The following is a 70,937-nucleotide window of genomic DNA, read 5'->3' as shown; positions in this document are numbered from 1 at the left end:
TAGGTGACCCCCGTGCTCACTTCCCCTTGCTCGCTTGTGGGCGGGACGTCGACTGTGCTGGCCGTGTGTGGAGGGGAGTGTGGGCAGGTGGCCCAGCACTCTCTTCCCTCGGGCTCGCCGGGGACGTTGGCATCCCCGCCGATTCTTACGGTGTATCTTCGTGCCTCTCCGGGTGTTGCAGCCTGGCCGTGTGTTGGGGGGGTGGAGGCCTTACCCCAACCAGGGCCACTCAGGAGGAGGTCATCGCTTTTGGAGGCATTCCGGATCCTATTTCTGAGGGGCGACGGTTGAGCTGCCGTCTCCAGGACCAGCCGGATGTTGATGACATGCAGCTGAGGTGCGCCAAGCGGGCGGCCAAGCTTCGTGATATTGAGATCACTACCGGTATGTCAGTTAACACTTACAATTCCATTCTGCATTTTTCTAATGATGAGATTATTCATAATGCAAATCAGTTAGGAATTTCACTAGGTAGTGATGATAGTGAAATCTCTAAATCCGTTAATGATATCCTGGATCTTGAAGCGGAACGCGCTTTAGAACTGATTCGCAACCTAGCAGAGGTAAAACCTATGAATGATTCAGACATTGATGCTTTAGGAGTTAGCGTGCTAGACACTTTCTGTGCAGATATTGCCCCACCCTCCCTGAGACAGAGGAGGATGACGATTCCATACCCCTAGGGGATATTGCACCCTCGAGGATCGGAGTGTTAGGTCCATGGAGTCCGGTTGTGAGGACCGGATGGAGGACCAAAACAAGCCTAAACGTAAGATCTATCCAGCTTCGGTGGTGCGTAGAAGCGCTAGGAACCGTACGACCAAAAAAATTCATGATAAATTATGAGAGGAATTTTTGGGAATAGCAGAGGTATGAAAGACTTGGCTAAAAGAAGATTTCTAGCGAATGCTTCTATCGAACATAGATTGGACTTTATCGCCCTGTCTGAAACGGGAAGGGGTAATTTCTCACCACGGTTCCTAACTACTTTATCGGGAGGTATCGATTTTGATTGGCACTGCCTTCCCCCGAGAGGAAGATCAGGTGGGATCTTACTTGGGGTTAGATGCGAGATGTTGGAAGTCCGAAGTGTGGTGATGGGATATTTCGTCGTCAAGTTTCGGGTTAGACCAAAAGCTGATGGGTTTAATTGGGCATTGGTGGCGGTATACATGGCCGCGCAGCCAGAACTCAAACCAGATTTCTTGGTGGATCTTGTCCGTATATTGTGGTTCTGAGCAGCTTCCAATCTTAGTTAGAGGTGACTTCAATATTATTAGAAGGAGAGAGGAAAAGAACAATGATAATTTTGACGGCAGGTGGTCTTTTATGTTTAATACCATTATAGAAATCTTGGATTTGAGAGAGATAGAGCTTCCGGGTAGAAAATTTTCATGGGCTAATACTTTGCCAACTCCTATGTTTGAAAAGCTCGATCGTGTCCTCGCGAGTGTTGACTGGGAGCAGAAGTTCCCTCTGGTAATAGTCCAGGCGTTATCGCGCGGAATCTCAGACCACACCCCTCTATTGGTTGACTCAGGTGGGGCAACACATGTGGGGAATAAAAATACATTCTCTTTTGAATTAGCGTGGTTCGAAAGAGAAGGTTTCTTCGAGCTAATAGCCAGGGAATGGGCTAAAGATGTGATAGGAAAGACTTCTGTTGAGAGATGGCAGAATAAGATCAGACACTTGAGAAGTTTCTTACGTGGGTGGGCCAAGCATCTCAGTGGGATATATAAGGTTGAAAAGGAAAGGCTCCTTACTCTTATTCATGCCTTAGATGTAAAAGCCGAATCCACAATCCTAGAAAACCGTGGAGCTTCATGCCAAAGTAGACGCAGAGATGCTATTGAAAGAACTCCTGCGAGAGGAGGAATTGAAGTGGGCATTGCAGGCCAAGGTCCGCAAAGTTGTCCAACGGAACGCCAACACTCAATTTTTTCATATGATCGCCAATGGCAAGCATAGAAAGAAAAGAATATTTCAGCTTGAGCAAGACGAGGGGACGATTTTAGGACATGAAAACCTAAAATTATACATAACCAATTACTACAAGCAGTTTTTTGGGACTCCGGAGGATAATTTCGTGTCCCTGGATGAGTCGAGGATTGTGGATGTTCCTCAACTTGCCGCAGATGAAAATGATCTTTTGACTGCCCCATTTTCGGAGAAAGCGGTGTTTGAAGCTATTTCGCAGATGAAGAATAATAAAGTGTTGGAAATATGCCCTAGAGGCAATAATAAAATGGTTATTATTATATTTCTTTGTTCATGATAATTGTCTATTGTTCATGCTATAATTGTGTTATCCGGAAATCATAATACATGTGTGAATAGATAGACCACAACACGTCCCTAGTGAGCCTCTAGTTGACTAGCTCGTTGATCAAAGGATAGTCATGGTTTCCTGACTATGGACATTGAATGTCATTGATAACGGGATCACATCATTAGGAGAATGATGTGATGGACAAGACCCAATCCTAAGCATAGCTCAAAGATCGTGTAGTTCGTTTGCTGTAGCTTTTCCGAATGTCAAGTATCATTTCCTTAGACCATGAGATTGTGCAACTAACGGATACCGTAGGAGTGCCTTGGGTGTGCCAAACGTCACAACGTAACTGGGTGACTATAAAGGTACACTACAGGTATCTCCGAAAGTGTCTGTTGGGCTGGCACGAATCGAGACTGGGATTTGTCACTCCGTATGACGGAGAGGTATCTCTGGGCCCACTCGGTAATGCATCATGATAATGAGCTCAATGTGACCAAGTGGTTGATCACGGGATCATGCATTACGGCACGAGTAAAGTGACTTGCCGGTAATGAGATTGAACGAGGTATTGGGATACCGACGATCGAGTCTCGGGCAAGTAACGTACCGATTGACAAAGGGAATTGTATATGGATTGATTGAATCCTCGACATCGTGGTTCATCCGATGAGATCATCGTGGAGCATGTGGGAGCCAACATGGGTATCCAGATCCCGCTTTTGGTTATTGACCGGAGAGTCGTCTCGGTCATGTCTGCATGTCTCCCGAACCCGTAGGGTCTACACACTTAAGGTTCGGTGACGCTAGGGTTGTAGAGATATTAGTATGCAGTAACCCGAAAGTTGTTCGGAGTCCCGGATGAGATCCCGGACATCACGAGGAGTTTCGGAATGGTCCGGAGGTAAAGATTTATATATAGGAAGTCCGGTTTCGGCCATCGGGAAGGTTTGGGGGGTCACCGGTATTGTACCGGGACCACCGGAAGGGTCCCGGGGTCCACCGGGTGGGGCCACCTATCCCGGAGGGCCCCATGGGCTGAATTGGGAGGGGGACCAGCCCCTAGTGGGCTGGTGCGCCCCCCTTGGGCCTCCCCTGCGCCTAGGGTTGGGAAACCCTAGGGGTGGGGGCGCCCCCCACTTGGCTTGGGGGGAAGCCACCCCTTGGCCGCCGCCCCCTTGGAGATCCATCTCCCTAGGGCCGGCGCCCCCCCAAGGCCCCTATATAAAGAAGGGGGGAGGAAGGGCAGCCGCACCCCTTGCTCTTGGCGCCTCCCTCTCCCTCCGTAACACCTCTCCTCCCCGCTTACGCTTGGCGAAGCCCTGCCGGGATCCTGCTGCATCCACCACCACGCCGTCGTGCTGCTGGATCTTCATCAACCTCTCCTTCCCCCTTGCTGGATCAAGAAGGAGGAGACGTCTTCCTAACCATACGTGTGTTGAACTCGGAGGTGTCGTCCGTTCGGCACTAGGTCATCGGTGATTTGGATCACGTCGAGTACGACTCCATCAACCCCGTTCTCTTGAAAGCTTCCACGCGCGATCTACAAGGGTATGTAGATGCACTCCTCTCTCCCTCGTTGCTAGATGACTCCATAGATTGATCTTGGTGATGCGTAGAAAATTTTAAAATTCTGCTACGTTCCCCAACAGTGGCATCATGAGCTAGGTCTATGCGTAGTTTCTATGCACGAGTAGAACACAAAGTAGTTGTGGGCGTCGATATTGTCAATTATCTTGCCGTTACTATTCTTATCTTGATTCGGCGGCATTGTGGGATGAAGCGGCCCGGACCGACCTTACATGTACGCTTACGTGAGATTGGTTCCACCGACTGACATGCACTAGTTGCATAAGGTGGCTGGCGGGTGTCTGTCTCTCCCACTTTAGTCGGATCGGATTCGATGTACAGGGTCCTTATGAAGGGTAAATAGAAATTGGCAATTCACGTTATGGTCTTGGCGTAGGTAAGAAACGTTCTTGCTAGAAACCTATAGCAGCCACGTAAAAACTTGCAACAACAATTAGAGGACGTCTAACTTGTTTTTGCAGCAAGTGTTTTCTGATGTGATATGGCCAAAGGATGTGATGAATGATATATGTGATGTATGAGATGATCATGTTCTTGTAATAGGAATCACGACTTGCATGTCGATGAGTATGACAACCGGCAGGAGCCATAGGAGTTGTCTTTATTTATTTATGACCCGCGTGTCAACATAAACGTCATGTAATTACTTTACTTTATTGCTAAAGCGTTAGCCATAGTAGTAGAAGTAATAGATGACGAGAAAACTTCAAGAAGACACGATGATGGAGATCATGGTGTCATGCCGGTGACAACGATTATCATGGAGCCCCGAAGATGGAGATCAAAAGGAGCAAATGATATTGGCCATATCATGTCACTATTTGATTGCATGTGATGTTTATCATGTTTTACATCTTATTTGCTTAGAACGACGGTAGCTTAAATAAGATGATCCCTCGTAATAATTTCAAGAAAGTGTTTCCCCTAACTGTGCACCGTTGCGAAGGTTCATTGTTTCGAAGCACCACGTGATGATCGGGTGTGATAGATTCTAACGTTCGAATACAACGAGTGTAAGCCAGATTTACACACGCAATACACTTAGGTTGACTTGACGAGCCTAGCATGTACAAACATGGCCTCAGAACACAGAAGACCGGAAGGTCGAGCATGAGTCGTATAGAAGATACGATCAACATGAAGATGTTCGCCGATGTTGACTAGTCCGTCTCACGTGATGATCGGACACGGGCTAGTTGACTCGGATCATGTTTCACTTAGATGACTAGAGGGATGTCTATCTGAGTGGGAGTTCATTGAGTAATTTGATTAGATGAACTTAATTATCATGAACTTAGTCTAAAATCTTTACAATATGTCTTGTAGATCAAATGGCCCACGTTGTCCTCAACTTCAACGCGTTCCTAGAGAAAACCAAGCTGACAGATGATGGCAGCAACTATACGGACTGCGTCCGGAACCTGAGGATCATCCTCATAGCTGCCAAGAAAGATTATGTCCTAGAAGCACCGCTAGGTAACGCACCTGTCCCAGAGAACCAATACGATATGAACGCTTGGCAGTCACGTGCCGATGATTACTCCCTCGTTCAGTGCGGCATGCTTTACAGCTTAGAACCAGGGCTCCAAAAAGCGTTTTGAGAGACACGGAGCATATGAGATGTTCGAAGAGCTGAAAATGGTTTTCCAAGCTCATGCCCGGGTCGAGAGATATGAAGTCTCTGACAAGTTCTTCAGTTGTAAGATGGAGGAAAATAGTTCTGTCAGTGAGCACATACTCAAAATGTCTGGGTTGCATAACCGCTTGACTCAGCTGGGAGTTAATCTCCCGGATGACGCGGTCATTGACAGAATCCTTCAGTCGCTTCCACCGAGCTACAAGAGCTTTGTGATGAACTTCAATATGCAGGGGATGGAAAAGACCATTCCTGAGGTATATTCAATGCTGAAATCAGCGGAGGTAGAAATCAAAAAGGAACATCAAGTGTTGATGGTGAATAAAACCACTAAGTTCAAGAAAGGCAAGGGTAAAAAGAACTTCAAGAAGGACGGCAAGGGAGTTGCCGCGCCCGGTAAGCAAGCTGCCGGGAAGAAGCCAAAGAATGGACCCAAGCCCGACACTGAGTGTTTTTATTGCAAGGGAAGTGGTCACTGGAAGCGGAACTGCCCCAAATACTTAGCGGACAAGAAGGCCGGCAACACTAAAGGTATATGTGATATACATGTAATTGATGTGTACCTTACCAGTACTCGTAGTAACTCCTTAGTATTTGATACCGGTGCGGTTGCTCACATTTGTAACTCAAAGCAGGAGCTGCGAAATAAGCGGAGACTGGCGAAGGACGAGGTGACGATGCGCGTCGGGAATGGTTCCAAGGTCGATGTGATCGCCGTCGGCACGCTACCTCTACATTTACCTACGGGATTAGTTTTAAACCTCAATAATTGTTATTTAGTGCCAGCTTTGAGCATGAACATTGTATTAGGATCTCGTTTAATTCGAGATGGCTACTCATTTAAATCTGAGAATAATGGTTATTCTATTTATATGAGAGATATGTTTTATGGTCATGCTCCGATGGTGAATGGTTTATTCTTAATGAATCTCGAGCGTAATGTTACACATATTCATAGTGTGAATACCAAAAGATGTAAGGTTGATAATGATAGTCCCACATACTTGTGGCACTGCCGCCTTGGTCACATAGGTGTCAAACGCATGAAGAAGCTCCATGCAGATGGGCTTTTGGAGTCTCTTGATTACGAATCATTTGACACGTGCGAACCATGCCTCATGGGTAAAATGACCAAGACTCCGTTCTCAGGAACAATGGAGCGAGCAACCAACTTATTGGAAATCATACATACTGATGTGTGCGGTCCAATGAGTGTTGAGGCTCGCGGTGGCTATCGTTATGTTCTCACCCTCACAGATGACTTGAGTAGATATGGGTATGTCTACTTAATGAAACACAAGTCTGAGACCTTTGAAAAGTTCAAGAAATTTCAGAATGAGGTTGAGAATCAACGTGACAAGAAAATCAAGTTCTTACGATCAGATCGTGGGGGAGAATACTTGAGTCATGAATTTGGCACACACTTAAGAAAATGTGGAATAGTTTCACAACTCACGCCGCCTGAAACACCTCAGCGCAATGGTGTGTCCGAACGTCATAATCGCACTCTATTGGATATGGTGCGATCTATGATGTCTCTTACTGATCTACGCTATCATTTTGGGGCTATGCTTTAGAGACTGCCGCATTCACTTTAAATAGGGCTCTATCGAAATCTGTTGAGACGACACCGTATGAATTATGGTTTGGGAAGAAACCTAAGATGTCGTTTCTAAAAGTTTGGGGATGCGATGTTTATGTCAAGAAACTTCAACCTGAAAAGCTCGAACCCAAATCAGAAAAATGCGTCTTCATAGGATACCCTAAAGAAACTATTGGGTATACTTTCTACCTCAGATCCGAAGGCAAGATCTTTGTTGCCAAGAATGGGTCCTTTCTAGAGAAAGTGTTTCTCTCGAAAGAAATAAGTGGGAGGAAAGTAGAACTTGATGAGGTATTACCTCTTGAACCGGTAAGTGGCGCAGCTCAAGAAAATGTTCCTGAGGTGCCTGCACCGACTAGAGAGGAAGTTAATGATGATGATCATGAAACTTCAGATCAAGTAGCTACTAAACTTCGTAGGTCCACAAGGACACGTTCCGCACCAGAGTGGTACGGCAACCCTGTCCTGGAAATCATGTTGTTAGACAACGGTGAACCTTCGAACTATGAAGAAGCGATGGGGGGCCCAGATTCCGACAAATGGCTGGAAGCCATGAAATCCGAGATAGGATCCATGTATGAAAACGAAGTATGGACTTTGACTGACTTGGCCGATGATCGGCGAGCCATAGAAAATAGATGGATCTTTAAGAAGAAGACAGACGCGGATGGTAATGTAACCATCTATAAAGCTCGGCTTGTCGCTAAGGGTTATCGACAAGTTCAAGGGGTTGACTACGATGAGACTTTCTCACCCGTAGCAAAGCTGAAGTCCGTCTGAATCATGCTAGCAATTGCCGCATTCTATGATTATGAAATATGGAAAATGGACATCAAAACGGCATTCCTTAATGGTTTCCTTAAGGAAGAATTGTATATGATGTAGCCGGAAGGTTTTGTCGATCCTAAGAATGCCGACAAGGTGTGCAAGCTCCAACGCTCGATTTATGGGCTGGTGCAAGCATCTCGGAGTTGGAACATTCGTTTTGATGAGATGATCAGAGCGTTTGGGTTTACGCAGACTTATGGAGAAGCCTGCATTTACAAGAAAGTGAGTGGGAGCTCTGTAGCATTTCTCATATTGTATGTGGATGACATACTGTTGATGGGAAATGATATAGAATTCTTGGAAAGCATAAAGGCCTACTTGAACAAGTGTTTTTCAATGAAGGACCTTGGAGAAGCTGCTTATATATTAGGCATCAAGATCTATAGAGATAGATCGAGACGCCTCATTGGTCTTTCACAGAGTACGTACCTTGACAAAATATTGAAGAAGTTCAAAATGGATCAGTCAAAGAAGGGGTTCTTGCCTGTATTGCAAGGTACGATATTGAGCATGGCTCAATGCCCGACCACGGTAGAAGATAGAGAAAAGATGAGTGTCGTCCCCTATGCCTCGGCCATAGGGTCTATCATGTATGCTATGCTGTGTACCAGACCTGATGTAAACCTTGCCGTAAGTTTGGTAGGAAGGTACCAAAGTAATCCCGGCATGGAACACTGGACAGTGGTCAAGAATATCCTGAAGTACCTGAAAAGGACTAAGGATATGTTTCTCGTTTATGGAGGTGACGAAGAGCTCGTCGTAAAGGGTTATGTCGATGCTAGCTTCGACACAGATCTGGATGACTCTAAGTCACAAACCGGATACGTGTATATTTTGAATGGTGGGGCAGTAAGCTGGTGCAGTTGCAAGCAAAGCGTTGTGGCGGGATCTACATGTGAAGCGGAGTACATGGCGGCCTCGGAGGCAGCACAAGAAGCAGTCTGGGTGAAGGAGTTCATTACCGACCTAGGAGTCATACCCAATGCGTCGGGCCCGATGACTCTCTTCTGTGACAACACTGGAGCTATTGCCCTTGCCAAGGAGCCCAGGTTTCATAGGAAGACCAGGCATATCAAGCGTCGCTTCAACTCCATTCGTGAAAGTGTTCAAAATGGAGACGTAGAGATTTGTAAAGTACATACGGACCTAAATGTGGCAGATCCGTTGACTAAACCTCTCCCTAGAGCAAAACATGATCAACACCAGAACTGCATGGGTGTTCGATTCATCACAATGTAACTAGATTATTGACTCTAGTGCAAGTGGGAGACTGTTGGAAATATGCCCTAGAGGCAATAATAAAATGGTTATTATTATATTTCTTTGTTCATGATAATTGTCTATTGTTCATGCTATAATTGTGTTATCCGGAAATCATAATACATGTGTGAATAGATAGACCACAACACGTCCCTAGTGAGCCTCTAGTTGACTAGCTCGTTGATCAAAGGATAGTCATGGTTTCCTAACTATGGACATTGAATGTCATTGATAACGGGATCACATCATTAGGAGAATGATGTGATGGACAAGACCCAATCCTAAGCATAGCTCAAAGATCGTGTAGTTCGTTTGCTGTAGCTTTTCCGAATGTCAAGTATCATTTCCTTAGACCATGAGATTGTGCAACTCCCGGATACCGTAGGAGTGCCTTGGGTGTGCCAAATGTCACAACGTAGCTGGGTGACTATAAAGGTACACTACAGGTATCTCCGAAAGTGTCTGTTGGGTTAGCACGAATCGAGACTGGGAATTGTCACTCCGTATGACGGAGAGGTATCTCTGGGCCCATTTGGTAATGCATCATCATAATGAGCTCAATGTGACCAAGTGGTTGATCACGGGATCATGCATTATGGCATGAGTAAAGTGACTTGCCGGTAACGAGATTGAACGAGGTATTGGGATACCGACGATCGAGTCTCGGGCAAGTAACGTACCGATTGACAAAGGGAATTGTATATGGATTGATTGAATCCTCGACATCGTGGTTCATCCGATGAGATCATCGTGGAGAATGTGGGATCCAACATGGGTATCCAGATCCCGCTGTTGGTTATTGGAGAGTCGTCTCGGTCATGTCTGCATGTCTCCCGAACCCGTAGGGTCTACACACTTAATGTTCGGTGACGCTAGGGTTGTAGAGATATTAGTATGCAGTAACCCGAAAGTTGTTCGGAGTCCCGGATGAGATCCCGGACATCACGAGGAGTTCCTTAATGGACCGGAGGTAAAGATTTATATATAGGAAGTCCAGTTTCGGCCATCGGGAAGGTTTCGAGGGTCACCGGTATTGTACCGGGACCATCGGAAGGGTCCTGGGGGTCCACCGGGTGGGGCCACCTATCCCGGAGGGCCCCATGGGCTGAATTGGGAGGGGAACCAGCCCCTAGTGGGCTGGCGCGCCCCCCCTTGGGCCTCCCCTGCGCCTAGGGTTGGGAAACCCTAGGGGTGGGGGTGCCCCCCACTTGGCTTGGGGGGGGGAAGCCACCCCTTGGCCGCCGCCCCCTTGGAGATCCATATCCCTAGGGCCGGCGCCCACCCCCAAGGCCCCTATATAAAGAAGGGGGGAGGTAGGGCAGCCGCACCCCTTGCTCTTGGCGCCTCCCTCTCCCTCCGTAACACCTCTCCTCCCCGCTTACGCTTTGCGAAGCCCTGCCGGGATCCTGCTGCATCCACCACCACGCCGTCGTGCTGCTGGATCTTCATCAACCTCTCCTTCCCCCTTGCTGGATCAAGAAGGAGGAGATGTCTTCCTAACCGTACGTGTGTTGAAGGCGGAGGTGCCGTCCGTTCGGCACTAGGTCATCGGTGATTTGGATCATGCCGAGTACGACTCCATCAACCCCGTTCTCTTAAACGCTTCCGCGCGCAATCTACAAGGGTATGTAGATGCACTCCTCTCTCCCTCGTTGCTAGATGACTCCATAGATTGATCTTGGTGATGTGTAGAAAATTTTAAAATTCTGCTACGTTCCCCAACATAAAGCTCCGGGCCTGGATGGATTTCCAGTGGAGTTTTATAAAAAATGCTGGCATATTATTAAAGGGGATTTGTTACCGATGTTCCAAGATTTATTCTCTAGACAGATTCAGTTGTTTCACCTAAATTTTGGAACAATCACTTTGCTCCCTAAGAAAACAGAGGCTGTGAGAATTGAGCAGTTCAGGCCGATCTGTCTTCTTAACGTAAGTTTCAAAAAAATTACCAAGGTTGGGACTAATCGACTCACGCAGATTGCGCACTCTGTGGTGCAGTCGTCCCAAACTGCTTTCATGCCAGACAGAAACATCCTAGAAGGGGTTGTGGTCCTTCATGAAACGCTCCATGAAATTCACACAAAAAAACTAGATGGGGTTGTTTTCAAAGTGGATTTCGAAAAAGCGTACGACAAAATTAAATGGCCTTTTCTTCAACAAGCTTTGCGTATGAAATGATTTGATCCGGCCTGGAGACAACAGGTCGAATCTTTCACGCAAAAAGGAAGTGTTGGAACCAAAGTAAATGACGACATAGGTCATTATTTCCAAACACATAAAGGCATGAGACAAGGAGATCCGATGTCACCTATTCTGTTCAACATTGTGGTTGACATGTTGACGATTCTAATAGGAAGGGCTAAGGATGCTGGTCAAGTGGGAAGTCTGGTTCCTCATCTAGTGGATGGAGGTGTGTCTGTCCTACAGTACGCCGATGATACTATCATCTTCATGGAACATGACTTGGCAAAAGCGAGAAACATGAAGTTTGTCTTATGCTTATTAGAACAATTGACCGGACTAAAGATTAATTTCCACAAGAGCGAATTGTTCTGTTTTGAAAGAGCCAATGAGGAACAAGAGGCATATAAGCAATTGTTCGGGTGTGAATTGGGGGATTTACCTTTCACTTATTTGGGAATACCAATTCACCATCGTAAGCTAACAAACAAAGAATGGAAGTGCATTGAGGATCGATTTGAAAAGAAACTTAGTTGCTGGAAGGGCAAACTAATGTCATATGGAGGCCGTTTAATTCTCATTAATTCGGTTCTCACGAGCATGCCTATGTTTCTCTTGTCTTTTTTTGAGGTACCAGTTGGAGTTCAGAAAAGACTAGATTTCTATCGATCCCGTTTCTTCTAGCAGAGTGATCATTTGAAGAGAAAGTATAGACTCGCTAAATGGGATATTATTTGTCGACCGAAAGACCAAGGGGGTCTAGGTATCGAAAATCTTGAGGTGAAGAACATATGTCTTCTCAGCAAATGGCTGTTTAAGTTATCTGGTGAGACGGAGGCTACATGGGCACAGATTCTGCGTAATAAATACCTTCATTCCAAAACTTTATCCCAGGTGAGAGTGAGGCCGATGGATTCGCCTTTCTGGAAAGGACTGATGAGAGTTAAATCAGTTTTTTTCAATCGGACAAAGTTTGTGATCGGTAATGGTACTTCTATGAGATTCTGGGAGGATACTTGTCTAGGGGACTCACCCCTCGCGCTTCAATATCCTTCTCCTTATAGCATTGTTCAATGGAGAGACACGTCCGTTGGGACGGTGTTTCAGTCCACGCCTCTCAATATTCATTTCAGGAGAGTGCTAGCAGGAAAGCTTTGGGAAGCTTGGCTCCATCTTATGAGAAGACTGGTGGATGTGCAGCTTTCTCAATGACCCGATCAGTTGTGTTGGAAGATAATTAGGAATGGAGAGTTTACGGTTAAATCCATGTATCTGGATGTTATTAATTTTGGCTCTATTCCTACTTCGAAACATGTTTGGCATGTCAGAGTACCTTTGAGAGTTAAAGTGTTTATGTGGTTTGTGCACAAACAAGTCATTTTAACTAAGGATAACTTGGTAAAACGCAACTGGGTTGGGTCTACTAGATATAGTTTTTGTGATCGGGGTGAATCCATCCAAAAAAGGGTTTCCCCCGCTTTGTATTACAAAGGACCAACATCAAACACCTTTTTCTTGACTTCCCATTGGCAAAAAATTATGGCGGACGATTCACATAGCCTTTAATATTTATTCCTCCGAATAATATTAACACGTTATTTGGGACGTGGCTTGATGGGATAGTGCCCCGAACAGCGAGACACATTCGTTATATGTGCTTTATTATGGGCTATCTGGAATTGCAAAAATGATTTGGTCTTTAACAGAACAACAAATACTCATTTTTTGCAGGTTATCTTCCGAGCCACTGTGTTGATTCGTATGTGGTCGCTACTCACTCCAACGAAGGCCCGAGAGCGTTTGGTTACTGGATCTATCTGATGGGAGATGGTAGCACGAGCTATTTTCAACCGGTTTGGATGGCGGTCATGTAATAGGATAGGCAATTAGTTTCCTATCTTTCTTTTGCCAGCCGGTTGTGGCTTCCTTTTTTATTTTTAGCTCTTTGTGAGCATCTTTTTTTCTTTTTGGAGATTTTAAGACCTCTGTCGAACTGTTTTGCTTAGTAATAAAGATGACCGTATGCATCGTTCTGATGCAGAGACCGGGGTCATTCCCCTTTCCGGAAAAAAGGTTGATGCGATTTTAGAATTAACAAGATAAGTCAAATGAAGTGAAGAGCAATCCAGAATCCTACTTCCTCAGTTTCTAAAATAAGTGTCTTAAGCTTAGTACAACTTTGTACTAAAGTTAGTACAAAGTTGATACATTTATTTTGAGACAGAGGGGGTATTTTGTGCGAAAATGCCTTTTGGAGCTCGGCCTCCATGGAGCTCGGTTTTTGAAAAACACAAAATTCATGAAAATTCATATTTTTACAATTCAAAAAAATCTGAAAAAAATACAGATATACATGGAGGCATAACACAAATGTGTGTAAATTTTTAGAACGAAATACGTTGAAATGAAGGTTGTGCAAAAAAGACAAATCTGAGGCTTTTTAACACATGTTACTATTCATCCTCAAAGTCCAGAAATTTGTCTTTTTTATATAGGTTGCATTTCGAAGTATTTCATCTTGAATTTTTACACACACATACATTTCATCCTTGTATAGTTGCACGTTTATTTTTAGAATTTTTTGAAGTCAAAAAGTTTGAATTTTGATTTTTTTCAAAAATAAAGGGCTCCATGAGCTCGGTCACCAAAACGCCCTACTCGTATTTTGTGGGGGTATGAGAAAGTTGCAACTGATATTGGAATCCACCCATGGTGAAGGTAGTTCTCCAACTAATTATGTAGCGTGTGAGCTTCACCACTCTAAAATATGCAGAACAAGGTTCCCATTTTTATCTCTCTAGTCCTCATCAAGAGATATGAACCGGATGGATGCCGGAGGCTCCTCAGCGATTTGAGCTTCTCGGTCGTCCGATCGTTTTCTTGATTGCGTTCTGGCCGTTGGATCTCGGGCTCGGTCGTCGTGGGCCGTCAGATATTTACCAGATCGTTGTGAGCCGTTAGATAAAATTCAGTGCGCCCCGGTCGTGCCACCGCGCGTAATTCCAGCGCCCCCACGAGGGCATTTTCGTCATTTCACCTGGTGGGAGAAATGCCCAATAGCGCTGAGGTGAGTCCGTGGACAGCGAGCACCGGATCGTTCCCCTCCCCCTCCCGCTCGCTCGCTCTCCTCTCCTCCCCGCCCCCTCCCTCGAAACCCTAGCCGCCGCTACCCATCGCGCCCTACAGCGCCGCCGCTCTCGCGACGCCGTCGCTGCTCTCCTCTCCCTCTCTCCGACCCGAGCCGCCGCCCTCCTCTGCGTCTCCGACCTCCTCCCCATGGGATTGCAACAGAGCCCCCCAGCAATGACGACGAGCAGTAGCGGAGGGAGGACGAGGAGCACGACGGCGGCGGCGGGGAGCAGCAGCAGCAGGCCAAGGCGGAGCTGCCCTTCTCCGCCATGTGTGTGCAGATCTCCCGCAACACCTACCCCAACCTCCGCGCCCTCCGCAACGCCTCCCACGTCGATCTCACCGATGCCCCACATGTCAAGATCTCCGAGGGCGACTTCGGACACATCCTTGACGACGTGCCCCACCTCGCTGACTACTACGTTCCGGTGAGCAGCCCCCCTCCCCCTAACCTGCTCCTCCTCACTCGACCGCGAGTCATGGTTCGCTGTGACCTGCGGGTGCCATCGTTTCAGCTCGTGGTGATTGGTTTTGTGCGGTGTAGCTTTAGCTAAGCGACTGTCAGTACGAGCGAAATGATCCGACGCTGATTTGGCTGGAAACGTGACCGCGATGTGTGCGGGGTTTGGTTGATTTGGGATTTCTGTTGTTGAGCCACGAATACAGAGTGCTTAATGTCATCTCAATTTTTCTTACGTTCCAGCTCCACTATTAGTGTTGTTAAGCTGCTGAGAATAGAAAGCAATGTAGCAGGAATACAGAAGTTGAGGTTTTCATTGCTTTGGTCATACAGTTTTTTAAACTATATACTAGAAGAACAGGGTACTCATTCCTGCCTTCTAAGAAACTATGTAATTGACTGCTCATGTTGGTTGTAATACATTGCTAGACACAGAGTTGTACATTTTTCAGTTAGGTTTTTGCAAATCAAACTATATTCAACAAGGCATCTCTCCTTTTGAAACACGAACACTCAACCAGGGTACGCTACGCCCCTCTCATGTTCCTTTCATTTTTTCCTTAGTTGGGTTCAGAGATCATTGCACAATAAAACTGATCGATAACATTTTCATTGTGGTTCTCTAATCTTTTGAACTTGTTAGAAGTTTTCTAAAATCCAATTGTTTGTTATTTTTGGTACTTTTCAGGTGACCCATTGCAGTTCAGAGATGGTTTATATGAATTGTTTATGATCTAGGCCGCTACCAAACGCCTCTGGAGAGCAGTATACTATTTCTGAATTTACCAACACGTGAGTCCTTGCTCACATGGATTACATATTCCTATAGAAAATAGATTACTTTGCTAATAGAGTATTGATGAGTCTGGCTAGATTCTTTGCTCACACGGACTAGATATTCCTATAGAGAATAAATTTCTTTGCTAAAAAGTATTGATGAGTATGGCTACAGGAGATAGTGATTCTTTTGTAGCTCTTGATTTTGCTACTTATGCAAGGTTTTTGGCTTTAACCTTTTTTTTGGGGGAAAGATCATCCTTTCTGCACTTTATTCCCTCAAGATAAACTGCGTGATGGGATGAGTATGCATACAACACAACTATTGAACCAATGACCATGCTTGAATATATATTAAATTAGACATATTTTTTTAGTTATGACCTTTTTATCATTCTGAAGGTTCTTTATTCTAAGGTGAAAAGGGATTTTTGATTTTCCTTCTGCAATCAAAGTATCGTATCATGATAGTACCTACACGTCATGTTGAATGCTATAAAGAACATGATCAATTGGTTTCACAAGGAGATGAATATGGACTGGTTTAGGAAAAGAAATTATTTTGTACGTATGCATTGGTAATTGTTCCTCAAAAAGATGCTGGTTAAACTGAGTCATGTTTTGTATCTTGGTCTGTACCCTGCCTAATATCCTAATATTGAACGTGAACTTCAGATATGGAGTATTGGTTCTCCTGATCCTAACTTCACATTAGATGGCCACTCAAAAGGCGTGAACCGTGTTGATTACTTCACCGGTGGTGATCGACCATTTTTTATTACTGGATCTGATGATCAGACTGCAAAGGTGTGTCATCTGCAATGAATTGTGCTATTATGAGGGTATATTGGGATTGATCTGACTTATTACTCAATTTGTTGGATCAGGTTTGAGATTACCAAACCAAGAGATGTGTTCAAACACTTGAAGGACATGCACACAATGTGTCTGCTGTCTGTTTCCATCTAGAACTACCTATTATAATTACTGGCTCAGAGGATGGCACAGTTCGCTTGTGGCACTCTACAACCTACAGGTACTCTCTCTCTCTCATACTATGATATTGCTTGGGGATGATACTAACAGTGCGCTCTCCGAAAACCAGCTTTGTTTTACTAAAATCTATTTAGTTACACGCAAATACAGTTACTGGCCGAAGTTTTTTTTCTTCTACATGTTTTTTGTTTGCAATAATAGTAATATCTTCTACACGCAAATACAGTTACACGCAAATACAGTTCCCAACTCATGCCAGTTTATTTCTTTAAATTGGCAGTGTAGATAGTGCCTTGTTCATGAATCATGAGCAAGAATGTGGTCTATTCTTAATTCTTCCATTTCTCCCAAGCATTTAATTATTTCTTTTCTTGTAGAACAAGTGAATAACACTTTGCTTGATGCACTTACAGGCTTGAGAACACTCTTCATTATGGTCTTGAGCGAGTTTGGGCTTTAGGATACATGTAGGGGTCAAGAAGGTAATGAATATTTTGCTCTGCCTCTATTTTAGTTCTATGGTAATATGGTCAATGTGAAGGGCCAATACACGAATATGTCTTCTCATCTGCTACTGAAGCTCCACACGCACTAACAATCCATTTTCTTTTTCTGCGACACAATTTCCTATATTGTGACAACATTGTGTATCTGCTAAACTGTTTCTCCCAAAAAAAATCTTCACTAAAAATGCATAGTTCATGCTTTTATTTATTGTTCTTTCCTTTCAAGTTAAGGTAGTGATATATGATATTTTAATTTTTATAGGATTGTGATTGGATATGATTTAGGGAAAATTATGATAAAAATTGGCCGTGAAGTTCCAGTTGCTAGCATGGACAACAGTGAAAAAATCCTATGGGCAAAACATAACGAAATCCAAACTGTTAGTATCAAGACTGTTGGTGCAGGCAATGAGGTTCTTCTTCTTTGCCATGTTAAATGTGCAGGATTGTGAGTTACTTTTGGTGTAACCACATTTTTACATTTAGATATCCTATTATTTCCGGCATTTACAGTTGCTACGGTATAATAAAGCTCTTCTACTGAAGTGAAATGCATAAGTTCATGATTAGTATTAGCACAATATGGAATTGAGTGTTGGTTTTGAATTAAATTTCGATGGTTTAAAGAAGTGCGCATGAGGTTGTTATGACTTATGGATAAACACGTCATACGTGCCTTGATATTTTTGCACGTTGCCTTTACATGAAACTTTAGGAGATAGGCTCCTCTAGGATTTATATAGTTTCATTCTCTCAGTAGGTTAAGCTGATTTGCCTTGTCGCCTGTTCTTTCTTCTTGTACGTTTGTCTGTTCTTCCTTGATTTGGATCTGGTTTGTTTGCAGGTCTGTCGTTAGTTTAGCTGCTACGTCGGATCTGATGCTGTTTTCGCCGATATATAGGTATGCATCCATTCTGCTCCCTTTCTAGGCCGCCATCTACCGCATATATTTGATTTTACCTTTGATTTGCTGCAGATTTGTTTGTTGCCTCTTGTTTCACGTTCTTCCGGTCGATCGCTTGCTCGATCTGTGCCTGGACATCATCTCCATGTCGCGGCTTCGTGAACGGATCTTCAGGTCGACCACTCTTCTCCTCCTCCTTACTCCTCTTTTTCCCTAGGTTGGTGTTTGTACATCGTGGTGCTTTTCTCCCCACTTGATAGAAGAACGATTGTATAATTTCTTTCTATGCACTTCATCAAGCACATAATTTAACTAAAACTTGTGGTTTGTTATGGGGCCTGCATTTGTAATGGTTCATTAAGGTATCTTCAGTATTTTTTGTTTCTTTCCCTGTTTTGTCATCTTTAGTATTTTTTGTTTCTTCATACGTGCATTTTTATCGTCCCAACAATCCACTGGCCTGACGGGCACGCCAAGGCACACATTTAATTATCAGAAGATGGTTCTGTTTTTATGGGGCCTGCATTTGTAATGGTTCATTAAGGTCACCATTGAGCCGCCTTCTGTACTTTAGAGGCGTATTGTGCGGCTACATGTTTGTGTTTTTTTATCCATTCACCCACTGCAATGTAAATTCAAGTTCTTGGATTTTTATTTCTTGTTTCTTCTTTTTGGTGAGCGAATTGGCTAATTGAGCTATTTTCCTCTTGGTTTGTTGCAGCAATTGGGAAGGATCGTCCTGTATTATCTATCATGGTTATTAGCTAGCAAGAGTGATGCCACAAGTGGATCTGCCCAGTAAATTTGTTAATTACTTCCTTGCAAGAATGAGTTGAGTTTGGTTTCTAATCCCTCAAGTCTATTCAAGATTGCCCATTTTTTAGTTACATACAAATATGCACCTTGATTGCTATGCATAATCACGTAGGTAATTCCATCTCTTTTTGTTGATGCTTTATCCTGCTTGGATCATATATGCTTCTGTATAACACTGATTGAGGTGGACAATTATAAATTTACTACACGCATATAAGCTTTCTATACATAGATAACTAGAGCATTATAAAGTAGTGTGTCATGTTCTAATTATAAATGAAGAGAAAGTTAAGAACTTTGTAATTACATAGTAATCATGGCTAGATCGTAGAGGTTAGAGATGTACAAATGATTGATTAAAAATATATATTTATATTTGCAACAACACAATGGATCATGCCAGGTAAATATTTTTGTAGAATATAAGTCAGGTTTAGAACTTTTGACCACGACAGGTGAAAAACCAAAGTAAATCCATCGTATATATTCAGTATAATGTATATTTAGATATTCATGGCGCTGCATAAGCTTAATTAAGTTCCCTGGGAGCACTAGCTGCTCGTGTATACATGTATTTCTTGATTCTAATAAGATGCAGTCAATCTTTGAAAATACAGTAAGCACCTGTCATGAAATTTAGAACTGGCGTGATGTGTCTCTATGTTAATAACTATCATGCTTGCGTAGCTGGTTGATTTATTTGATTATAATCAAATTGGACCGTCATAATTTTAAGATCGTGATTATTCAGATGAAAAATGATCAAAGAAATACTGTACCAAAGTCACATCTATTTAGATCATGATTAGGCATACAATTGCTCCTTCAAATTATTGTGATATTGTAGTGCTCTTTAGTATTATGTATTGTGGTGCTGTACCTCCTTTTCTCTTCTTTCCTGGACATATACTCTGCACGGGAAGTTACCTATTGCCCGCTACACCTTTCTATGAACTTTTGTTAATAATCTGCCTATAATTATAAGAAAAAAAATGCATGAATGTATATAGCTTTGCACCAGGACACTTTACTTTTTCTATGACCTGTCATTTTTGTGAGCTGCAGACGATTTTGGCATTGATGTTCTCATGCAAGTCATCTTATCTTTACAAGCCTACTGATAGAATACACTCAAGATAGGACACCACATGTCACTCCTATGTTTATAAGCTTATAGAAGCAAACATTTTCATTATCTTTGGCACTTATATTGTCATAATATTAACTTGTGCAGCAGAGCTTTAAAATCAGAATGGGGCAATAAATGTGTCCACTATGACAAAGTGAAGACAAAACGAATGCATCGAGTTACTAATGCAGTGGTTTTCAAGGTTGGACATTGATATCAACTATGATTATTTAATAGAGAAATTCTGTTCATATGAAGCGAAAGAAAAGCATGCAGTACCTTACATTGACAGTGATTATTAGGCCATTGTGGTACTTCAAATTCTGATAAAGAATATATATCATGACCAAGATTTGGGATTTGGAGAATCTCAATTCTGATATGTACATGCATCTCCTTTTATTTTGTCACGCTATTGAATGTTCTGATATGGGACTACTTACTCTGTATATCTCTTATATATAATAAAATTGTCTATATGTAAAGTTTTCCTATTTTAGTTCTATTATGTTGATGACGAATGGTTCTGGAATTTGGAGATTAACATTTCATAATCTCATGTGCTAAATTGGATGCTACCTTGCTTCCAGCTTTTATAATCTCATGAGCCTGTTGAACTCAATGATGTTATTCTTCTGGACAGAGTAAATGTTTCTTCTTACTCTTGAACACTATAATCGGTTGCTCTGTTACATGTGTTAAACTTGCCTTCATACTAATGCATCATGTCGTTTGATCTTCCACGGCTTACAATATCGTTGGGTCCGGCACCCTCGCGCCAAGACGCATATTCTTATTCTTTATTTGCCAAGACGCACCTTTATTTGCCAATATCGTTGCAGGATTTAGCTACAGATAATCATTAATCAACTAATGTAATTTCTTTGCCAAGTTGTAGTTAGAGTTAAATGTGCCACTGGTTATTTTATATCCTTTATTTATTCTTATTCTTCTAAATGAAATAGGAGATTTGTTGGTGCTCCATTATCTAAATATCACTGACAAAATGTTATTCTCATTTCAGTTGAGAGAAAAGTTGCATACTTTGTGAACCAATTGGAGATTCATGTTGTTTCCCTAGATATTGTGTAGTTAGAGTTGATGTCACTGTTTATTTTATATCATTTGTTACTATTCTTTAATCGCCAAATCATATAGGAGATTTTGTTGGTGCCCAATTAACCAAATGTTACTGACAAAACTGACAAAATGTTGTTCTTATTTCAATTTGAGCGCAAATTGCATGCTATATAAACTAACGGGAGATTTCTGTTGTTACCAGAATATTGTAGGAAGGGTGGACTATGAAGGGAAACACTGGTGTTCTAAGATAGATGTTCTGTGTTTGAGATCTTGCCTTGGTAGCTGGATGCCTTGGTGCAAGACATTCAAGGTAAGATTGATCCCCTGTACCCATGAGTTCATTTCTCATGTAGAGTTAATAGTCCTGTTATTTTTCTATACACTATGGCAGAGTAGAGATATATTGTGTATGCCAACATGTATATAAGAGTAATAGTAATATGATACTTCTGATTGTAGATCCAAGGTTTTAAACCGACAAAAAATGCTATGAGTTCTCATATCAAATTTTTATGCCAGATGTGCATGCTCAAAGATTTTGGTCGGCAACTTATAGTGTGTATCAAAGGATTCTGAAAAAATAAGGTTGAGTTGTTATTGGACATTGGACCTTTATATCTTTTGCATGACATTTTATTTACTACTTGAGCTCTGTATTTTTCCTGTGCATATCTTTGTGCTAAAAAATGCATTTCTGTTAAATAGTAATTCCTAACTAATTGTTTCTGATAAACAATGATGCCTTCCTTACACAGGTTGTTTGATGCGTTCGTGCTCGTCGGCGGGACGGTGCAAGGCGCAACTCCGACACGGTTCCTCGTTGGTTGGACGGCGTTCAGGCGCAACCCCGACGCGCACTGAGTACTGCCTCGGCTACAGCCTCCCTCGGTGAGGTCCATCTTCCTCCCGCTCCTCTGCTTCGGCTACTGTATGGGACATTGCCATGGCTATATTGATGTGGTGCTTGTCTGGTTGATGCTCTATGCCCTACTCATGCATCGGTTCCTACTTGAGCTCTGTACTTGTGGATCCATGCCATTTTAGGGTTTGCAGGCTGTTGTTCATGTTTAGTTGCTATCATAGGAGCTAATGTGATGCTCTGGTTTACATGTGGATGCCCTGGTCCTATAGCTATGCTCCTGGATTTGCTAGATTGATCAGTGGCATTCGTGCTAGGGCGATGATGATTAATCGTGGCTGAAATAAGTGTGCCTTTGAGCAATCGTGGCACCTGTGCGTATCAGGTTGGATCCTCCCTCTTGTCTCTAGAATCCTTTTTGATCCTGTGATACTTGTTGTTGTCCTTGGATGGTCATTCTTGTTGAGTGATAACCAGGGCAGCTCCACTGTATGAACAGATTGATCTGGTGATAAGAGATGACGGGGGTAGGTTATATGATCGAGGAAAGGTGAATCTGAGCCCGCTATGCATCCCCTTGTTAGACTCTGAACTGAAATGGAGCTCTCCCATGCGTTTCCCTTTGTTAGAGTCTGAACCGAAATGGAGCTCTCCCGTGCGTTTGGATTCTGGACCGTCGGATCGAAATCTCCTCGCGATACAGGCCGTCGGATCTCGATGTAAATCGCTGTGGGTCGTTGGATATTTACCGATCAACTTCGGTCGTCGGATAAAATTCCAATGGCAACAGAATGTAAATATCATGCCCCCACCAGGGCATCTGGGTCATTTTGCTTGGGGGGGGGTATAAAATGATCGCGGCTTCCTGCGATGAAAACCTAGCTGCCGCCTCCTCTCTCACTCGCTCTTGCAGCTCCCTCCCTCCCTCCCACGCAGGTGGTTCCCATGGCGATGGCGGCAGCGGCCACGGAGGAGGGCGGCATATCAGCGGCGCCGGCAATGGTGTCCGTGCCGGCTATGCAATGAATCCTGAACCATTTTTTATTTGTATTTAAAGTTGTTGCTTATTTATGCTCAAGTGGTGTTCGTGCTACGGCGGTGATGATTACCTTGGCTGGAATTAGTGTGCCTTTGAGCAATCGAGGCACCAGTGGGTATCAAGTTGGATCCTCCCTCTTGTCTCTAGAATCCTTTTTGATCATGTGATACTTGTTGTTGTCCTTGGATGGTCATTCTTGTTGAGTGATAACCAGGGCAGCTCTACTGTATAAACAGATCGATCTGATAATAAGAGATGATGGGGGTAGGTTATATGATCGAGGAAAGGCAAATCTGAGCCCACTATGCAATAAAACTGCAGCTACCTCCCCTAATGTGTGTAATATTGAAGGAAAAAAAGAACTTTTCATGTCTTGCTACTTTAAAATTCCAAAAGGTTCATTCTTCTTTTGTTGGTTACTTAACCATGTTTTTTGTTTTGCTTTGGTTCTGGTTGAGATACTAAAGGTTGTTTATATATGAAAAGAACAGACACTTATAGTTTTGTATGCCTCAACTGTAGCTTAGGATCCAGTGTTGTAGTGCTTTGCCTAATTAAAAAAAACTATAATCAATAATAGTCATTCTTTCCTTGTGATTTGAACTCTGAGAGGGCCATTGATTCTTGATCTTAAGGTGACCCCATTTTTCTATGCCTCATGCTCATGCTGCTCTATGTTCCTTTTTAAAAATTCTTGCTTGCATTTTGGGTTGGTTTTCTGCTCTATGTTCCCTTTTAGCGTTTCTTTCCGTTGTTGCTGCACTCCCTTTTCTGTATACTACTTGATCTTTTTGTATCTCATTCTGCCGCTTCTTGGTTATTAGATGCTTTGAGTTTGAGTGGCTTGAAGATACAGATTACACAATGTTCTGTTCTGTCATATGCCATCTTGATATGGATACAATGTTAGCTTTTGATATGAGCTAGAATTATGTTGCCCCACCAGCCTGAAAATGTGATAAATAAAAGCCTAAAATGCTCGTTTATTTGTATTTACAGGCTTCGTTGTGTAGATAATTTACTCTTTGTTCCATAGGATCACATTTGGTAGTGGTGTGACCTGAACCTTGATTCTTTCTTCTTGCTGCTGCTGCTGTATTCTGTAATGGAACTGTTAGATAAGGTAGTTAACTGTCTAGCCGTAGGTCTTAGTAGTGCAGATTCATTTTCTTTTCTAGGGTGTGCAGAAAAAAATCAGGAGATGGTAGTAACTGGCAGCTACTTCTGAGTACAAATTTTGCTTTTCTGGATTATCATATTCCTTTTGTTTCTCATAATGAAGCCGCCGGGCAGTGCTCCAATATTGTATTACTGGGCAGTGCACGCCGTTGCCACCAGTTGCGCCTTGCGCGGCCGAGGGGCGCCAGCCGCAGGTGCTCGATGCGGCGCTCCCCTGTCACTCCTTCTGCGACCGTTGTAGGTGTTCCCCGGTCGTTCATCGTCCTCCATTGGCAGGAGGGGCTCGGCTGCAGTTCTGCTACAGTCAATCTCCTCTCTCTCTCTCTCTCTCTCTCTGCTCCACCCATCATCGTGGAATTGCAGGTCGTTCATTAACACTATTTGATATCTGAGAACTAGAAATGCTGAAATCTGAAAACTGGAATCTCCAGTTAACTGAATTTTTGAACGTTTAATCTTGTCTAACTATTTGTGAGGTTTATTGGGGTTTCCAGTAGATAAAACCTAACCCTATGTATTTATAAATGGAGCAGAATTGTATTTATAGAACTTTAGAGAATATATTGTTGTCTTCTTCATATTCTTTTATTACTGAGCCACCATACAAAACTCTCTAGAGCAGAACTCTATTTCAACTATAAATGACAGGAACAGAACTTTTATATATTTTCTGTGTGTAGATGCTTAAGCTTAAGCTTGTGTTATTTGCTTCAGTTAGATATTAAAGAAGACTGAGATTGAGTCGATGGTGTATATACTTGATATATATAAATGGTCAAAATACGGAAGTGCTTTTATGAAAGTCAAATATGCAGTTGTCTTCCTGTTTGAATCTTCATTGTTGATTCCAAGTTTGCTGCTTCCCAAAAAGTGGAGATTTGTAGTACGAACAGAACTTCAACCTATTCAACATAGATCTTAAACTGACCAGACAATAGTATAATATTTTTTATTTACGTCCTTATAATTGTATTGCCACAAAAAACAGATTTGGAATATCAAAGAAAGCAGGTTCTTATGCTACATAATTGTTTCCTCTACTTATAGTTAACCTCTCTAATTTGTCGTCTCTAACAGCCAAGATGAGTGCTCTACTCTTACGGCTCATGCTAACTGAACTGGTGATGTTTCTTTCTTCACCTCGATTGACGCCACATGTTCCCCCTGGTGAGTCTTGACACCATGTTTATACAATTAAGATCGTCCTCTGGTTGCTTGAACACATTTGATTTATTGCAAATTTTGGTACACTATTTTGATAGGAGTGTTCTTTGCTTACCGTTCACACTTACTAGGTGTTTTTCAGAACGTTTGTTAGAGCATAGTTCATATATCTGGTACCTTAGCATTGTTAGCTTTTAAACTTGTTTTATGTCCATCACCCAGACATCATCTTATGTTCTTCTCAATTTGTGTGCGCAAAAGTTGCAATTCCATGTTCTAGGCTTAGCTCAACCAGATAACATGTAGGGAGTTCAATTTTATTTGTTAATATAATGGTGGAATCATATATCTCTAAGGTGCAGTCATTAGTCAAGTGTCAGTAACTTGCTGGTAGTTCTATTATGTCATGAACTAAAATGTTAAGGAGATTTCTTCCGTTTTATGAATTAACGATGTGGCCAACTGTTGTGAAGTCTCAAAAATGAGAAATGGTTGTCCATCAGTTGGTTTCTTGATTTTCTGCTTGGTTTTGTGAAATACATTTTGATTAGGGTTAAGGTTGGCCTTTGGTCTCAGGTTGCCGCGTCGTCCTCGTCTTCGGCTTGCAAGGGACTGGATCTGGTGTGATTGATTCTTCCTCTCGCAAGGTGGGTACATCCTCTGTTTCGATTTCTTCCACGAGTTTTGGTTTGCTGACTGAGAAATTTCAAGCAGAAAATGCACATATTGTACTTCTCTTGACTATTGTTTCTTCCTCCATTTTACCTTTCTGGGTATGTCCATTTTTCATTAGATACTTTTCTGCAGCGCATATGCGACAAATTCACAAATTTATAATTTTGACGTACTGCTGAAGGTAGAGGGACAAAAATTGAAGATCCAAATGAGCGACTCAAATTCAGGATTTGAGTTACCAATGTAGTGTCTACGACTGGCTGATGGTTCAAGAGTTCGAAGAAAGTCAAGCAGAAGGGAATACTACACATGCCCACGCTGCTATATGCCAAGGTATCACTTCAGCGGTGTTATTAGTTGCCATTCTGTCCTGATACAAACATGAGCCTAGAGTAGAGGAAGCACAACCCCAGCAAGAACATTCCTGTCTCAACATATTGGAGCCCCACTTTTGCGGATTTTGCTAGAAGTTAAAACAGTTGCTACTGTCACAACATACTAGATGCAACTTAGTATGCTGCCCTATGTCCCTCTTAGTTTCAGCACCACAAGAGCAGTATTGAGATGATTGGAAGTTTCCTTCTCTTCACATCTATATTTTGTTACAGGTTAAAAGGTCTGAAAATCTAGGTATGCTAGCATTGACAATCTTGCAGCTCTTTTGAATTAGTCCTAAATCATAACAAAAAGCTTTCTGTCATGATAATATATATTTCCGGATACATACTAGAGGCTACATATTGGGCAATACTAGAGGAAACATACTAGAGGCTACATATTCCGACTTGCCAAGCCTTAAAGCCAAGTTTTTGTTCATCTATTTACCTACAAAAGATTAAGAGTTATAATAGATTCTCTGATCTAAACGAGTTAATGCAATGTTGCTGGCAGGTGCTAGAGGCCACATATTGGGCAGGAGCTTTCGTATGGTGTGCAAGTGCTAGAGGCTACATATTGCTGGAAGGTGCTCAATTCACATTAGGACAGCCCACCCCCAAGAAGAAATTAAAACAGAGGTGAGACCTCAACTTCATGCCGATAAAGTTAATCGCTTCACATATACACGGTCCTTCACTCTCACTGATAATGCACCTTCACTTCCTTTTACCTGCCTATGTAATCACAAATATGAGAAACCTATTGCCTTATTGAACTTTGAAGATCCACGTTCCGAGGTACATAATTGACTATATTGGCAAGTTACATCTTTTTTGTGGGCAGGCAAGTTACGTCTTAATTCTACTGTTTTGTCCAACCTTGCATTTTTTAAATCAATGGAGAAGACCAGTTCTCTCCAAGTGCGCATAGTCCTCTTTCCTGTAACCATATGAACTACTAAAGCCAATCTGTTGTTGGACTGGGTCACATACATTTTGTGCACCGCGCTTCCATACTCATGTCATATTTTGGCAAGGGCTATTCTCACTAACATATTCTGTCGTACCAACTGTCATCTTATGTAAACATGCTGTCAACCTATGAAACCTACTTCCTCCGTCCCATAATATAAGATGTTATACCAACCAATATATGAGTACATTGGTTGTAATAACATTGGACATTGCTTTGTTGAACATCTTTCTGAGTTTCACTTATGCAAAACAATGACATATTCTTTCTTGTGTCATATGGTGGTCTTTTTTGTATTTCAGTGGAACTGGACTGTGATATTAAAGATCATGCCACTGTTATGTTTTAGGAGCAAGTTGTTACTAATGTTGGATTATCAAATACCATTTTAAACTGGAGTTCACAAAAAAAGTCAAAACATATAGCGATGTAGCACATGATTTTACAAGTTAATTATCAGCACATATACATTCATTGTTCTTCACGGATTTCTTGATGCTAAAACCGCCTGATACATGGAAGTATACACCTCTGCTTACTAATAGGATCTATTTGAGTATGTACTCTAGCCTGGTTAGATATATCTTATGCATGTTCTTACCTTTGTTTCCTTAGTGTACAACCTTATACTTGGTGTCTTTTGAACTTAAAATGTATTACGTAACAACGGGTGAAAGAGCTGGTGTACATAATCATCGGAGAGTCGGGATAAAACTGAAAAAATGGAACTCTTGAGCTTTGTCACATTTTAGTAGGAAAAGTTGATATGCAGGTTGTCAAGAGCTTCTTTTTTGTCCATCAGATAGTTTATATAGCTTTGTCACCGAAGGTAAGTTTCGGATAGGGGATGCTGCTTGTGAAAATTATATACAACTACGAGTCCCTAGGTAAGTTCCGCATAGGGGATGTTGCTTGTGAAAATTATATACAACTATGAGTCCCTTTCTCTTTCCTGATATTTACAATTCCTTTTCAATTGGCCGTCACCGGCACTGGCTGAAATATTTAGTTCTGTTGTCGCGCACCTAATACTTGCACACTATTTGTTTATCTATTTAGTTGGTCCTCACTGAAAATATATATATTGTCCGCGATGGATGTCGAATTTGGTGTGGAATAGTTAATGAGAATCTGGAGAGTGCCTAATGTTACATCAACCTTTATTCCGTCCCAGATACACTATTAGTGTTGATCAGCTACAAAGAACACTAAATAATATATGGGGATTAGAATGTAGGTACATGGAATGCAATCCAGCAGAGGAACTCAACAAATGAATAGACTCATAGAAAGCTACCAGTTCACCTCACACTTGATCTATTAGCTTTTTTTATTTTTCAGTAGTAGCATGTATGCCATGTAGATGAGTTATTCATAAAACTTACTGGTTCTCTTGAGGAAACATCTACTTTATCAAAAGACATCAAAGCTAATTTTCTAGGATGATATGATGATACCTTATATAGAATCCAGTTTACTCGCTCTTCATAGAAGTGCTTTTTAAGTGGTAGAAGTGTGCAGAACATTTTTACTCCCTTTTCTCCATTAACTGTTCAATGGATGAATAATTATCTTTCTGCTTTAGGAATACTAGCTTGATTAATTAGTGTCTCTGTGCGATCGAAAAATTTGTAAGTCCTGAAAGTGAATCCTGACCGATGTACCCCTGCTTACCTTTCTATGCACAGATTATTCACTTTGTGAAGATCAATAACAATGAGGAGCAGATGCCGGCAGCTGAGGCGTGTTTGTCTGGTACACACGAGCCAATTTCTCCTGTTAGGGTGGACGACATGTATGACTTTACGTCTTTACCCCGCATGTCGGTCCTTGGTTTGCTTGATTTTTAATGAGCGATGTGAGATTGATAGCGGGTCACATGTTTATCAATGTTATTTTGGCATCATCAAATTACTTACCTGCCAGTTCTTCTGTCGCAACTCTCTATCTTTTTGTTTATACATTTAGAAATCTTGTCTTAGGTTACAACAACTATTAAAGTAGTTGTATCTTGGCCTCTTGCACTTTACCCGCGTTCAGTCTTCTCATGTTTGATTTTTATGCTTCTATTTTTTTGGCTGACGAGAGCTTTCATGGCTGCTTATGTCATGTGAGTAAGCCCATGCCAAATGTTAAAAAGTAAATAGGAATTGAGCTACAAATTCTTAGAGGAAATCAGATAGCTCCATTTGGAAGGAAAACTGAAAAACACAACTTCCAGTTGGCTTTGATAGAATAGCAGCAGATCCAACCATGGCTAGCCAGAATAGGTTCTTCTTCGTCAATTGGGCTAGAGAGACGATCGTGATTGGTCAATATGGTAGCATACAAAATATGTCACAATGTCAACCGACTGTAGATTTGATGGTCCAGTTTCACAGGCAATTGACATTTGTATCAATTATCCTGTGTATACATTATGCTATATGACCATGGAAGGTATGCCTACAAAATACAGAGCAGTTTGGTCTACAAAACATTTTACAAATATATTTGACGGTCCATATGTGTGTTTTCCTTTGACCCTGCAAAAGAATTGTAAAATGATGAGCAGTTCTGGAAAATACCAGAGGCCCAACTAAGCACAGTAGAAAGCCCGCATCTCACTTTATCATTATATAATTCATTTTGGTACCATCTGACCTAATGTTTTTCATTTCCTTCTGCTCCAAACCAGGCAAGCAGCCGCGATGACGGACAGGCCGCTCTCGCACCACCAGACTCCCTTCAGGGTAGTTACCCACGGGCACGTACTTTTGCCGTTTATTTTTACTTGTGATTCCGCTCGTTGTGAACGTGGCTCGATCCATGTTGTGGCCCAATTATTGTTTTTGTTTTGTTTTGATGGATCGTCTTGGCTTGCTTTTGGCCTGAAGTTGTTGCCTTGCTTTTGGCACACCTGATTCCACTACCTTTTGTTGTTGCTTGGACCAGTTTCTATGTAATGAACATATTTATATCAATGTTGTGCTTCTGTTATAATCTTGCTATATTACACTGGTGATTTTCGGTGATTACTCTGATTTCTACTTGCCCCAGTGAGTATTTACACGGTCATACTCATGTTGTATAATTCCTTTGGCTAAATTATATAATTCTGACAGGTTCATACATCATGTTAAGGAGTATTAAGTTATAGCACGCTTACTTAGGTTCTTTGGCATGTTATTCATAGGGTTATCAAGTAGGTCCTAATAGGGTTACTCACAGTATTAAGTTAGGGATTAAACTTGTGGCGGTCCAATATCATGCTATTGTGTATATTTGCAATGCTTTGGTCACTGTATTATCGTTACTGGATTGGATATGACTTTTACCCGGCAGCGGTGCTGCCTGGTGCGGCAAGCCGCACTTCCTATCTAGTAGTTTATGCTTGTAATAGTACATGCGTTACTGGAACTTATATGCTACATTGACGGAGATTGTGAACATGGTGTGGGAGGCGGTGTAGCCATCTGCGTTTGCTTACAGTTACGGGTAGCCTTCACAGCTTTGGGCGTCAACGAGAATGCATGGAGCGTCAACCACCTCGAATAAGATACATAGCACTTCAAAAGGAAAAATCAAACCATGATTAAAAACTTGAAAAAGAAAAGGACGCTACATCTACTAATTAGGGAGGAAAGGTATCGGGCTGAGGTGAAGGCTTAGAAGAAAAATCTCTGGAACACTCGCCATACTGATCGTTCAGTTGTGGCACCGATTCTTGCCGAAATAGGAGAGCTATCCTTATCTTTTCAAGTTTTTGTTATTCAGTATGTAACTCGTTCAGCAAATTTATCATCTTATCTTTGTGCTAAGCATGCCTGTACGCTGATGGTCACTGATAGCTGGCTGGACTCTGTACCTTCGTTCCTCATCAACAGCCTCATAGTTGACTGTTCGAGGACCGCCTTTGTTGAACAAAAGCTCCCAAAGTTTTCTGCAAAAAAAAGAAAAAGAAAAATCAAAGGGGGTAGGGGCTAATTAGGTGTGGACACGTACCTCCGTTCCTTTCGTCCGTAAGCTGGTATTCGTTGATTACATTTTCGAAAGAGAAAATTAATTGATATTTTTGAAAAGGAAAAGATGTGTGCACCAGTTTGCCCTCCATTCGACTAGAAGATGTCCACGTCCCTTCAGCTCAACTTCTCATAAATGGCATACTTGATTGCAACAAATACCCACCGTATGATCACTTGACAAACGAGGCCAATAACATAATGCCGACGTACCACCCCAACAAAACAATTTAGCATTACAAGAACGTTCTCCCAGAAGTTCTGGACTCCAACCGATTAATAGCCACAAATGCATAATACTGTCAACATCAATTCACACCGTCTTCTACAGTAATATTCTGCACAAATTAAGCTAAACGGAAACAAGCTAAACAAGAATTTATGTTGAAATTATACAAGGAAGCAAGTCGACATTTTTTTTACAAGGTAGCAGAGCTACTCGCTGTAGATTTACAGAAAACTAGTTCCAATGGCAATCACGACGAATATGTGAGAACCAAAGAACTAGTTCGCAGCAACAGCAGCTGGTATTTGAGATTTCAACAGTAACATCTAATGGCGAGCACACGCCAAAATCTTAATCCTCCAGCTCAACAATCTGCGCCCTTCTCTCGGCAGCTTTCTTCCTGACAAATATTCCCCATCTCATAGCAGCCTTTATCTTGAGCCACCCGACAACGGCTTTGCCCGATGGACGGCTGGGCTCACCTTCAGAGTCTGGGTTTGGGAATGGAGATGGAATGTCAGGGAAGGAAAATGTTTCGTCTGGCAAACCAGTAGAAGCTCCGCCCATATTGAAGATCCTGAGCAGCTGCTGCATGTCGTCACCCTCGAGCAGTTGGTGGCTTTTCATGCGAATGTCTTCAGTGAAATCATCAGCATACTGACCATCACGGTTGTGATGCCAATTATCGTAGCCGACGTTTGCTGGCTGAATTGGTTGACGTTGAGAAATTGTGTGATGCAACTGGCCGAGTTCCAGACCCATGCCATCACTTGCTGTTCCCTGATTAGACCCCATCAACATGGTAGGCGGCAAAAATGAAAAGGCATCGTCATATGGCACAGGCACATTAGCAGATGAACTCTGAAGCTGAACAGACTGTGTTGCTGTCTGGTTGCCATCATAACCTATAGAACCATTTGTGCCTGAAATGAATGAAACAAAACATATGGTTTTGAGAAACTGCTATTCCAGAGTGACATCATGAAATATTTCATACATCTCATACACCCTTTGCTTTATTTGTATGTATATATTTATATCCAAAATCAATGTTTCAGTTTTTCCAACGCATCAAGTCATTTTCCTACTTCAGAAATAAAATGGCAAAAATACTTAGAATTCTGTATCTAAGCACTTGTGTGCTTACCTGTTGTAGATGGTCCTGGCATACTCGTTGAAGAAATGCACTGTACATATGCAGCAGGAGCACGAGCCTCAGCTTGATTAGTTAATGCAGCCTTTTTCTTCGGTTTAGGGTTCAAGAGAGCTTTGCCATCATATTCAATAACATACATCCAATTATCATATGCTTTCTTCACCAGCCCATCAGCAAAATGCTGTCGCAAACAATAACATTCTAATCAGTCAAGATTTTATGTTAAAAAAAACACTTCTGCTGATTAGAGCAGAGAAAGCCGAACTCGCTCCTTGAAAAAATGAAAAATAAACAAGTGCCCCAGATTACTTAAACACACCTAAGCATAGTGTAGCACATCTCAGAAATTACTGCAGTTAATAGGAAGGCCAGAACAACTATTATACATTGGAGAAACTGGCTATACCTAAGGGTTTAACGTACCTAATGAGCATTCAGTGCGTTAAAAACATATAACTGTACCAGAAATTTAATACGTAGTGGTTAATACACATTATCCATGGCCATCATTCTTGAATATAAAGGGTGTGTGGACGGAATCAAGACCAATGTGATATAAGATGAAGTCAGACCTCAACATATTACTCCCTCAATCGCTGTTTCTTGGGCGTCTTTTCCCAGATCTAGGGCCCTGGAGGTTTTTCTCCTCCTTTCTCTTGATAATACTCCCGCTTACGTGACGTTCCTGTTCCCCTACCATAGTAAAAGCGCTAATAATCCCTCAAGTTCCAAAATCTAAACGTCCCGACCATATACTGGAAAAAAAATCTCTGGGACATCTCCTTTCATGTAGCCTGTTCAATGGTAGGCGGACTATTGGTGAGCAGAGATCAGGGCGAGCAAAGGTATGCAGACTCTGCATGAGATGAACTTCTCAGACGAGTGTGAGAGCAAAATCGACCAACTCTCAACTAATCACGTCCATGCCCAGAGTCCTTAATATTGACGCCCAAACTAAAGCGCCCTAGAATTGGGAACAGAGAGCATACCAATTTCAAAACTCCAAAACAGGATAAATTTAATTGCATTATCTAGGACGGGTGCATGTTAAAATGAATGGGAACAACATTTAAGTTCAACAAAACATAACACTAGATATCAAATGCACCCAAACATATGCCCATAGCACAAACCTTTTGGCCATCATCAAGACTCTCAGACGAATAGAATTGCTCGCCAGAAATCAGCCCACAGAATGCATAGAGGTCGTTGAAAATAGCACCAGCAGTTCTGTTCTCATCAGAATAGTATATGTAATATTTTCCACTCAAGACACAGGTTTTTGCATGTTCAACGAGGGAATCCCACATCTTGTTGGACATGCCACTTCCGAGGATCTAAAACAACAGAACAGTATATAAAATAGAACTAAAACAACAAAAGATCAAAGGCCGTGGAAAAGAAACGAACTTACAGTACGCAGCTTCTGTGGATCCCGAACCACAAGCCTAAGAAAATCTTCAACAGTTAAAATTCCAGATTTATTCAGCCTCTTATGGAATGACCCATCTTTTCCTATTTTCTCTAACCTCCAGACCTCATCCTTCAATGCAGGTGGATAATGCTTCTTGTACACTAAAGAAGTGAAATTCAAATTGTTCAGACATATGTCAAGCAGAAGCACATGATTACCATTACAGAAAACTTACATTCTCCTCTATGGTCCTTAACCATAAAAGCTTCAGTTTTTGCCTCACGGATGCGAACACCCTCACAAAACCCTGAGGCAATTTTCAAACCAAGTCTGAATTTCCTACTCCTTATCCAGCTAGAGTTATCTGTGAACGTGAACTCCCCGATTGTGCCAACACCTTCTTTCAGTGTGACTTGTATATCGCCAGTTATAATAGGTCGTTTTCCCTCACGCTCCTTCACTATATGACTGTCAAATTCCTCCTCTGTCCAGCCTTCCTCGTCCTCATTGTTGAAATCACCTTCTAGAACAACAATATCAAGCTTGGCAGACGACTCCAGCCCAGATGATACAACACAGCCATTGCCGGTATCAAGCAAAACAACATGAATTGCAGCCCCCTGCTCCCCTTCAACTTTTCCTCCGGTAAAAAGGGGAAGGGACAATCTTGTCCTGAATTGGAGTTGCAGATTTCTTCCACCAGGCCCTTCAATTCGCTTTGGAGAAGACCTGCATTATTCCAATCAGTAGCAGATAATTAGTATCAAGGTGGCTCCCAAAGAAGGCCATTTCACCTTTTAGGCCTCAAAGTTTACATACTTTGCGAGGATATAGCATGATGCGTGAAGCCAAATTACATTGCACACCGCAAACATCAAGTTACTTGTAAGACCATCATGTGTTACTTGCACTATATTGATATATTTTACAATTCAGTAAGGAAAGGGTGTTATGTGTCATACTCCTTCCATTTCAAAATAATGTCCTCCTGGAGCTCCAAACATTTTTAGCCGCTTTAATTGCTTTTTTTTCCCGTCAACAACGTCATAGCAGATAGAGCTAGTTAACTCCTCCTGATGTTTGCACTTCCCAAATAATTCATCTTTAGATCGCATGTGTTAGGGCAGGAAAAAGAGGTACGCCTATGTCTAACCCTAGACGAACATCTATTTTGAAAGGAATGAAGTGCACAACTAGAAGGTATAAGGAAATACTAGGCTACGGTGATACTCCCTCCGTCCGGAAATACTTGTCAGAGAAATGGATAAAAATGGATGTATCTAAAACTAAAATACGTCTAGATACATCCATTTCCGGACGGAGGGAGTACATGAATTTTTCCTTAACACACTGACAAAGCTACATATACATTTGAAAACTTATCAAGTATTCAATAGTGTAGTTCCTCTAGTCTAGAATTGACACTGACCACATGGGATCTCCAACTAAAACATAATAAGCCACATAAAGTATCTTCGATTTCTATGCAAATCAACCATAAGAAAAGATCCCGCTTCCTTATTGCAGTCCTGAAGTCAGGTGTAACATGAGTCTATAGATTGAAACATAGAAAGAAATTATAAACGGAACGGAACCGATTGTGCCCCATTTACGCCAAGAGATGGACCTGTTGATGGGGGAGGAATGTATGTGGGTGTCAATAGGAGAGGTAAGCTATGGCTTGGCTGCTCGCATACTCCTATGTCAAGGTAGGGTTAGAGGTCATGCCTAGGTTGTTTGATGAGCTTTCTTTTCTAAAAAAAATGAGACCAACCCAAGGGCTAACCCTCATTGGCTTTTTTTTACAGGAGAAACTCCACGAGCAACCGCGTCAAAGCCGAGGCTCGAACTCAGGTGGGCTGGCAGCTACCCCAGCTGCCCAGCCAACGGGTCGACGCCACGTCCTCTGAGCTTTCTTTTCTGGCAGAGGGCTGCATAGCCATGTACAGTGTCCATAAATATTTCAAAAATAATCTGATACACCTTTGATACATACCACAGAAGGCATATCCGTGTCAGGTACGTATCACAACATGGAGAAAGCACCAAACAAACGGTTCAGTGCATCTTAAACGGAAAGTAACATATTGACGTTTTAACAAAGAAACTAATATATTTGCTTCATTGTTGGTTTGATGTCATACCTCCCAGTGATTGCAGCAGGACCAAGTTTTCCCAAGGCGCGCTCCACTTCTTCACTAACCTACAAGCAAAATACAAAATTACAACCAACACAAAGAAACACAAAATGACAATATACATTTTGCAACTCCATAAAGATATGTCATAACAGTATTCCTTTTTAATACTTGCTTTGTTCTTACCACTCTACGGAGAATTGGTTCCAATGATGAGCAAAGCCTCTGCAGACTATCCACCTTTAGTGCTTCAACAATAACACTGTACAAGCAGAATGAATAAGTACAAAAACCATGATTAAATGTTGTTCCAATTGAAAGGTAAACCCAACAAAAAATGTTCAGTAAAACCATTTAAGATAATACTTAGCTAATATTCAACAGGCCACAACTCAACATCATAATGTTACAGCACTTCACAGTCTTCTAGCATTTTGAAATAGAATTACGAGTACAGATACATGAAAGCGAAAGAGACACACTTGTTAATGAAAGATGGTAAAATAATACTTCTTAATTGTCCTACAATGATTTATGTAGTTTTGTAGCACATCTAAGTATCCAACACCGCATGTTCACACAGACCACAACCAAGAATGTGCCATGTGCCAAACACACTGGAAACGCTTTCATATGTTCATATGGTCACACTAAACAATGTCAAGCTTTGGCTATTAAAAAATAGGAAAATGGTATGGAGGTTATGCTTAGAGCATCTCCAGCCACGCCCCCAACAGGCCCTCCCCAGGCGTTTTTTCCGCGCCGGCGCCCAAAAATCGGTCAGTCGCGCCCACAGGAGCCCGTTTTTCGCCGGCTTGCGCCGAAATTGGCGTCGGCGGCCCTAGGCCGAACCCGGCGCGCTGGGGGGCACCGGGGCGAGCGGCTTTGGCGCGAAAGAGCCGCGGGCCCGCCGAGTCAGCGGCACGCGCCTCGTCTTCCCCAGAACGCCTCGGTTTCCCATGGGGAATCAATGGCAAGGCTGCCGCCGGTCAGCCTTGCCATTGATTCTTCACGGGTGGCGTGTCACGGGCGGGCGGGCGCGGCGACACCTCCCCTTCCGCCATGCGTACACACGGCGCGGGGCTATAAAACCAAAGGCTCCCCCTCGCCGCCAAGCTCTGCCTCCCTCCCGTCCGCCGCCGAGCTCCCCTTCCCTTTCCCTCTCGATGGCCGAACGCTTCCCTGGCGACGCCGCGGCGGCCAACGGCTTCGGCCGCCGCTCGCTCCGGGAGTGGGAGGCGTACCTCCTGTTCAAGGCCAACATCCCAGCACCGCCGGACATGCGCGCCGGGCCGACGGGGTGGAAGCTCAACAACGAGGGTGTCCCCATCCCCCCGGTGCCCGACGTCGAGGCGCGCCCCGGCATCTTCGCCGCCGAGGTCGACCGCGTGCGTTCGTCCCTGACGGAGGAGCAGCGCTCCCTCCCCCAGTACGCCGCCGACAACCACGCGGCGTGGGCGGAGTACTTCCAGCGCCGGCAGGCGCAGCGGCTGGCGTCCACGAACGGGACGCCAGTGGTGGGCAGCGTCAAGAACAGCGACGAGCGTCGCGTCTGGTGGGGCGTCCCGGGCCGCACACTCCACGAGGTGCTGGCGTACCTCAAGGGCGGCAATGACCCGCCGCTGGCATACCCTGCCGCGGCGGTCGTCCCGCCCCCACGCCGGAGCGCCGGGCCATGGGTGCCCAGGAGGTTTGGCTCCTCCTCGTCTTCCTCCTCTTAGTCGTCCTCTCGCTCCTCCTCCCACTCTTCCGGCTCGCCGGCGTTGTTAGGCGACAAGGCCGAGCCGGCCGCGGAGACGCCGCTCGGTCGACGCACCCGCAGTGTCGGCACCGTCATCAACGAGGGCGGCAGGCGCGCCCCCTCCTCGGCTCCTCCGCGCTACGTCAAACCAAAGACGGAGCCGGGGCTCGCCATCGTCAAGACGGAGCCCGGGCTCACCGGCGGCGTCAAGGAGGAGGAGCTCGACGACGCGGTGGCCCTCAAATGGGCGCGCGATGACTGGGCACACATGGAGCTGGAGCGCCAGCGCCTCGCCTACAAGCGCTTCGGAGCTCGGCGCCGTGGCCGGGACGAGGGAGGCGTCGTCGTCCGACGACAGCGACAACGGCGTGCCGCCGCCACCGGTCCGCCATGGAGACGCCGGGCAGGGGTCCAGCAGGGGCGGCCGCGCCATCAAGAAGGAGAAGGCCGCCGCCGCCGACGAGGACGGCGGCGACGTCGGCGACTTCGCCGAGCTCAGCGACTTCTTCGCCCCGTAGTTGGTTTTTTTTAAATAGCTTATGTAATAACGCCGAACATGTCGAATATTATGTCAAGTTTGCCGATTTTAGCGCCGGCTCGCCCCCAGGGGGCGCGTAAAATCGCCGCTTGGGGGGCCAACGGCTGGAGATGCTCTTATAAACATGACGCCCAGAGATAGCGCTTTAGAGATAGTTCTTGCCATTAACTAGGGAGATTCTTGTCAGTTGGCCAGTTGGGGTATTTTGTAAACGAACAAGTTCAATGAGATAGCAAATAAGACAATTTTAACATGGCCAGAGTGCTAATTTATGTATTTGCTTAACTTATGTGCATGAGGTTAAAATATATAACAAAAGAATAGAGTGAATGACAAGCCTGGAGTTAAATTTGATTTTGTCTGTATGTGTGCTGGATGATGCACACCACTTTTCTTACTCCCTCCTTCCATCTATATAGGGCCTAATGCGTTTTTCAAGACCGTCTTTGACTATTGACAAAATTAATAGTACATGACATGCATAATATGAAAATTATATCATTGAAAGCTCCTTTCACATACGAATTTGATGATGTGTTTTGTGTAAGTTGCATGTCATATATTATTGCTCTAACATTTGGTCAAAGTTAGCCTCGAAAAACGCATTAGGCCCTATATAGATGGAAGGAGGGAGTATATTGTTTTCCATGGTAAGCATAGGCGTCCATGAGTGTACATCCTTCTATAACAAGGTCACGAGCGTGCTCCTGAAACTACTTATAACGGATCTTGTCCTTTCTCTCAACAGTTAACTGCCAAGTTAGCAAGTTACCAAGAATTCAGCACTTCCCAGCAAGTCACACCAATCCCAGCTCAAATTCTTCCTAGTACTGCGTGGTGATCCCAAAAGGCACTTCAAAACGCCCATGGTTATCAAAACCATAACTGAAATTCCAAAGCTATGGCTAGACGCAGCAACTAGAAGACCAATCATCACCCCGCTAATAACAACCTGACCACCGCTTGTCCATGAAAAAACAAACATGTCTTCAGATTTTCAGCTAGACGGCCCAAGTCGCAAGCAACAAATCTGGACACAAATTCCCAAATCCCAATCATAGAGTGCCGTAAGCCGGCGCTAAATCACGAAGGCTTTTGAACGATCCAGCATACGGACCCAAGCAACTCCACTGGCTAGCACTCGCGCGGCTGAACCGGCACGACTATAAGGAAATCACATCACGCACTTAAAAGGGGTGCTAAAACTGAACGAATTCCTGACCTGGCAAGAGCCGGGGGCCGCGACCGCTTGGCCTCAGGGCGGCCGTCGCCGGCGGCGGCGGCCTCCAGCCCGCGCTTCTCGTTCATCGCCGGCAGCGAACCCTAGCCGGCACCCGCGTCCAGATTTCGCGCGACCGCCGCCGCCGCCCTCACCGATTCGGCGCGCCGGAGGAGTCGATCGGCCGCGGTCGGCTGGGCCGGGCGCTGGATTCGGGGCCGGGCGGATGGGATCGCGGCGATGAGGTCGGGGAGGTGAGGGGAGAGAAGGCAACGGCGCGTCGGCGTCGGCGGGGGGGCGGATGGGTCAGAGATCCTTTTGGCGAGACAGATAGAGATTGTACCCATCCACTGACGAAAAGCGCGCGGGGCCCACGGCGGCAGTGTGACGTCGCCGCCCGGCGGGTGACGTGTCCGCGGGCCCAGGCGTGGTGGCCTAAATATATTCTATCCGAAAGCCCAGCACGACACGCCGTGGCTGGCAAGTGGTGGCGCGGTGCGGGGTCGGTCGGCGCGATCTTTTTGCTGGGGCAGGGTTAGGATAATGATTAGCACACGTGGAACGACTGTAGTGGGCCCAGATCCCGACCCAACTTGTGATCAGGCCTGGACGACCCCGCCCAACCAAAGCCACGCGACCCACGAGAGGCCCACGAGGAAGTGATAGCTGCTCCTCGTCCCCGGCTCCGGCTGCTCCCCATCGCCGCCGCCGGCGTCATGTCCTGCGGTGGCGTCTTCCTCGGCGTCGACGTCGGCACCGGCAGCGCTCGTGCAGGTTTGCTGCCTTCGAAACCACTCCTGTCACTATTCTTTTTAGTTCCTACTACTAGTAGTAACCTCAGCATTTCCATATTAAGGCGAGATTTGGCAGTCTACTACTCCCTCCGTTCTCAAATATTTTTCTTTCTAGAGATTTCAACAAGTGACTACATACGGAGCAAAATGAGTGAATCTACATTCTAAAATATGTCTACATACATCTGTATATTATAGTCCATTTGAAATGTCTAGAAAAACAAATATTTGGGAACGGAGGGAGTAGATATGATAATAATTAGTACCACTTTTGTACCCAAGTGTCACGTCCTAGAGACGGCAGGATTTCGCCGGCGACTAGCGCAGGTCGGAGGAGGGGAAGGAGGAGAGATCTGGGCTGAGGTTGGGAGGTAGGAGAAGCAACAAAGAGGATAAGAACAGAATGAGAGGTTCAGAGCTTTTTCATTTCATCGATACCGATTACAATGGATGACCGTTGCTTATAAAGGCGCACGGCTCGTTTACAACCCAACTCTGGCCCAACGGCCCACAGTGCCATGCTGGCCCAACTCTACCATTTGAATTACCCGCCAGTGCTTTACGTGTCCTTCTTTGCCTGTTTACGTCTTCCCGCTCTGTTGACGCTCATCGTCAGTGCGCTAGTACTGACACCAAGTAACCATTGCTAGAGAAAATTGGAGTAGCTCAAGGAAGACTGTCTTGCAGGAGTCCACTTTGGTGATGAACTAAATGCTAGCTTCATGACAGGAAGTATGTTTTTTTCAACAGAAAAAATGCAAGGAAATATGTTTGGTATTCGGTAACTCTCACTAGCTCACATACTGTGATGGTGGGTAATATGGGATCGTGTTTACAGACTTCCTTGCCACTGAACATATCATACAAACTTGAAATCTGAGTTGTTGTTTTTTCTCATTTTGAACTGAACTTGAAAGCGGGAGTTCATCTTATTGGGTTAGTGTTGTAAATTGTTCGTTGTCTGTTGATGCAGGACTCTTTGATGACAAGGGTAAGTTGCTCGGGTCAGCGAGCAGCCCTATACAGATATGGAAAGAGAGAGATTGTGTAGAGGTTGGCAACTTCTACGGTGACCCATTCATTGTACTGCATGATCAGTATGGGAATTAAATACCGTCTTTGGTAATTCTTGGTTGCTTTTACCAACAGCAATCGTCAACGGATATCTGGCATGCAGTGTGTGCTGCTGTAAAATCTGCGTGCTCGTTGGCAAATGTTGCTCCCGAGGATGTTGTCGGCCTTGGCTTCACCGCTACCTGCTCCCTTGGTTTGCCCTGATCTCCACATTAGCCGCGTGCCTTCTGTGGTTTGAATGGAGAATTTTGTGTTTGAGGTGAGTAGAGCTCTACCGACTTGATAACAGAGGATGGTGCTTGCAGTTGCTGTGGGTGCTGATGGTTCCCCTGTCTCGGTTTCTTGGAATGGTGATTCAAGAAGGGACATCATCGTGTGGATGGACCATAGGGCTCTCGACCAGGCTGAACGAATTAATTCTCACAGTTCACCGGTATTGCAATTTTATGGCGGGAGTGTCTCCTCAGAAATGCAAGCTCCAAAGGTAACTCTTTTTTTCTCCATGCATATGATTCTCCTACTTCCTGATTCATTTTTTGTAAATACCTCTAATGATGTTGTTGGACATCTGAACCATTGTGTTGGTTGCCATGTTGTCAGTTGTCACTTTACAATCCTAAAAGTTTTGCTTGAAAATCTCAGAATGTCAGAATTCCAGCATTTCAAAAACTGAACAACACAATGTTCCTAAAAAGATGTTTTGCTTACAGAATACTGATAAACAGTTTTGAATTGTTTTGTAATGCGAAGGGGGTTAGACAAGGTTTGTTTTGTATTTTACAGTTACCTCCATTGATGGTATCCTATTTTGACTTTACCTTTTACAGCTTTTATGGGTAAAGGAAAATCTGCAAAAACCTTGGTCTATGGTATATAGGTGGATGGACCTCGGTAACTGGTTAACATATAGGTGAGTTTCAACGCACAAGTTCTCTAAGCCTGCAATAATCTATGAGTTGAATTTCTAACAAGTTTTGCTTCCACTGTTTTTTTTTGTTTGCTAGGGCAACTGGTGATGAAACCCGCAGCTTATCACACATGGAACAGTGGAGGGAATCAAATCCACGTGGTATGGAACCATATGGAACGGATGAAGTCTTTTGGGCAGAAATAGGTTTGGGAGACCTTTATGAAGGGAGCCAGGCAAAAATAGGTTGAATGCTTATCCATTTCTCTTTTTTGTACTAAAGGTGATGTATCATTTGTAGTTCTTAATTTTCTAATACACCACCCTATGCAACCCAAATAGGACACTCCGTTGTGTTTCCTGGTCATCCTCTAGGTTCTGGTTTGACACCTACTTCTGCAAAGGCAAGCAAATCAGTTTTGCTCTTGATTTAAACTGACATTGTTTAAGCTGCATTAATGCTAAGTGTTTTCATGAGTGAACAAAGGTACAATCGATTACCTAAGTGCTTTCTTTGTAGTTCTTATGTTAGAAACAAGAGAATAAATGTCTGTGCTGTTAATTTCCATTATTTGACTTTTTAATGTCGCTTACCTCCAAATTTCAGGAGTTAGGCTTGCTTACTGGGACTCCTGTTGGAACTTCGCTTATTGATGCTTATGCGGGGGGTCTTGGAGTCATGGAAAGTGTGCCAGATGTAGAATTGAAAGCTGACAGTAAGTGTCGGTTCCCCTATGTTTTTCTAAGAAACTACCATTCCTTCTAAAGCTTCACGTTTATTTATGTGAAACATTTGTTCCTGAGAAAAATGTAAAAGCTCGTTCCTCGATGCATTGATAGAGAAAATTAATATGTACAAGCCTAAGATAGGAACACCATGCACAAGATTATGTGGAGCATTTTGTTTGCAGTGTTTGATGAAGAAGCAATATGCCATCGCATGGTCTTGGTTTGCGGAACATCTACATGCCACATGGTTGTTTCAAAGAATAAGCTATTTATCCCTGGTGTCTGGGGACCATTTTTGTCTGGTATAGTTGTCTTCATATATTTTACTTCCTTATGTTCCTTGCCAGAATCTCTGTTAATTTATCTCTGTGGTTGGTTCTCCGCAATCTTATCTTGACTATGTTAAGTTAATGCTTTTATTTCTTGAAATTTTAATGCTTATCTTTCCATTCCACATTCAGCGATGATACCTGAGTTTTGGCTCACGGAGTGTGGCCAAAGTGCAACTGGTGCTTTACTTGATTACATTGTTCAAAACCATGCTGCGGCTCCCCTTCTGGTTAATCAAGCTGCTTCTCAAAGTAAGTTTCATGTTTGCTGATGCAGATTATCTTTGATGCTGTACCATATGAAGGTCTGTAATATTCTTCTCAAATTATCCAGGTATGTCCATTTATGAGTTGATGAACAAGATATTGCTTTCGATGGCACATGAACAAAATATGCCTTTTCTTTCTGCCTTGAGTCAGGACACCCATGTCCTTCCAGATTTTCATGGAAATCGGTAAGAGTTAAGCATTCGGTGCTTAACCAGGAATGTTGGCTATCTAGATCTTTTTTCTTTACAGTTTATGTGACACCAAAAATGGTACGTCGGTTTTAATTAGAAGATACAACCGTGAGCACACGCCACGGAGGCCATGTCTCAAATGCAGGTGGGCTGGGCAATTGTATTTCTAGCCAACTACTGTATGACACAAAGATCTCAGAACAGTTCAACCAGGCTTTGTTTCCTGTCATGAATCTCAACCAGCCGTTATGTAAAATTAATATGCCGTTGACATATACATCATCTTTTTCACTCTGGGTGGTTAAAATTGAATGCATTATGCCAACTTTTATGCCATGCAATTATAAGTATTTATGTCATCTTCTTTTTTAGAAAACAGGTTATTAGTATTTCTCTTTTCGTGCCATTCTAATTAGATATACTCAACTAACAATGCGGCAACAGGTTTTATCACTCGGGCAGCTAGCAATCTCATTTCAAGACTAAATCATACTCCCTCCCTCCCATAATATAAGATCGTTTTGCAAGCTGTTTCAACTTGCAAAACAATCTTATATTACGGGACGGAGGAAGTACCAGAATTTTATCACTTATCAGGCTATCACTTGCGCGCAAATTATTATTTCTCCCTCAGTGTTTTGGTGAATGTTTATTTGCCACCAGTGACACACTTCCAACATGGTTGACTTGAATGAAAAATTATTGTTATGGTTAGGTCCCCTGTGGCTGATCCAAAATCGAAAGGGGTGATTTGTGGCTTGACACTTGATACAAGTGAAAAACATTTGGCGCTTCTGTACCTAGCAACAATTCAAGGCATTGCTTATGGTACTCGTCATATTGTGGAGCATTGTAATGCTCACGCGCACAAGGTATTTATTTGATATCAATGATCTGAAAAAGTAACTTGGTATAGAATCGGTGCTAGAATATATATATATATTCCTTCATGTATAATAGATCGACACCCTTCTTGCGTGTGGCGGACTTTCAAAGAACTCCTTGTATATCCAAGAACATGCAGATATCACAGGCAAGTCTCCTCTTCCTGCAGCCAGCTCCCTCCTTTTCCTCCTCTCCATGCTCTTTGAAATTTTACTTGTTCTTTACAGGTTGTCCAATAATACTGCCTAGAGAAAACGAGAATGTGCTTCTGGGTGCTGCTATTCTGGGTGCTGTTGCTGCAAAGAAGTTCGCTGGTGTTCATGGCGCAATGAAAGCACTGAATGCAGCGGGGAAGGTATATTCTTTTTCTTGAACATGCATCAAAATGCAGGCTAGTTTGTACTCCCTCCGTCCCATAATATAAGATGTTCTTAGAACCAATATACTGACATATTGGCTGTAATAACATCTTATATTATGGGACGAAGGGGGTCCTAGAAAGAGCATGTCCAAATGACAAAGCTATGCGAACAGAACAAAAACCAGCAGACAAAAAAGGTAAAAGAGAAAGTAGAAGAAAAGGACTTGGTAATTTTGAGAATTCTCGACTTGAAGCTCTTGATTTTGGCTAAGAAATCCACTCAAATTTGTTGAATTTTTTTATTGTCTTGGATCACGTAGGCAGAACAAGGTATGCAACACAATTACCTTGAATTCTAGTGAAGTGATACAGTTGAGACAGCATGGCATCTTTACATTAAGTGAATCTTTAGAAACAAATATGTATTGCACACAGTATGAGTACTAGGAGATTCGGCCGCGTGGTTTGGAAGCTTCTAAAGCATACACGGCGCTCAACAAAGGCACGGGGACATAATCTGACTTGTTGGCGATGCGCAGGCCCACGCCATCTCCTCCACCATCGTTGTTATCTTCTTGGTCTCTTCTCACTGACGTTGCTCCTTGGTGTTGAGAAACATTACCGGGCCTGGCCAGACTTTGTCGGGCTTGGATTCAAGCTTGTTGACCTGGAGGAGTGGCACTTTGGTAGTACCAGCCCCAGATTAAGATTAATAAGATTACTATTGTCGAATATGCTTCTTCTGAGCTGGCGGCACCACTCGGCCCTGGCCACGGCCCGCTGCCGCCTCGTGCGGGTGCACCTCACAGGGATGTAGTCGCTGCGGACGCATTGTGCCGCCTCCAGCTCACTCCCCTCGATCATCAGGTGCTTGGAAAAATAAAAAATCTGACTTAAAACTGGACCGTGGGTTGATGTATAGATATATATTGCTAGTTTTGTGTACATGTCCGAGTCGGCCTGGCGAAATCGGATGGAATTCTCTTGTTTTATTACATGATTTATCTGATGAATCACAAAAATTCTCTTTGCAGGTTGTGCGCCCGTCTTCGGATCCTAGGGTGAAGAAATACCATGACGCCAAGTATCAGATATTTAGGTCCCTGTATGAGCAACAGCTCTCCCATCGCTCAACCATGGCGCAGGCATTGCACTAGAAGGGCTATGTGACCAATGAGGTGGCCAATGAGCTGGAGGCTGCATCCTTGGTACTCAAAACCATGTATGTGTGGAAAGACATCATAGCCCCTTTGTGGGTTTTGGTGGTAACAACAAATTATTAGTGGACTAACATCTTAGCCCCTTTGTGGGTTTTGGAAGGTTGTCTAGCTTAAATAAACAAAAATGGCCACGTCGTTACCATCAAGTATGGAACAATCCACTCATGTCGTTATATATATTCAGATAAAGTGACATGTTCTCGCTTTGAAGTACTACCTATAAACAGGTCTATGAAGCTCCGCGAAACCTAATTGATACGGGGATATTTTAGTTTCTCATGATTCCTGCTGCTTTTTAACTGTATGAAACAAAATCAAGAACTAATACCAGGTACTTTTAATCTGCTATACAGATGTTCATCATTATTAATTATTCAGAACTACTGCAGGGAATAGAAGATATGGAGAACAACATATGAGTAACCAAATAGATGGTCACATCTGCCAAACATGACATATGTCACACGTTTTTGGCAATTATCAGAACAGATTGTTGAATGCATCCAACCAAAACATGCAGTGTGTTCATCTGAAGGATGACAACACTTTATTGCACATAATGCTTCAGGTTCATCTGTTTTTTACTTACAGAGACGGTCAGCTATAAATCCAATATGACAAAACAAATAAAGACCACATAGGCCTTATTACTTTGCTGAGGATTAGTATTCGTCCATTCATAGAGATAGCACCAAAACAAATATATCCAATAATATGCTTCCTCATTATGCTATTTACAGTTCACTATTATGATATCACAGATGCTATGGTGATCCGCTTCTCTAGGCTGCAAACGTATCGGCAACTGTTCTAAAAGAAAGGGGTCATGTAGAAATTGTGATGCCCAAATAACATGGGCAGGGTTAGTAAAGGCTCATAGGGCACATCAGGAAATTGTATTTGTTTATGTTTCTATAAACAGATCAATATGCAACAGCATGTCATAGATTGCAGTTATGTTAACTGTATCACAGTAGTTTTAGCTCAGTCTAGTCCTGCGTATATATCGATTAAAAAATTGTTTGTTTGTCTGGTTGAGGACCATGCCTTTATATGCACCACTAATGATTGGCCTAAATACATACGTGGTTGAAGTTCCAGAAACTTTTACATGTTCGATAATTGCAGACATTCATGGAGAAAAGAGGGGTTTGAATCCATCAACCAGGAAATATGAACCAAACACATCTTGTAGACAATCATTGTACTTGTTCCTCTCCAATCAGCAACCAATAACCAGCTGCAAAATAGATTATTTTTTCATATTACTGAGTCATTGGACATCATCATAAGTCCTTGTATTTGAGTGCACATCATCCTTCATCGATGCCTACAATGCCGCGTGATGCTTCCATCTGATGGACCATCTGTTCTACAAAAACATAAATGATTTATGAGGCAGTACATACAAATTACATATATGAAAAAGTTTGTACGTGTATTTATTTTAGACCAAACAATAAAACTGTATACTATATCCTGTATCTTTGACATGTCTTGATGTAAATTTTTCTGTAGTCCTTATGCGACAAAGACAATCTATTTCAAGGAAAGATTAATGGGTCTTTCTTGTCTAGTTCGAGCAAAGACGTGAGTTATTCTATTTTTGGCAACAAGCTTTGAGCTACTCGTATATACACAACAAATTAACACTGAAAATTTTTCTACTCTGCTTAAAACAAATACCATTCTGCACAGGAATAAGTGATATACTCAAAACCTGAATTGCAGTATTGTCCTAACAGCAATCTTAAAGACACTTAATGCCTTATCAAAGACACTTAATGCCTTATCGAGTCCGGTAAACTTAGAAGGGTAACGCTGCAACAAGTAGTATGTGCAAGATATGGCGTCTTGGTATTGCTCCATCACAACTGGAGATCGCCGGCAACCACATCCATCAAGCCCGGCAACCACATCCAGTGATTTAAGAGATTTCACAATGAAAACGAATAAGAGAAATATCCACAATTTCCACTGGACAAAATATACTTAACAATAAGGATAAGAGTACATTATCCTCCTTGACGGTACCATCTGATTGAAAAGGTTCAACGGTGACAATTAATCCATGCATAATACAACAGTTCCTGTCAGCTGCAGCTTGCAGACCAAGAGTATTATTTCTTCTAAAAAAGACTTCCCCTAAACTCGGGAAGTGGATCCGGACGAGCGAGGGCATCCCCTCTTTGATTTTGTAGCCAAGCGATGACTTCTCCTCCAATGTCCACTCCTGGCGCATGTGCTTGCACCTTTGACACACTGGACTCTTGTATAGCTTTATGTCCTCCAGATTCACTGCTGCTTGCATGATGCTCCTGGCATAGCTCACGAGTTTGTCTTCTGCTTGAAACCTCCCATAGATACTGAGCCCAGCAAGGTTGTGGTGCTTGAAATCAGATGCAGATGGTTCCCACTCCAGTCCCTTGTCCTTCTCCTCGCTAAATGCGCCATTCTTCCTCTGCTCCCCTGTTACCACTAAACATAAATGATCCCGCACCTGCGCTCAATCAGGTCAAGAAAATATTAATTCCTAACTGTTAAAAAAAAGTTTGAACTTCGAAAATGAGACAATGAAGAAGAGAATTGGTGCAAGAGTTCACCACGATGCGTAGTTCCTTAAGGTTGGGTGCACCTTCGAGTAGGAACATTGTCCAAGTCAGATCGCATTCTTCAGGAATGTTAAGCAAATTCACAATCCTAAGTTTGTGGAACACAGGTAACAATTGCCTTCGACCTTCCGGTTTGACCCAAATCTGCAGAAGAGGGATAATCCAGACTTATGTTAACCACAAGTAATGATTACAACATGCCAGCCAAACATACACACATCACTGACAACATTGAGGGCCTTTTGACTAACCTTTTCGCTTCTGAAGTTCAAATGCAGGTTGCTTATGGCAGTCTTACCAAGCAACTCACTTAACTTGAACATCTTGTGCCAAGAGAGAGCAGTATTAATGATGCTCACAGTCTGGAGCAGTGGAACATAGCCAAGACAGAAGGGATCATCTTTTGATCTAAAAATACTAAATTTCACTATTGTGAGCTTTGGTGCCCAGATGAACCCTCTTAAAGCAGCCGCTGGCAATCACTAGTTCACTGAGTTGCAGGTGTTCCACTTCCAGCAAAGACTGAATACCCATGTCACAATTGTGGAGGAAGAGGAACTCCAGTTGCTTGCATATACTAAAAATTTTGGGGAACGCTGATTCTCCTAACCTCAAATTCTCTAGAGTGAGGCGTGCAAGACAACCAAATGTGTTTGGACATGAATCAAAGAATGACATGAACTGCCTCCCATTTGTGAGCAGCTCATCCTTGGTACAATTTCTACGCACCTTCGTCAAGATTGTGAAGTCAACTGAAGCAACCTTTTGTGTTGCTATGCTGTTGGCAACAGTCTGGCCAATGAAAATGGACTCATCTCCCAAGTAGAATTGCATGCACAACAGCTGAATGGTGTATAGACTTCCAGCCCTCCTTTCCAGTATGCTCCGGGTTGCATCCAGAATGGTGGTGTTGGACCGAACTATATCATCTTTGGTTAACTTGCTCATTGTATGCTTGGACTCAAAAGAACCCGCCCTTATAATGACTTTTGAGAGTCTAGCTGGGACGTCCTTCCAACGTCTGGAGAGGATGGTGGTTCGTGACGCGTCAGCAATATCAAGTCGCTCGACAATGTTGAGCAAAAGGTCATCAGGCAACTTGCTGAGCCTATCATCTTCATTGCCCTCCTACATTTCATACGGAAAGGAACCAGAGTTGATTTCTTATTAGCCTCATCACAGATGCAATTTTGATATTTCCCACAAACAAAGATAAAAAGTTTATACTTTCCCATGGACGATGCAAGTTTTAGTGTATAATTTTTTTTACTACCATAAAGAAAGATGCAATTTTGATTATACAAAATTCATACTCCCTTCCGTCCCAAAATAGAAAGACACAAATCTAAGACAAGTTTTTTGGGACGGAGGTAATAATTACCCATAAAAGATGCAATTTTGATATGCAATTTTTGTACTTACCCACAGGAAAAAACAATTTTAATCACACAGATTCTATAATGTCCACAAGAAAGACACAATTTTGAACACGACTTCTGATTATGGTTCCTACTTATTTTCATTCCTAGTAATTTTTTTCGCGGGTGATGTTGCAAGAGAGTCTAGCGAAAGGAAGAGGGTCAGGAGGAGAAACTCACCGCCATGAAGATGAGGACTTGCCGAGGGCCGAGACGGATGGTCGCCGGGGTCGCCAAATGTCCGCCGGGAGTTGCTGATCTCCACTAAAAACAAGTGGCTTCCCGCGGTGCCCGCCCGGGCAGATATACGGCGGCTTGGACCCCGCCTCCGGTGGCAACTAGGAGAATGAAATCGAGAGAGGACCTGTTTCTGATTGTAGTGCTTCGATTGCGGATTGCGACTAAAGAGGGTGGCCGCTTTGATCGGGGACTGCGATTCCGAGAGGAGCCGCTCGATTGCGGATCGCAGCTCGACAAGGAGCTGTTGCGTCGATTCGGGATGGGAGCTCAAGCACCGCTCGATCCTCGTATGAGGACCTCGACGGCGATGGCGACGGCGCAAGGAGGAGCTTTTTTTTTTTTTGAGAAGGCGCAAGGAGGAGCTGGATACACGGCAGGCGGCGGGGGAACCGCGCCCTCCAACGGGCCGACCCGAACACGCAAATTTGTTGGGGACGAAAAATTGACCCGTGCAGGTTCCGGAGGTCTGAAAAAAAAACAATCGGTGAAGCAGGATATTTCAGCTTTTATCGACGGATTCCGCTGCCGCGCAGCAGAATCTGAACCAAAGGGCGAATCCAGCAGAATCTGATTCCAAAAATCCGTTGTCAAAATCTAAACTAAAAGCGGAAGCAGCTCAGGACGTGCTTTTCAAAATCTGATTTCGCTGCGGACCAAAATCTGAAAAAGCCGTACCAGCTGGTTTGCCAAATAACCTACATCTTTTTCACATAAGATTTTCCAGAACTGTTTTTCCACAGCAGATTTTTCACAGCTGCTTTTAGAAATCCACAGCCGAACCAAACAGGGCCTTTGGCCCCAGTGCCGCATATGTCCAGTTTTGGCCTTCTGTTTCCCCAATCGCTAGGAAATTTTGGCGGGGTGAAAGTTTCAGCTCACGCCCTCCATTCCGCCGTCATCGCCACCATATCTCGATGTCGATTCCTGCTGCCCCTGGCCACGCCGCGCCATCAAGTAGCTCCTCGTCGTCTGTTGCATCTTTTCCACCACTTTGGGAGCTCGCGGGTGGCCATTCCTTCCTGCACGCGTGGCCGCAGCTACCATTGATCCGCAGCGGAGCTCCGCGCGAGGCCTTGTTGCGGTCAGAAGAGGCTGCTTCGAGCGTGATTGAGCCGTGAATTCATGCTCGCAGCCGCCACGCCTGCTGGGCGCCGTGAGTTTGGGGGCGCGCAACCGTGTGGAAGTAGGGGACGGATTTGCTACCACCGTCGATGGGAAGAAGCGTTGTCCTTGCAGCCGAAGATAATTTTTCTGGTGGTTTCTGTCAGTTTTAATTTTAGAAGACAGGCGATATGTAGATTAAATTGTGGATTTTTTAGATGTATATTTATAGGAGTTCATCGTCGTTGCCACGGTCAGATGGTTCTGGCATAGAGGAATTGCGTTAGACGATGATGTCGAGCACCTCGTCTTGTTGCATCTCGTTTAAGAATTAGAGGATGGCAAGGAGTGGTTGCAAAAAAAACACCACATTGAAGCGTAGGGTTGCAGAAAACACTCTTCTACGAAAATGTTGCAGAAAACACCAATTTTTTGCCTAATCATTTGCAAAAAGCACTGAACCATATATTTGAGCATTTTAAGCTCTATTATGACAGGTGGGGCTCTGTTTTGGTAATGTGGCATAACAGCCCCGATCTGATGCCGTCTAACGGCACTACAGTTATATCGGACGCGTCGTCTGGGTCAAAATCGCATCGAACCGGCCCTCTCCTCACATCACTCGCATCTGGCTCGCCCTTTCCTCACTCTCTATTCTTCTCCCTCGCAACCACCCCAACCGCCGGTCGTCGTCCTGCTGCTCCATTGCACCATGGTGTCATGGAACGACGACGATACCAATGAGGATTCAGTCGTGAACGACACCTCCTTCTGCGATGGCATCATCAAGGTCAGTTTGTTAGAGAGCTAGAGCTAGGGTTAGGGTTAGGGTTAGGGTTAGTGTATTGGGGATTTTGTGAATCAGCTCGATCTGAACCTAGGGATTTCTTTGTTTGCTCCCGCAGATTCCTGCTACCATGCACGATCCAAATTTATGCGGCACTGACACAGATGTCAGTGTGTTGTGCGAACACGACGAGTCGGCAGAGCGCTTTTGTTGCATTTGAAGGGATGCACATCGGCATGAGGTTTCTTGGATGTTCTCAGAAGGTATGCTTCAGAACATGTTTAGTGGAAACTGCTCATTGGATGTATTAATGCTTGGTCCACATTGTTTGATCTGGTTAGTGCTTGATGCTTTGTTTTATCAAGTTGTTTAGCTTTGTTAAGTGATTGGTCTTTGTTTAGGCCTGTGTTGTCATTAGTGCATGGTAGCCATTGTTTATTGTGGTAAGTGCTTAATTAAAAAGCTGATGTCAATGTTCATTGATTATTGAACCTCTTTAATAGTGGATGCCTTTAATAAACATGTTGATTCCAGCGGTCTCTATAATACTACCTATTGTCTACCTACAGTGCTATTTGTTTATGTTAAGAGTGGGCATGGCACTGCAGTTTGTACATACCACTCACTTAGCTTATTCTTTAATGGTTTATTGTTTGTTTTATAGGAAGGCATAAATTGTGGAGTAGTTCAATGGATTGATTTTGAACGGCCAGACTCAATGGAGAAGGCATTGACCAAGTTGTGGGATATGTATGAGGAGAGTAAGGCAGCTAGGACCACTGACAATCTTGAGAGTTCATTTACAATTCACCACCTGACTGAAGAGAAGCAAAAACTATAGGAAAACTATGAGAAGTTGATGTAGGATGGAACCCTAATCGGCCGATCTTTCACGATAGGAGCGGATCCCGTGATGAACACGAAGAACACGAGGAGGGAAACAAGGGAAAACCCGAGGGAAACACAAGAGAAACACTAAACCAACAAGAAATAGTCACACATGTGCTAGATCCTCGAGTACATAAGAGATCACACGGTACACGATCAACTATGGACGATACAAAGGTAGCCGGTATTCTTCGTGAGGAGGTCTTGAGGTTCTTCCCGTAAAAGGGTCTTGAATCCGCTTGGGGGATCTTCTCCGAGGAGGCGCTGTCTCCGAGGAGAAGGTAACCAAGTGGATGAGCAAAGCTCTCACGTGAAATATGAGCTAATCCTTTGCTAACCCTAAAATGTAGGTAGGAGAAGAGTATATATAGTCTAGGGGGTGAAGGGGTACACGGGCCTCGGCCCTTACACTGTGCGCAGACAAGGGAGGCCGGACGTTCGGGCATCGGGCTGGATGTCTGGGCGTTCGCAGAGGGCCGGATGTCCAGGCTGAGGAGGCCGGATGTCTGGGCCGGTGAAGCTGGCCATGTCGCTCTCGGGTTCGGGGGTGTCCGGATTTCCGGGCAGGGGGCCGGATATCCGGGACCTCGGGAAGGGCCGGATGTCCGGGCTTGCGGGGCCGGATGTCCGGGGCCTGTAGGCACTTGGTGGTTGAGCAGCTGTAGTGGACGACGCTCCAGGGGCCGGATGTCCGAGGTCACGGCCGGATGTTCGGGGCCTGGGAGATGTTCTTGGCTCCTTCCGTTGGTTCTCTTCATCCGTGGACTTGGGGACTTGTCCGTCTTCACGTGCATCTTCAGGAGGGCCCTCTTGGTACCTAATCATGTACAACGTCTCGGACTTAGGTAGTAGCCATGTCTCGAGAGGATCATATGTAATATCACTAAGGAGAGAAGTCACCTCGGTCTCGAGAGCTCTAGCTCTAACTCGTGTCATGGGTCCTCTTGGCTCTTGTTGAGGCGATGGTAGGTCCATGGGGATGACCGTAGGATGCTCCGCATCATCTCCCCTCCATTGGGGAAGATTTGACCTCAGATCGAAATCCTCATCACCATGGTAGGGCGAGAGATCTTTGATGTTGAAGATGTCGCTCACGGAGTACTTGTCGAGCGGGATGTCGATCTGGTAGGCATTGTTGTTGTAGCGTTCAAGCACCTTGAAGGGTCCATCCGCTCGTGGTCGAAGTTTGGACTTGCATTCGTTGGGGAAGCGGTCCTTGCGAAGGTGTAGCCACACAAGATCTCCAATGTTGAATACCATGGGGTGCTTGTTGATGTTGCGCTTGGTTGCAAGTCATTGTACTTGGCGCTCGATGGTTTGCCTTGTATCCTCATGCACCGTCTTGAGATGGTTCACACGTGCACTGCATCCATATTGATGCGCTCTTGTAGTGGTAGAGGGAGAATGTCCAATGGGGACAAAGGGTTGAATCCGTAGACGACCTCGAAGGGGGACTTGCCGGTTGTTGAGTGTCTCACGCGGTTGTAGGCGAACTCAGCGATAGGTAGGCACTCCTCCCACTCCTTGATGTTCTTCTTGATGAGTACTCGAAGTAGAGCGGAGAGTGTGCGGTTTGTCACCTCCGTTTGGCTGTCGGTTTGAGGATGGTAAGCCGTGGAGAAGAGTAGCTTGATTCCGAGCTTGGCGCATAGGGTCTTCCAAAAATAGCTAAGGAACTTGACGTCGCGGTCCGAGACGATCGTCTTTGGCAATCCATGAAGACGCAAAATTTCCCTACAAAAGAGATTGGCAACATGTGAAGCATCGTATATCTTGTTGCAAGGAATGAAATGTGCCATTTTTGAGAATCGGTCCACAACGACAAATATCGAATCCTTCCCATTTTTAGTCCTAGGCAAGCCAAGTACAAAATCCATGCTAATGTCTTCACATGGTTGGTGTGGAATTAGTAGAGGCATGTAAAGGCCATAGGATTGAGCTTTAGACTTAGCTTTGCGACATGTAGAGCATCAGTTGGTGAAGCGATTGACGTCACGAAACATCTTGGGCCAATAGTAGTTCTTGGAGAGCGTAGCAAAAGTCTTGTCGCGTCCAAAATGTCCCATTAAGCCTCCTCCATGAGATTCCTGCAAAAGCAACAAACGAAGAGAAGACTCGGGGATGCAAAGCTTGTTAGCTCTCATAAGATATCAATATTTGATGTAATAGCGTTCCCAAGAGGTATGCGGCAAGCACTTGGCATAAGGAGTAGCAAAAGTAGGATCATGCTCATACAAGTCTTTTATGTGCTCAAAGCCAATGACATTCAACTCAAGTTGAGTAAAAAGCATGCATATGCGGGAAAGGGCATCTGCAACAATATTTTACTTACCTTTAATGTACTTGGTGACATAAGGAAAAGACTTAATAAATTCACTCCATTTAGCATGACGCTTGTTCAACTTGGTTTGGCCCCTAAGGTACTTGAGCGTTTCATGATCGATATGAATGATAAATTCATGAGGGCGAAGATAGTGTTCCCATTCATGCAAAACGCGGACTAAAGCATATAGCTCTTTGTCATATATGGGGTAATTGAGTTGCGCTTCGGAAAGTTTCTCACTAAAGTAAGCTATGGGGCGCTTCTCTTGCGTTAACACACCTCCTATGCCATTACCGCTAGCATCGCAATGAATCTCAAAGGGTTTTTCAAAGTTGGGTAATGCAAGCACGGGAGCATGAGTAAGCAAATTCTTAAGCTCATTGAAAGCGGTATCTTGGGATGGTCCCCAAACAAAAGGCGCATTCTTCTTGCTCAAAGCATGCAAAGGCGAAAGCAATGGTGCTAAAATCTTTCACAAAGTGACGATAGAAACCCGCAAAGCTACGCACTTGTTGCAAGTTGGTTGGTTGTGGCCAAGTCTTAATAGCATTGATCTTAGACTCGTCAACATGAACACCCTTAGAAGAGACAACAAAACCCAAGAAAACAAGCTTATCAACACCAAAAAGGCATTTCTCCATATTAGCATAGAGACGCTCTTTTCGAAGAGTTTGTAAAACGGTGCGGACATGGGTGACATGCTCTTTGAGAGACTTGCTAAAAACAAGGATATCATCGAAGTAGACCACAACAAACACACCAATGTAAGGGCGAAAGACATGATTCATAAGACGCATAAATGTACTCGGTGCTTCCGATAGACCCATAGGCATGACTAACCACTCATACAACCCAAACTTGGTTTTGAAAGCGGTTTTACATTCATCACCCTCTTGCATGCGGATTTGATAGTAACCACTCTTAAGATCAATTTTGGAAAATATAGTGGCACCACTAAGTTCATCAAGCATATCATCAAGGCGTGGAATGGGATACCTATAGCGAACGATGATAGCATTGATAGGTCTACAATCGGAGCACATGCGAAAGCTACCATCTCGTTTTGGCACAAGAATGACCGGGAAGGCACAAGGGCTCAAACTTTCACGCACCTGTCCATGGTCTATGAGATGCTTTACTTGCCTTTGTATTTCTTTGGTTTCTTTGGGGTTGACGCGGTAGGGAGCTTTGTTCAGAAGAGGTGCTCCGAGGATGAGGTCGATGCGGTGCTCGATGCCTCGTAGTGGAGGTAGTCCCGAAGGTAGCTCGTCGGGGAAAACATCATGAAATTCCTGCAAAAGAGAAGATAACACTAAAGGTAGAGTGTGAGAGGTGCTAGCTTGTGTTTCATTGTCCTTGCACAAAAGGACGTAGTGTAGGACACTAGATGGGTTCTCACACACTCCTCTTATCTCACTTTTGGTGGCAAATAGGACCAAGTTTTTCTTGTCGCTCATCGTGGAGGTGCTCGATTTTGGCTTGTGGCACTCACTCTCTTTTTGGTGGTTCGCTCTCTCACTATGCTCTCCACGATGGGTGGCTTGCTTGTCGGCGACCACTTGGCTTGGAGACATGGGACGAAGTACGTACTCATTTCCGTTCATCTTGAAGATGTAGTGGTTCGTTTGGCCGTTGTGGATGACTCCTCTATCAAATTGCCATGGGCGTCCAAGGAGGAGGTGGCAAACGGTCATTGGAACGACGTCGCACTCTAAGGTGTCTTCGTAGGCGCCAATTTTGAAGGAGACTTGTACTCGATGCTCGACTTGGATAGTGCCGGAGTCGCTAAGCCATTGCACTTTGTATGGATGTGGGTGCTTCATCTTGGGAAATTGGAGCTTGGAGCAAAGTTCTTCAGTTGCGAGGTTATGACAACTACCTCCATCGATGATGACCTTGACGGATCATCCATTGATGTCGGCCTTGGTATGAAAGATGTGGCATCGTTGGTCTTCTTCTTGGTGATGTTGGAGAGTCAAGACCTTGGATACAACAAGAGCGGGACTTGAATCTTCATCGCAAAAGACTTCTTCCTCTTCATCGTTCACTTGCCGGTGCATGGAGACGTGCTCAAGAGCGTCCATTTCTCCTTCACTCATCGAGTCGTAGGTGCCTTCGTCGTTGAAGATCATGGTCCACTTGTTGGTGCACTCATAGGACTTGTGGCCTCGGCCTCCGCATGTGAAGCATTTGAAGGAACTTGTCTTGACGGTATCATCGGTTGGAGTAGATGATGATGAAGCTCTTGACTTGAAGTTGTTCGTTGTAGGAGGATGACTTGGAGTTGACGAAGCTTTCTTGGAACTCAACTTGTCGATGTTGCTTGTAGAAGGCTTGGTAGATGGTGTTGCAGTCATTGAAACTTGGGTGTTGGAGAAGCCGTAGTACTTGGATGAGAACTTGGCATACTTGAAATCGTCTTGCACTTGACGTTCCACTTTTGTAGCTTGATGCACGAGCTCAATGAGGTTCGAGTATGGTTGGAAGTCGGCGATCTTCTTGATAGGATGGTTTACTCCATTCAAGAAATGTGCCATTGTTTTCTCATCATCTTCCGTGACATTGGCTCTTATCATGGCAATCTCCATCTCCTTGTAGTACTCTTCAATGCTCTTGGTTCCTTGCTTGAGTAGTTGGAGTTTCTTGAAAAGGTCACGGTTGTCGTAGGTAGGCACAAAGCGTGCTCTCATGACATCCTTCATTTGCGCCCAAGTAGTGATGGGTGGTTCACCTCTTGCCTCTCGGCGCTCGATAACTTGTTCCCACCAAATGAGGACATAGTCTTGGAACTCAAGGGATGCCATTGCGATCTTCTTCTCTTCTTCATAGTTGTGCAAACGGAAGATTTTGTCGACCTTCAATGCCCATGATAGGTACTCTTCGGGATCGTTGCTTCCATTGAACTTGGGCATGGTGAACTTTAGCTTGCTGTAGCGTTGCTCTTCATTGTGTTGGGGTCGAGGATGATGACGTCCATGTTGTTCATGATTGTCCACCTCATGTTGCTCTTGGCGAGGAGGGTTTTTGACCTCATGTTGGTCTTGTCGTGGAGGATTCTCATTGCCTTCATGCTCTTGGTGAACTTGATGTCCTTGGGGTTCTTGAGGAGCTTGTGGAGGGGCTTGTCGAGCTCGAGGACGAACTTGACGATGCACACGTGATTGCTAAATCCTTTCTTGGACCTCTTCGCGAAGTGCTTCCTCTTGTTGACGCCGATGGCGATTACGTGTGGCGACGGCGTGACTTGAATCTTGAACTTCACGTTGCGCCGCAAGTGCTTGAGCTTCACGGAGTTGTTGTTCTTGGCGTTGAGCCTCGGCATCTTGTGCATCTTGGTGTAGACGTGTGCGCTCTTCCTCTTCATGCTGGCATTGTCGTTGCCGTTCTCGTGCTAGCGCAAAAGCCTCTTGGGTTTGACGTAGTCGGTGCTCTTGAGAGTTGGTGTCACGTAGAGGATTGAGGCGAGCTTGAGGATCATTGCGCGCGGCACGTCGAAGAGTGTTCGATGTCGATGTACTTGAGCCCGAGAGGGTGAAGTCGGATTGTCGACTTGAGCGGCTCATTCTTGATGAGGACAAAGTGGAAGAAGAGCGGTTGAGCAACAAAGCGTGAATCTCGTCCATTCTTGCGTCGTTCTCTTGCTTGTGATCGTCGAGCTTGTGGTCGAAGTAGTCCCTTGTACATTGCTCGGAGAGCCACAAGTCGGCGGCGAGGTTGTCGATGCGTTCACTCATTGCTTGTTGCTCTTGATGCAAAGCACGTTGTGCACCAAAGAGGTGGCTCTTGGTGGCGTAGGAGTTCATATCGTCGTCGTGCTCAATGAAGAGTGGGTTGGTAGAAGTACTTGGCCTATCCATCATTCCAAGAGAAAAATGTGAGTGGTAGAAGGAGAAGAACGAATACCAAATGTACCTTGACCGAAGTTGAAAGTGGATCAATGATCACTCCAATGTGGACAAGGAAATAGCACAATTGGTACCAATTCTTGTCAGTTTCTCACACCTACACAAGTAAAAAGCTTATGGTGGAGCTTGGTTAGGATGGTGGCACAAAATTTGATGCAATTGTAAGTGAGCTTCAATAATGTTGGAAAAGATTCGCAAGATTGCAATGCAACAAGTAGACCAAGCAATATACCGTACATGGAAACACACACGCAAAAAGATAAGTGGGGTCGTGCAACCAAGGATGAGCCAAAATGTGGAATCCACAAAAATGCTCTTGTTGAACAACACTAGAGAGACGCTAGCATGATTGCACAATAGGCGGATACAAAGACTTGTGCACAACCTACTTAGCAAAAATGCGACGACTTCTATCCCAAGTATGCTCTATGTATGGTGTTTCGATGCTATGATCCAAGATGATCTAGTATGACAATCTTAATGTTGTATGATGCTATGGTTCTTGCTTAAAAGCTCTTTGCTTATCTTTCCTTTTTGCTTCAAAGCTTGTTTGGCTCTTTGTTGTTTGAGCTCTTTTCTCATGCAATGCTTCACAAACCAAGATAGCAATTGTGTATGCGATGAGAACCTTGTGACACAAGAGATGTGTTGGGTTTCGTAGTAATTTCAAAAAATTTCCTACGCACACGCAAGATCATGGTGATGCATAGCAACGAGAGGGGGAGAGTGTGATCTACGTACCGTTGTAGATCGACAACGGAAGCGTTAACTTGGTTGATGTAGTCGTACGTCTCCACGGCTCGATCGATCAAGCACCGAAACTACGACACCTCCGAGTTCTAGCACACGTTCAGCTCGATGACGATCCCCAGACTCCGATCCAGCAAAGTGTCGAGGAAGAGTTCCGTCAGCACGACGGCGTGGTGACGATCTTGATGTACTACCGTCGCAGGGCTTCGCCTAAGCACTGCTACAATATTATCGAGGACTATGGTGGAAGGGGGCACTACACACGGCTAAGAATATGATCACGTGGATCAACTTGTGTCTCTAGGGGTGCCCCGTGCCTCCGTATATAAAGGCTCAAAGGGGGGGGGGCTGGCCGGCCAAGAGGTGGCGCGCCAGGAGGAGTCCTACTCCTTCAGGGAGTAGGACTCCCCCCCTTTCCTAGTTGGAATAGGATTCGCGGAGGGGGGAAAAGAGGAGAGAGAGGAGGAAGGGGGGCCGGCCCCCTCTCCTTGTCCTATTCGGACCAAAGGGGGGGAGGGGCGCGCGGCCCATCTCTGGCCACCTCTCCTCTCTTCCACTAAGGCCCACTAAGGCCCATATACTTCCCGGGGGGTTCCGGTAACCTCCCGGTACTCCGGTAAAATCCCGATTTCACCCGGAACACTTCCGATATCCAAACATAGGCTTCCAATATATCAATCTTTATGTCTCGACCATTTCGAGACTCCTCGTCATGTCCGTGATCACATCCGGGACTCCGAACAACCTTCCGTACATCAAAATGCATAAACTCATAATATAACTGTCATCGTAACCCTAAGCGTGCAGACCCTACGGGTTCGAGAACAATGTAGACATGACCGAGACACGTCTCCAGTCAATAACCAATAGAGGAACCTGGATGCTCATATTGGCTCCTACATATTCTACGAAGATCTTTTATCGGTCAGACCGCATAACAACATACGTTGTTCCCTTTGTCATCGGTATGTTACTTGCCCGAGATTCGATCGTCGGTATCCCATACCTAGTTCAATCTTGTTACCGGCAAGCCTCTTTACTCGTTCCTTAATACATCATCCTGCAACTAACTCATTAGTTGCAATGCTTGCAAGGCTTAAGTGATGTGCATTACCGAGAGGGCCCAGAGATACCTCTCCGACAATCGGAGTGACAAATCCTAATCTCGAAATACGCCAACCCAACATGTACCTTTGGAGACACCTGTAGAGCTCCTTTATAATCACCCAGTTACGTTGTGACGTTTGGTAGCACACAAAGTGTTCCTCCGGAAAACGGGAGTTGCATAATCTCATAGTCATAGGAACATGTATAAGTCATGAAGAAAGCAATAGCAACATACTAAATGATCGGGTGCTAAGCTAATGGAATGGGTCATGTCAATCAGATCATTCAACTAATGATGTGATCCCGTTAATCAAATGACAACTCTTTGTCCATGGTTAGGAAACATAACCATCTTTGATTAACGAGCTAGTCAAGTAGAGGCATACTAGTGACACTCTGTTTGTCTATGTATTCACACATGTATTATGTTTCTGGTTAATACAATTCTAGCATGAATAATAAACTTTTATCATGATATAAGGAAATAAATAATAACTTTATTATTGCCTCTAGGGCATATTTCCTTCAGTCTCCCACTTGCATTAAAGTCAATAATCTAGATCACATCACCATGTGATTAACATCGATAGTTCACATCATCATGTGATTAACACCCATAGTTCACATCGCCATGTGACCAACACCCAAAGGGTTTACTAGATTCAGTAATCTAGTTCACATCGCTATGTGATTAACACCCGAAGAGTACTAAGGTGTGATCATGTTTTTCTTGTGAGAGAGTTTTAGTCAACGGGTTTGCCATATTCAGATCCATATGTATTTTGCAAATATCTATGTTAACAATGCTCTGCACGGAGCTACTCTAGCTAATTGCTCCCACTTTCAATATGTATCCAGATTGAGACTTAAAGTTATCTAGATCAGTGTCAAAACTTGCATCGATGTAACTCTTTACGACGAACCTTTTGTCACCTCCATAATCGAGAAACATATCCTTATTCCACTAAGGATAATTTTGACCACTATCCAGTGATCTACTCCTAGATCACTATTGTACTCCCTTGCCAAAATCAGTGTAGGGTATACAATAGATCTGGTACACAGCATGGCATACTTTATAGAACCTATGGCTGAGGCATAGGGAATGACTTTCATTCTCTTTCTATCTTCTGTCGTGGTCGGGCTTTGAGTCTTACTCAATTTCATACCTTGTAACACAGGTAAGAAACCTTTTCTATGACTGTTCCATTTTGAACTACTTCAAAATCTTGTCAAGGTATGTACTCATTGAAAAAAACTTATCAAGTTTCTTGATCTATCTCTATAGATCTTGATGCTCAATATGTAAGCAGCTTCACCGAGGTCTTTCTTTGAAAAACTCCTTTCAAACACTCCTTTATGCTTTGCAGAATAATTCTACATTATTTCCGATCAACAATATGTCATTCACATATACTTATCAGAAATGTTGTAGTGCTCGCACTCACTTTCTTGTAAATACAGGCTTCACCGCAAGTCTGTATAAATCTATATGCTTTGATCATACTATCAAAGCGTTTATTCCAACTCCGAGATGCTTGCACCAGTCCATAGATGGATCGCTGGAGCTTGCTTATTTTGTTAGCACCTTTAGGATTGACAAAACCTTTTGGTTGCATCATATACAACTCTTTCTTTAAGAAATCCATTAAGGATTGCAGTTTTGTTATCCATTTGCCAGATTTCATAAAATGCGGCAATTGCTAACATGATTTGGACAGACTTTTAAGCATCGATACGAGTGAGAAAATCTCATCGTAGTCAACACCTTGAACTTTGTCGAAAACCTTTTGCGACAATTCTAGCTTTGTAGATAGTAACACTACTATCAGCGTCCATCTTCCTCTTGAAGATCCATTTATTTTCTATGGCTTGCCAATCATCGGGCAAGTCAACCAAAGTCCATACTTTGTGCTCATACATGGATCCCATCTCAGATTTCATGGCCTCAAGCCATTTTGCGGAATCTGGGCTCACCATCGCTTCTTCATAGTTCGCAAGTTTGTCATGGTCTAGTAAGATGACTTCCAGAACAGGATTACCGTACCAATCTGGTGCAGATCTCACTCTGGTTTACCTACGAGATTCGGTAGTAACTTGATCTGAAGTTACATGATGATCATCATTAGCTTCCTCACTAATTGGTGTAGTAGTCACAAGAACAGATTTCTGTGATGAACTACTTTCTAATAAGGGAGATGGTACAATTACCTTATCAAGTTTTCTACTTTCCTCCCACTCACTTCTTTCGAGAGAAACTCCTTCTCTGGAAAGGATCCATTCTTAGCAACAAATGTCTTGCCTTCGGATCTGTGATAGAAGGTGTACCCAATAGTCTCCTTTGGGTATCCTATGAAGACATATTTCTCCGATTTGGGTTTGAGCTTATCAGGATGAAACTTTTTCATATAAGCATCACAATCCCAAACTTTAAGAAACGACAACTTTGGTTTCTTGCCAAACCACAGTTCAGATTGTGTCATCTCAACGGACTTAGATGGTGCCCTTTTAAACGTGAATGCATCTGTCTTTAATGCATAACCCCAAAACGATAGTGGTAGATCGGTAAGAGACATCATAGGTCGCACCATATCTAATAAAGTACGGTTATGACGTTCGGACACACCATTATGCTGTGGTGTTCCAGGTGGCGTGAGTAGTGAAACTATTTCACACTGTTTTAAATGAAGACCAAACTCATAACTCAAATACTCTTCTCCACGATCAGATCGTAGAAACTTTATTTTCTTGTTACGATGATTTTCCACTTCACTCTGAAATTCTTTGAACTTTTCAAATGTTTCAGACTTATGTTTCATCAAGTAGATATACTCATATCTGCTCAAATCATCTGTGAAGATCAGAAAATAATGATACCTGTCGCGAGTCTCAATATTCATCGGACCACATACATCAGTATGTATGATTTCCAACAAATTTGTTGCTCGCTCCATTGTTCCAAAGAACGGAGTCTTAGTCATCTTGCCCATGAGGCATGGTTCGCAAGCATCAACTGATTCATAATCAAGTGATTCCAAAAGCCCATCAGCATGGAGTTTCTTCATGCGCTTTACACCAATATGACCTAAACAGCAGTGCCACAAATAAGTTGCACTATCATTATTAACTTTGCATCTTTTGGTTTCGATATTATGATTATGTGTATTACTACGATCGAGATCCAACGAACTATTTTCATTGGGTGTGTAACCATATAAGGTTTTATTCATGTAAACAGAACAACATTTTATTCTCTTACTTAAATGAATAACCGTATTACAATAAACATGATCAAATCATATTCATGCTCAACGCAAACACCAAATAACACTTATTTAGGTTCAACACTAATCCCAAAAGTATAGGGAGTGTGCGATGATGATCATATCAATCTTGGAACCACTTCCAACACACATCGTCATTTCACCCTTAACTAGTCTCTGTTTATTCTGCAACTCCCGTTTCGAGTTACTAATCTTAGCAACTGAACTAGTATCTATTACTGAGGGGTTGCTATAAACACTAGTAAAGTACACATCAATAACATGTATATCAAATATACTTATGTTCACTTTGCCATCCTTCTTATCCGCCAATCACTTGGGGTAGTTCTGCTTCCAGTGACCAGTCCCTTTGCAGTAGAAGCACTTAGTCTCAGGCTTAGGATCATTCTTGGGCTTCTTCACTTGAGCAGCAACTTGCTTGCCGTTCTTCTTGAAGTTCCCCTTCTTCCCTTTGCCCTTTTCTTGAAACTAGTGGTCTTGTCAACCATCAACACTTGATGTTTTTCTTGATTTCTACCTTCGTTGATTTCAGCATCACGAAGAGCTTGGGAGTTGTTTCTGTTATCCCTTGCATATTATAGTTCATCATGAAGTTCTACTAACTTGGTGATGGTGACTAGAGAATTCTGTCAATCGCTATCTTATCTGGAAGATTAACTCCCACTTGATTCAAGCGATTGTAGTACCCAGACAATCTGAGCACATGCTCACTAGTTGAGCGATTCTCCTCCATCTTTTAGCTATAGAACTTGTTGGAGACTTCATATCTCTCAACTCGGGTATTTGCTTGAAATATTAACTTCAACTCCTGGAACATCTCATATGGTCCATGACGTTCAAAATGTCTTTGAAGTCCCGATTCTAAGCCATTTAAGTATGGTGCACTAAACTATCAAGTAGTCATCATATTGAGCTAGCCAAACGTTCATAACATCTGCATCTGCTCCTGCAATAGGTCTGTCACCTAGCGGTGCATCAAGGACATAATTCTTCTGTGCAGCAATGAGGATAAACCTCAGATCACGGATCCAATCCGCATCATTGCTACTAACATCTTTCAACACAATTTTCTCTAGGAACATATCAAAATAAACACAGGGAAGCAACAACGCGAGCTATTGATCTATAACATAATTTGCAAAATACTACCAGGACTAAGTTCATGATAAATTTAAGTTCAATTTAATCATATTACTTAAGAACTCCCACTTAGATAGACATCCCTCTAATCCTCTAAGTGATTACGTGATCCAAATCAACTAAACCATGTCCGATCATCACGTGAGATGGAGTAGTTTCATTGGTGAACATCGCTATGTTGATCATATCTACTATATGATTCACGCTCGACCTTTCGGTCTCCGTGTTCCGAGGCCATATCTGTATATGCTTGGCTCGTCAAGTATAACCTGAGTATTCCGCGTGTGCAACTGTTTTGCACCCGTTGTATTTGAACGTAGAGCCTATCACACCCGATCATCACGTGGTGTCTCAGCACGAAGAACTTTCACAACGGTGCATACTCAGGGAGAACACTTCTTGATAATTAGTGAGAGATCATCTTATAATGCTACCGTCAATCAAAGCAAGATAAGATGCATAAAAGATAAACATCACATGCTATCAATATAAGTGATATGATATGGCCATCATCATCTTGTGCTTATGATCTCCATCTCTGAAGCACCGTCGTGATCACCATCGTCACCGGCGTGACACCTTGATCTCCATCGTAGCATCGTTGTCGTCTCGCCAATCTTACGCTTCCATGACTATCGCTACCGCTTAGTGATAAAGTAAAGCATTACAACGCGATTGCATTGCATACAATAAAGCGACAACCATATGGCTCCTGCCAGTTGCCGATAACTCGGTTACAAAACATGATCATCTCACACAATAAAATTTAGCATCATGTCTTGACCATATCACATCACAACATGCCCTGCAAAAACAAGTTAGACGTCCTCTACTTTGTTGTTGCAAGTTTTACGTGGCTGCTACGGGCTTAAGTAAGAACCAATCTTACCTACGCATCAAAACCACAACGATAGTTTGTCAAGTTGGTGCTGTTTTAACCTTCGCAAGGACCGGGCGTAGCCACACTCGGTTCAACTAAAGTTGGAGAAACTGTCACCCGCTAGCCACCTTTGTGCAAAGCACGTCAGGAGAACCGGTCTCGCGTAAGCGTACGCGTAATGTCGGTCCGGGCCGCTTCGTCCAACAATACCGCTGAACCAAAGTATGACATGCTGGTAAGCAGTATGACTTATATCGCCCACAACTCACTTGTGTTCTACTCGTGCATATAACATCAACACATAAAACCTGGCTCTGATACCACTGTTGGATTTCGTAGTAATTTCAAAAAATTTCCTACGCACACGCAAGATCATGGTGATGCATAGCAACGAGAGGGGGAGAGTGTGATCTACGTACCCTTGTAGATCGACAACGGAAGCGTTAACTTGGTTGATGTAGTCATATGTCTCCACGGCTCGACCGATCAAGCACCGAAACTACGGCACCTCCGAGTTCTAGCACACGTTCAGCTCGATGACGATCCCCAGACTCCGATCCAGCAAAGTGTCGAGGAAGAGTTCCGTCAGCACGACGGCGTGGTGACGATCTTGATGTACTACCGTCGCAGGGCTTCGCCTAAGCACTGCTACAATATTATCGAGGACTATGGTGGAAGGGGGCACCGCACACGGCTAAGAATATGATCACGTGGATCAACTTGTGTCTCTAGGGGTGCCCCGTGCCTCCGTATATAAAGGCTCAAAGGGGGGGGGGCTGGCCGGCCAAGAGGTGGCGCGCCAGGAGGAGTCCTACTCCTTCAGGGAGTAGGACTCCCCCCCTTTCCTAGTTGGAATAGGATTCGCGGAGGGGGGAAAAGAGGAGAGAGAGGAGGAAGGGGGGCCGGCCCCCTCTCCTTGTCCTATTCGGACCAAAGGGGGGGAGGGGCGCGCGGCCCATCTCTGGCCACCTCTCCTCTCTTCCACTAAGGCCCACTAAGGCCCATATACTTCCCGGGGGGTTCCGGTAACCTCCCGGTACTCCGGTAAAATCCCGATTTCACCCGGAACACTTCTGATATCCAAACATAGGCTTCCAATATATCAATCTTTATGTCTCGACCATTTCGAGACTCCTCGTCATGTCCGTGATCACATCCGGGACTCCGAACAACCTTCGGTACATCAAAATGCATAAACTCATAATATAACTGTCATCGTAACCTTAAGCGTGCGGACCCTACGGGTTCGAGAACAATGTAGACATGACCGAGACACGTCTCCGGTCAATAACCAATAGCGGAACCTGGATGCTCATATTGGCTCCTACATATTCTACAAAGATCTTTTATCGGTCAGACCGCATAACAACATACATTGTTCCCTTTGTCATCGGTATGTTACTTGCCCGAGATTCGATCGTCGGTATCCCATACCTAGTTCAATCTCATTACCGGCAAGTCTCTTTACTCGTTCCGTAATACATCATCCTGCAACTAACTCATTAGTTGCAATGCTTGCAAGGCTTAAGTGATGTGCATTACCGAGAGGGCCCAGAGATACCTCTCCGACAATCGGAGTGACAAATCCTAATCTCGAAATACGCCAACCCAACATGTACCTTTGGAGACACCTGTAGAGCTCCTTTATAATCACCCAGTTACGTTGTGACGTTTGGTAGCACACAAAGTGTTCCTCCGGAAAACGGGAGTTGCATAATCTCATAGTCATAGGAACATGTATAAGTCATGAAGAAAGCAATAGCAACATACTAAATGATCGGGTGCTAAGCTAATGGAATGGGTCATGTCAATCAGATCATTCAACTAATGATGTGATCCCGTTAATCAAATGACAACTCTTTGTCCATGGTTAGGAAACATAACCATCTTTGATTAACGAGCTAGTCAAGTAGAGGCATACTAGTGACACTCTGTTTGTCTATGTATTCACACATGTATTATGTTTCCGGTTAATACAATTCTAGCATGAATAATAAACTTTTATCATGATATAAGGAAATAATAATAACTTTATTATTGCCTCTAGGGCATATTTCCTTCAAGATGATACCAAGATATGCAACAATGATGTATGTATGCTATGGGAAGTATGATCACTAATGTGCACAAGTCTCGTTGCCGGCAATACTCAATGGCTAGTCTCGATGGGTAAGCGACGCAATGGAGTAAGGCTATGATGGCTATCAAAGTAATGGCAAGAATGATATGTCCAATACCAAGGTGAGGTTACTGTTTCTTGCATACGGTATGGTGTCAAAATGGTGGCATAAATACCAACATGTAGTCGAGGTGGTCGTTGTTGATGACGCGTCCGTGGCGAAGATGAGCGGCGGTGATGTTGATGTCGAACCGTACCTAAATAGCCGAAACACAAGTAGGACACGGAACCGCAACTCAAATTCTCAAAGAAAATTAGACCAAGATTGTTGGAGTTGGAAGTGGTAAGCGATGGTGGTGATATTCGGTATATGGTGGTGCTATGCGGAAGTATATGTGGGCATCGAAACAAAATTTGGCGAAATATGGGCGGAAAATGGGCGGTGGAGAGGAAGTAATGCTGCCAGGGGCCGGATGTCCGGGCTTTGGATCCGTGGATGAATTGAAAGATCTTCATGAGGAGAGGTCAAATCCGGGAAAAAATCGGAGGAATTTGTGGATGGAAATTGGGGAAAAGTGGATGGAGAGCTAGATCTACCTGCAACGCACGAAGTCCGCGGATCAAATCCAACAAAACTGCATCACACCAACAAATCACAAAAAAAATTGGGGCTATTTTTGTGGGGGATTTTCGAATTAGGGACAAGATCAACAAAAACTAGGCTACCAACACAACGTGGAGGCTCCGAAATCGTGATCGACGTGGCTCTTGATACCAAGATGATGTAGGGTGGAACGCTAATCGGCCGATCTTTCACGATAGGAGCGGATCGCGCGATGAACACGAAGAACACGAGGAGTGAAATGAGGGAAAACCTGGGGGAAACAAAAGAGAAACACTAAACCAACAAGAAATAGTCACACATGTGCTAGATCCTCGAGTACATAAGAGATCACACGGTACACGATCAACTAGGGACGATACAAAGGTAGCCGGTCTTCTCCGTGAGGAGGTCTTGAGGTTCTTCCCGTAAAGGGGTCTTGAATCCGCTTAGGGGATCTTCTCCGAGGAGAAGTTAACCAAGTGGATGAGCAAAGCTCTCACACGAAATATGAGCTAATCCTTTGCTAACCCTAAAACGTAGGTAGGAGAAGAGTATATATAGTCTAGGGGGCGAAGGGGTACACGGGCCTCGGCCCTTACACTGTGCGTAGATAGGGGAGGCCTGACATCCGGGCGTTCACGGAGGGCCGGATGTCCTGGCTGAGGAGGCCGGATGTCCGGGCTGGTGAAGCTGGCCATGTCGCTCTCAGGTTCGGGGGTGTCCGGATTTCCGGGCAGGAGGCCGGATATCCGGGACCTCGGGAAGGGCCGGATGTCCGGGCTTGCGGGGCTGGATGTCCCGGGCCTCTAGGCGCTTGGTGGTTGAGCAACTGTAGTGGACGACGCTCCAGGGGTCGGATGTCCGGGGTCACGGCCGGATGTCCAGGGCCTGGGAGATGTTCTTGGCTCCTTCTGTTGGTTCTCTTCATCCGTGGACTTGGGGACTTGTCCGTCTTCACGTGCATCTTCAGGAGGGCCCTCTTGGTACCTAATCATGTACAACGTCTCAGACTTAGGTAGTAGCCATGTCTCGAGAGGATCATATGTAATATCACTAAGGAGAGAATTCACCTCGGTCTCAAGAGCTCTAGCTCTAGCTCGTGTCATGGGTCCTCTTGGCTCTTGTTGAGGCGATGGTAGGTCCATGT

At 43.9% G+C, this 70,937-nt stretch overlaps 3 protein-coding genes and 1 pseudogene across 27 annotated transcripts; 2 read left to right on the top strand and 2 right to left on the bottom strand.

Moving 5' to 3' along the window:
- The first annotated feature begins 14,474 nt into the window (after positions 1–14,474).
- On the top strand, positions 14,475–30,434 carry LOC125517180 (uncharacterized). 21 transcript variants are annotated; one of them, XR_007287454.2, is made up of 18 exons: positions 14,475–14,930; positions 15,651–15,754; positions 16,415–16,546; positions 16,627–16,775; positions 17,149–17,217; positions 18,086–18,142; positions 18,218–18,319; positions 18,867–18,976; positions 20,196–20,292; positions 21,373–21,483; positions 21,693–21,758; positions 21,929–22,061; positions 25,328–25,417; positions 25,991–26,061; positions 26,271–26,422; positions 26,981–27,105; positions 29,128–29,234; positions 30,117–30,434. XR_007287454.2 is itself a non-coding variant. In XM_087527088.1 (18 exons), exons 6-9 carry the CDS (start codon positions 17,535–17,537, stop codon positions 18,907–18,909), a joined length of 357 nt encoding a protein of 118 aa, XP_087383214.1. In that variant the 5' UTR covers positions 14,475–14,930; positions 15,651–15,754; positions 16,415–16,546; positions 16,627–16,775; positions 17,149–17,217; positions 17,504–17,534; the 3' UTR covers positions 18,910–18,976; positions 20,196–20,292; positions 21,373–21,483; positions 21,929–22,061; positions 25,328–25,417; positions 25,991–26,061; positions 26,271–26,422; positions 26,981–27,105; positions 29,128–29,234; positions 30,117–30,434. The 21 variants fall into 21 exon arrangements, 4 of the variants coding, with proteins under 4 accessions (XP_087383214.1, XP_087383215.1, XP_087383213.1 ...); XM_087527088.1 differs by lacking the exon at positions 21,693–21,758 and adding an exon at positions 17,504–17,689; XR_007287453.2 differs by lacking the exon at positions 21,693–21,758 and having other exon boundaries at positions 20,199–20,292.
- Positions 30,435–31,808: 1,374 nt separating this feature from the next.
- On the bottom strand, positions 31,809–40,202 carry LOC125517178 (calmodulin-binding protein 60 B). Its single transcript, XM_048682363.2, has 8 exons — positions 39,876–40,202; positions 36,561–36,636; positions 36,381–36,439; positions 34,472–34,965; positions 34,237–34,397; positions 33,956–34,159; positions 32,814–33,003; positions 31,809–32,589 (listed from the first exon to the last, which is right to left on the bottom strand). The coding sequence occupies exons 1-8, from the start codon at positions 39,959–39,961 to the stop codon at positions 32,018–32,020; spliced, it is 1,842 nt and encodes a 613-aa protein (XP_048538320.1). The 5' UTR covers positions 39,962–40,202; the 3' UTR covers positions 31,809–32,017.
- Positions 40,203–40,378: 176 nt separating this feature from the next.
- Positions 40,379–46,842, top strand: LOC125517179 (uncharacterized). 4 transcript variants are annotated; one of them, XM_087527082.1, is made up of 15 exons: positions 40,379–40,646; positions 41,640–41,719; positions 41,816–41,933; positions 42,046–42,224; positions 42,568–42,650; positions 42,745–42,893; positions 42,990–43,051; positions 43,255–43,363; positions 43,559–43,678; positions 43,838–43,957; positions 44,040–44,160; positions 44,882–45,038; positions 45,127–45,199; positions 45,279–45,406; positions 46,447–46,842. In XM_087527082.1, exons 1-15 carry the CDS (start codon positions 40,589–40,591, stop codon positions 46,567–46,569), a joined length of 1,680 nt encoding a protein of 559 aa, XP_087383208.1. In that variant the 5' UTR covers positions 40,379–40,588; the 3' UTR covers positions 46,570–46,842. The 4 variants fall into 4 exon arrangements, with proteins under 4 accessions (XP_087383208.1, XP_087383210.1, XP_087383209.1 ...); XM_087527084.1 differs by having other exon boundaries at positions 41,816–41,999; positions 42,104–42,224; XM_087527083.1 differs by having other exon boundaries at positions 41,816–41,999; positions 42,101–42,224.
- A 1,713-nt stretch (positions 46,843–48,555) lies between these two features.
- LOC125517177 (F-box/FBD/LRR-repeat protein At3g52680-like) lies at positions 48,556–51,329 on the bottom strand (annotated as a pseudogene). The gene is made up of 4 exons (XR_015607642.1): positions 50,843–51,329; positions 49,496–50,372; positions 49,236–49,388; positions 48,556–49,132 (listed from the first exon to the last, which is right to left on the bottom strand). The product of XR_015607642.1 is annotated as an F-box/FBD/LRR-repeat protein At3g52680-like (transcript).
- Between the last annotated feature and the right edge of the window lie 19,608 nt (positions 51,330–70,937).

This window comes from Triticum urartu, chromosome 6A (assembly GCF_056163025.1).
Source record: "Triticum urartu cultivar PI428250 chromosome 6A, HENAU_Tu73, whole genome shotgun sequence".
Taxonomy (NCBI): Eukaryota; Viridiplantae; Streptophyta; class Magnoliopsida; order Poales; family Poaceae; genus Triticum; species Triticum urartu.
This window is presented reverse-complemented; position numbering and strand designations above follow the sequence as displayed.

Excerpts from the sequence above, each read along its gene's own strand:
- LOC125517180 (XM_087527089.1), top strand. The coding sequence starts at position 17,535 with ATGATAAAAATTGGCCGTGAAGTTCCAGTTGCTAGCATGGACAACAGT. Across the intron at positions 17,690-18,085 it reads CATGTTAAATGTGCAGGATT|GTCTGTCGTTAGTTTAGCTG; the intron begins GTGAGTTACTTT and ends GTTTGTTTGCAG. Across the intron at positions 18,320-18,866 it reads CTTCGTGAACGGATCTTCAG|CAATTGGGAAGGATCGTCCT; the intron begins GTCGACCACTCT and ends GGTTTGTTGCAG.
- LOC125517178 (XM_048682363.2), bottom strand. The coding sequence starts at position 39,961 with ATGAACGAGAAGCGCGGGCTGGAGGCCGCCGCCGCCGGCGACGGCCGC. Across the intron at positions 36,637-39,875 it reads CGGCCCCCGGCTCTTGCCAG|TGTTATTGTTGAAGCACTAA; the intron begins GTCAGGAATTCG and ends CTGCTTGTACAG. Across the intron at positions 34,398-34,471 it reads TAAGGACCATAGAGGAGAAT|TGTACAAGAAGCATTATCCA; the intron begins GTAAGTTTTCTG and ends TCACTTCTTTAG.
- LOC125517179 (XM_087527082.1), top strand. The coding sequence starts at position 40,589 with ATGTCCTGCGGTGGCGTCTTCCTCGGCGTCGACGTCGGCACCGGCAGC. Across the intron at positions 42,894-42,989 it reads AGGGAGCCAGGCAAAAATAG|GACACTCCGTTGTGTTTCCT; the intron begins GTTGAATGCTTA and ends CAACCCAAATAG. Across the intron at positions 43,958-44,039 it reads TAATCAAGCTGCTTCTCAAA|GTATGTCCATTTATGAGTTG; the intron begins GTAAGTTTCATG and ends CAAATTATCCAG.